This window comes from Solanum dulcamara, chromosome 4, assembly GCF_947179165.1.
Source record: "Solanum dulcamara chromosome 4, daSolDulc1.2, whole genome shotgun sequence".
Taxonomy (NCBI): Eukaryota; Viridiplantae; Streptophyta; class Magnoliopsida; order Solanales; family Solanaceae; genus Solanum; species Solanum dulcamara.
In genome coordinates, this window is record NC_077240.1 from 22,302,964 (window position 1) to 22,375,052 (window position 72,089).

Genomic DNA, 72,089 nt, shown 5'->3' on the forward strand with positions numbered 1-72,089 from the left:
TTTAGACTAAAAGATGGAAGGAGGGGTGTTCTTAAAACAAAGATTGAGGATATTTTTAGATCAAAAGGTGAAGAAAAGGTATTTTTGAGCCATTTTCAATAGGTTAGGAATATTCTTGTGCTAAAAAATAGATTGAGGGTATTTTTAGATTATTTTTTTAAAACAAAAAGGCATCACCAATGGTTGTGAGTCATTAGTGTGGGGACAGACTAATCCTAAACTATTTTGTATACATTTTTAGAAAATAAAAAATTCGTTACTGACAATATCATGATTAAATAAATTAAAATTTCATATTAATTTTATTTAATGATAGATTATAAAACAATTCAATTAGTTAAGAATTTTTATAGCGATGAATTAGCTATATATATATATATAACCTTAAAATATTGGATTGAATGATGGATTGTTTGAAAAGATGGGAGTGGAGAGTAGTATCGTATTGTGTAGTCTATTATTATCTCTGTCAAGCAAGTATAATGGGGACAGACAATTTGGATTTTATATACATTTATATAATATAGGTCACATGCATGAAACTGTAGGATTTTAAATATATATTATTTTTTTCTTTTTGTCCATCAAATAGATAGATAGATAGATATATAACCAGTGAAGTTGAACTCCAGAGATATCTATACTTGTTTCTGACACAAGAGTGATCTCCCAACAGTATACACATTTAATTTTCTGTTTTAAGACCGTTTAAATATCACTGAATTTCTTGGCCTAATAAGTGAGATACTGTCCATTACACAATTTGGCACAAACTCATTTACTACTCCGTCCTTCCACAATAGTTATTTATTATTGATTTGATACATTTATTAAGAAATAATAAATAATAAAAGGTAATATTACTATATTATTTTGTGAAGATATTAAATTTAATATTTTAAAAAATATAGTAAATATTGAATAGTATCTAATAGCAAAAATATAATGGACACAAATGAATAAATAATTCATTAATTTTTTAAACTATATAAGCATTGTTGGATATCCATTTTTAGTATAATCGAAAAATTAAGATGGACGGAAGGAGTATCATTTGTACCTTTTTATTTTCATTTTAATTGTCGTTTTAAGACAGATTGATCTATTTTACTATGTTGTCTTTTGTTCATATCAATTCACGTAAAAATAAGTTAGAAAAAATATACATAGATGAAAATAGTTAGTATTGAAAATTGTTCATATTCAAAAGGTCATATTAATTATAAAAGTTAAATAAATAAAAATTAATTAATTTTATCTTAATTTAATAAGTAATAAATAATATAAAATAATTATTTTTAATAGGATGATCATTTAATATGAGAGGAGGGAGTATTACTTTCTCCTAAAATTCACTTATTATTGTGGAGCAGATGGAGTAATAAATTCAAAGGCGTTGGTTACTAAAGGAATATTAATGACTTTTCATTGGCTCCTCCTACCTCTTTGACCCTTCCTACCATTGTTGGTCGAACATTATTAAAAAAAAATTACTACTTTTTTTTAGTGAAAAATGTTTAGTTGCAACTTTCATAAATTTTTTGATTGAATTAGTAAAAGGAAAAAAAAAATACTCCTGCTGTTTTTATATAGAAATATTAGAAAAGTTTTCAGTATAGTAAGAATTTATTTTTTAGAATGTGTTTTTTCAGTAAATTGATTTGATGAACAATGAGTAAAAAATTATATTTTAGAGTACAAATTATTTATTGATCCACTGATACAAAATACTTTTTTAATAATTATTAACGGACACCTTTCTGTATGAAACGGAGGGAGTACTACTCCTCAAAACATGAGAGGTTGACCGTTTTGAATGAATTGCTCTTTTGTTGTGGCGGTAATAACGAAACAACAACCCTTTTTTATGTACTGATATTCATTTTTATTTATTCAATTTAGAAATTAACAGATATTTTTATTATTATTATTATTAAGTATTATTTATTTTTTAAAATATTAGATTTATTATATTTATAAGATAATGTATTAAAATTGATATTTTATTTATTATTTTTTTAAAGAATATGTCGAGTCAATATTGAAGGAATGAAAAATTAATTCATTTCCCGAGAATATTAAAATAAAAGAACAAACTTAATTACGTGAAAGAAATTTCATGGTTTTGATGTTTTCAAGAACGCACGAATGTGTAGTGTTTTCTTTTTAGGTCTCCAAGACTACACGTTCAACATCTACATCTTTTGTCTTCCAATTTGGGAACTCTAAATCAATAATTTTTTCTTTCTATATTATTTGTTTTTCATATTAAAATAATCAAATTGATAATCCCGCTATAAATTGTTGCTACTTTTTCTATGGTTCAAAATGAATTTAAGAATGAAAAACAATTCTAGTAAAGACTGCTTCCTGAATATCTGGTGGAAAAAAAAGAAGAGGCTATTTCAGTATACCATTAATCCATTTTAGTTGTCGCAGTTTTAAACGTAATCCAAAATAATTGAAATTTATAACTCTTACCATATCTAATAAATATGAGGAAACATTAATATAGTAAAATCAAATTAAATTAATATCAAAGAATAAGCAAATTAAATTATCTTTTTAATTAATATTTCTTAAAAAACGTATAAAAGTCTTAAAGTAAAAGAACAAAAAGGAGTACTCTACAACATCCTATAAATCTTTAAAAAAAATAATCATTTCTTCATCTATATTTGTCCATTATATTATTTTAAAATATCGAATAATATTTATCTAGTTTACCCTCGCTATTAAATAATTTATTTTTTAATATTTATAGGACTTGTAATATATAGGGGTGATATAGTAGAATTAACCCTCTATTTATTACTCCCTCTATTCCATATTAATTGATTTTTTGAGGGACTTGTCATTGTTCAAAGTTCAAGATAGATATTTGAAACTTTTTTCATATTTGCCCTTTCATTTGTTGAAGTTTTATATTTTCTAGGAAATAAATTGCACTACTTGAAAATTTATATTTATGATTTTACAAAGGGCAATAGTGGAAAATATGATTCAAATTATGTTATTGAATATTTTTCTTAATATGTGTGCATTATCTCACAAATTCAATTATTATGGAATAGAAAGTGGATCTTAAAGAGTGTGTCATCAAGTCAAACATAAACAAATAAAATGGACGAAAGAAATATATAATAATTTTAAAAAAACGTCAAATGTCCAAAAAGAATATTGTTTGAAAGTTGAAACTTGTTGGTATAGTGGTGGTCCATTTCTTGTAATTTGTGGAACGTTTAATAATTTTTATACTTTGCACTTTTCATTTTCTAGAAAATTTACAAGAATTGTCTCGAAGACCAATATGTTGCTGTGTTGACCTTTGACAAAAGAATTTTCTGCATTATCAGTGAAATGCTTTTTTTTTTCCCTCCCTAGCAATTAATTACTCTTTCCAATGGGAGCTAAATGTTACCTCCGGCCAATTTTATTTGTTCAGTTTTAATTTAACATACACTATAAAAAATAAAAAATAAATAATAATTTTATTATATCATTATTTAAATATAGTAAATTTAATATTTTGATAATTGTGAAATATGATTATTATTAATATTAAGGCTAACTTAGAAACAGTAAAAAATTATCTCTTAATTGTTTAAATTGAAAAAAAAAACGAACATTTATTTATTGCATAGTGAATAAGTAAAATCATACGAAGTTAATGTCATTGCATCTTGAGTCGCTAAAGCCTTTAGCTACATTCATATATAGAATGTTGGTTATAAATATTCTTATTAATTATTATAGATAAATATAATATGACAATAATTATAATATTCTTTATTTGTGGTAGTGTTAGTGCTAACTGCTAACCTATGTATTCCATCTTGCTTTGAAATTACAACCTATTTTCCTTTTTTGTATTTTGGTATAGTACTACTTGACTCAAAGCAAAACATAATTATTGGTTTTTATACTATTATTATTTATTAATTAGTCATTGTAGTAATCGGTTGTTTTAGAAATCAATTTTAATGCAACAAAGAAATGTTGCTGACAGTCTACAGTGAAAGTGAAGCAAAACATGTTAACATAGAACTATTTCGATTACGGCGTATATTATATTTCGATTACGGCGTATATTATAATCACTTATGTAAGACTTTTCTCAGTAACTGAAGAATTAAAATGATTACTTTTTCTATATATTAAGAACTTTTTATTCAGTAACGTATGAAGGATTAAAATACTTCAAATCCCATACATTGGAACATTTTGATCATTGCGTCCCTTTTTTATTGACAAAAAGTAGTACTATAGTAGCTCTTTTTTTATAGAATTCAAATTTACACGGTCAAATCTCAGTTTATCAACTAGAAATTAAAGGCACAAAGAGAGTTTAAAATTGGGAAAAAGAGGACTAAAGAAACAAAACAAAAAAAATAGGTACAGCAACAGTTTACTTTTCCTTTTTTTTTTGGTTGAATTTATACCACATAATGTGTAACAGTATTTTATCAATAGTAATAAAATAAAAAATCTTAACGTGAATAAGTACAAATAAAGTAAGGAAAGTTTTACCTCATCAATTTTAATGAGGTAACGAATCTCAACATAATGATTAATAAATATAAAGAAAATAAGATTTTAAAAAAATTAAATATTTTATGATCATCATATAATTTATAATACAATCTATGAATATCACAAATAATATTTTTCTCCGGATTTTTTCTTTCAAGTTTGTCCAAATTTGATAGTTCATCCTTCTTGAATTTATTATTGGATCCAATTAATAACACACCAAAAAAAACAAGGAAAATATATTATATACAGTGTGATATGTGAGGTTTCAGCTGTGATTGGAGGAAACAGCGGCAGTAAAGGAGGCATGCACTTTGTGATTCTGGTCAAATGAAAGGGACTTATCAATGGCTTCTTAATCATAACGTATATATGAAAAAAATAATTAAAATGTATAAATTACAAACGAAAATAGAGAGAAAAAAAAGATGAATAAAAATTATATAGAGAGAATTAAGGGAAAAAGGTATAACAATGATTGGAAGTCACTATTCACATACAGAAATGATGTCATGCAATCTTTATTCGCATTACCTTCATGACAGTGATAGTACTTAATTCTAACTTAGTGCGTTTCAATTAGATTGTTCTGTTTTAATTTGTTATAAAATTTAATAAAATAAAATAAATTTTATAATTTAAACTAAAATTATGTAGAATTTATTAAAATATTATTTAATTTTATAATTATAAATATATAATATAAAAAAATTAAAATTAAGAAATTATATATATATTTAAAAAAAGATGGTCCATTTTAAATAAACGAAAATAAAAATATAAGATAAATAAATTAAAACAGAAAAAGAAAGATGTTAGCATTGTGCCGGCCCCCTCCTCCACCTACCATAATTTTCTACTATTCTTTTCCAATAGATCAGGCTAGTTTGTTCTCTGTTTCTCACTCTATGTCCATAACTGGATTTGAAATTCATTAATTTAAATTTATATATAAAAAAGAAGATAAAATACTCAATATTAAAAATGATTTCATTTCTATGATTCAATTAATCATTTTATATTAAAGGTGTATGTTTTCATTTCGATAATTCAATCGATCCTCAAATCTTTGACGAAAGATAAAAAGGTAGCTAGCTCTTTTGATGTTGAATGTGGAAATAATAGACTAAGGTAGCTAAATAGTCACAATTAAACATTTCTATCATTTCGATTCTCAATGTTTAGGATAAATATAATTTTTTAGTTAAAAAAAGAGACTGACTTTAATACCATGTTATAGATCTTGCCCAATTGTCCTAATTCAACGTCAAAAATTAACTAATAAGATGGGGATTGTTCAAAATTATATATAAAAAGTTTAAATTTTCCTCGTCCCACCGATGTGGGACTCAACCCAAAGCTCCTATATGGGTTGGAATACAATGAGCAAGAACGTAGGATGGGTTGTTGGGTTTTAAAGGTGTGAATGAGAAATAAAAGCTTATGATCTTTAGGAAAGGTTGTGCCTTTTTTAAAGAGTTGTGACCGTTCCGAAAGGTTATGACTTTTCCAAAGAGTTGTGACAATTCTGAAAGGTTGTGACTTTCCGAAAGATTGTGACTTTTTTGAAGAGTTGCGACTTTTCTGAAAGTTTGTTGCTGGTTTTTGAGTTCGCTGAAATTATTGAAGTCTGAGGTATCACTTATCCATTTTCCGACATTAATACCATGTATAGACCTTGCATAATTGTCCTAATTCAACCTCAAAACTTCATTGATAAGGTAAAAATTGTCCAAAATTATATAAAGAGTTCAAATTGTCCTCCTCCCACCAGTGTGGGACTCAATCCCAGAAGCTCCTATATGGGTTGTAATACAACTAGCAAGAACGTAGTATGGGGCAACGTAGGGCTTCTGAGGAAAAATGGATTGATGGTATAGTCCTAACCACATTCTACATTGGCCCAATTTTTGCTCTAACCATTATAATAATAAATAACAAACTTTAAGCCTTAAATAGGATTTCATAACTATACTTTCAATATTTATAAAACACAGTTATACTTTATTTGCTATGCCTCTACATACTGTATTTTTCTCGTGATGCATACAAAAATATATATATACAACCTAACTGAATGTAGTAAATTAAGGATTATATTTGGTAAACTCCCTTAATTTACTCCCTCATTATTCCTATTATGTTTAGGACTCTTCATTATCTCTCATCTTCCTGACTCATCAACTCACTTCGTTTGTTTTTCTAAAAAATTCAAAAAAAGTTGATACATCTTGTAAGAAAATTTAGAGCAGTTCATAATCATTCTTCCACCATTCTCTTACAAAACAAGGCTCGTTTGGAGACATCACAGTTATTATATAAACCAAAATTGTTCAAGTAAATGACCCTCTATTTCCATCCAAATATATTCAAATTTAAATTTCAAACCATAGTTGAATTTGTACTGATTCTCATCATTTATTTTTGCTATTTGTAATAATTTGGAATACATAATTGTGAGATTTATATGTCGAATAAGTGTGAATACAATTTTGGTATATCATTCGAATTGTATAAAGAATGTTCAAAGATTTGAATACAAATTTGTACATTATATAAATTTGAATTTGAATACAATTTTGATGCTTTGGTGGTGAATTAAGTTTGGAATAAAAAAAACGTATTTTTATGTCATTGAATTTGGATACAACTTTGATGCTTTTGGTGGTGAATACACTTATGTCATTTAACTAAGAATGTAATACAAAATAAGAATAAAATACAAATTGAGACTGAATTAAAAATATATATTTATAATACAAATAAATCTTGGATTCAAATAATTTTAGAATACAAGTAAATCTTGGATACAAAGAAGGTATTTACAATACAAATGGAAATAAATAAAAAAAATACATAATTACCTGCTTTAACGGGATTCTGATGAAAAATCTTTTAAAAGATTTTTCATTTTGAGAAAAAAAAAGGAGCAAAAATTTGTAATGGGAGAGAATGGATGGGATATGGAGAGAAAGGGAAGAATTAGAAGACAGGGAGAGAGAGTGTGTGTGTAGGAATGTGGAAAGACACGATTAGAGAGAGGAGATTAAGGAGAGAGAGTGTATTTGATTGGGAGGGGAAAAAGAATGTATTTTAGAATTATAATTAAAATCAAATATTTTGATATTAAAAACAACATATAGCCTTTTTTTATAATATTTTTAAACTATAACTATTATGCATAAATAAGTTAATAATTTTGCCTAATTACATAATTTTCTTTAATAAAAATGTTTCACTGGAAAGTTCTTACTGGGCCATCATTACTAATTTATTATTGCCCCGTGTGCACAACTTACTTATATCATAGAAATACTTTGAGAATATAATAAGGAAAAAGAAGAGGACAATTATAAAAGACATGCCTAATTTTTCACTAACACAACAATACGTGGTTCTCTCTCTATATATATAACAAAGACAAAAAGAACATTGTTGTCATTCCACAACTGACTTCACACTTTTTCTTTAATAAATACTGTTTGAAAAGATGGACTATATGTCATAAAAGGAGCATAGGCTCTAACTTATTGGATATTAAATAGTAATATTAGGCGATTAGGTGTGACTTGCTTGCCCCCCAAAAAAATATCCTTCAAAGTCTCCATAAACAGAAAATAAGTTGATTTCAACTTTTTTAAATTACCAAAAGCTCTTAGGTAGTCTTGTATAAATTTTGTTAATTATTTATCACATCATCTATTGTCAAATTTATACATCCATGCGTATGTGAGTCCAAGACTAACTGTATCTCCCTATATATGATATGTACACATGATTTATAAAATGGAAAAATTTCAGAAATATTGATAGTTTGGATAATTATCCAACGTAGTGAGAGTTTCTAAAATTCGAAGTGTATCAATAATACAATAGTTCATAAAATTTGCTTTGTATTATTGATAGTACAATAAATTCTTTTTGTATCAGTGTTACTATAACAAATACAAAGTGAATTAGTATATCTTTGATACATAGAGAATTGATGTGTTACATGATGCAAAAGCAATTTCAAAAATTGTTATATATCATAATATAAACTAGCGAAATTCAAAATCAGTTCTATCATTGTTCCAAGACAATATTCAGAAAATATCGCTATGTTTGGTAACTTTTTGAATTCTCACTATGTTTGGTAAATATGTTTGTCTGATTAACTAGGTAATTGTATCTAAAAAAATAATATTAATTTATTGATTCAATTAATTTGAATTCATGTTAGTAGGCCCATGACAGAGATAAAGTATTCACTATCGGGAATGATCCATTTTAAAAATTCAAATTCAAAATCTCTGATTAAGAACGGAGGGATTTCATCCCTTTCTTTACCCATCATGTCTTGTTCCCTTTGTATCCAAAAATATAAATAGGAAATGATATTCTTATTCTTGAAGGTACTAACTAGGGTGTGAGTGTGCATGAAGGGTAATATTGTAAGAGATGTATATGGTTTGAAGATAGTTCCAAATAAGACCACTTTATATGTGTATATTATGGACAAAAGAGAGTCTGCCAAAATGAAATATGGATGGAGATGGCATAGCAACTGTCTTCATTTTCCCGACAGTTTTGGGTGGTAAAAATAGACCTCTCAATTTAATGGCTGAACTGACAGAGACTGCTACTATACTACTACTTTTCCTTTAGGTTTTTATGTTCATTACTTTGATAATCATTCATTACTTTGATAATCATACTTTTTTGGCGTTTCTTTCGAAAAAATATGGTGAAAAAAAATTCACTTCAATAGTCTTATGAATTCATTTGTCTTTGCTCCTCTTTAATTAGGGCTTTGGCTGACACACACACATACATGTTAAATGCATTTTTAGGGAGGAACAACATTAGTCTTCCTCCGTTTTAATTTATTTATCATGTATTTTGACCTGACAAAGAGTTTAAAAAGGTAAAAAAAATAATTTAAATCTTGTGATCATAAGTTAAAGATATATCAAATGTATCAAAATATTATTTAATTTTGTAGTCATAAGTTTAAGATAATGTAATAAAATACTCTTTAATCTTGTAGTTTTTAAACATGTCATATGCAGTGGCGGAGCCAGAATTTTTATTAACGGGATTCAAAATCTGAAGGTATACACACAAACTAGTCAAAGGGGGTTTGACATCTACTATATATACATAAAATATTATTTTAACTATGTATAGATAGTATAATTTTTCGTCGAAGAGGTTCGGCTGAACCCCTTAAACTCAAGGTGGCTCCGCCCCTGATCATATAAAAAGCTGAAATTGAAGAGTTAGCTAAAAAATAGATCAAAATCACTGCCATTCTAAACAACAAAAAGAGTTGGTGGTATATAGTTGCATGTTTTCTACTTCAATAGTATATGTGATAAAACTTGTGGTATATATGAAGTATAATGCACATTTTTCTAAATAATATATATGATTTCTTTTGTTTATTTACCAATTATAACGTCTAGATACAATTTTGTATATTTGGCATAATAGACATATAAACAATAATAATTAATATATGATATATTGATGGAATATTTTCATTATATAAACTATTATAGTATAATATATTTGAAATATACTAAAGGTATATTTTGCCGAAAACATAAAATTGTTTATGTATAGCTTTATATACATGGTATACCATATATAACAATTAATGTTAAACAAATTCTTTAATTAGCGGAGAAAATAATAATGAATGGGAAAGGAATATTTATTAATAAGGATTATTCGCCGTAAGTAAATTAGTGGAAAAAATGATGATGAAACAGAAAATGATATGTATTAATTAGGATGTAAAACTAATCTTAAGATATGCTAAAATGGTACTCCCTCCGTCCTTTTTTAGTTGTCATGATAAGGTTTGGCACAATCCTTAAGAAAAAATTGATTAAAAGTGTTGTTTGACTAATATATATCCCTTATTAATTATTTAATTTTTATCTATATATGTGTCTCTTAATTATAGAATAATTAATGCTAAGGACAAAGTTGAAAAAAAATAATTAATTTTCTCTTAATTGTTTAAATTGACAACTATTTTATAACAAATATTTTTAGTATATATGACAACTAAAAAGGGATGGAGGGAGTAAAAAAGTCGGTCATTTTAGGAATAAATAAAAAATACTCCTAGAAAATTGACTGATCGTGTAAAAATCCCCATTTTTAGTATGGTCAAGTTCTATGCATGTCATTCATTCGGCATATATATGGCATGTTTGAATGGATCAATTAACTTAGCTCATTTACACATGTCTACTCAAAGTTAAGTTGATTTGGGCTATAGATGTAGTCTAAAGAAAAACTTTGTCGGAAAGGCCTATGACCTATTATTTGTTGGTGATAGTGAACATTTTAATATTATTAATATTTATTAAAGTGGCTCATTATAAGTGTCTTATAATGTTGCTTTGTGCAACATTTTTTCATAGACATTGGTGGCACCATAATGCCTATTATTGTGAGTTATAAAGTGGTCTTTTATTTTCCTTATAATTCGTATAACCACTAATTCATTATTCACTCTTTATTCTTGTAATTTGTGTAATTTTTGGGCCATTCACTTTCCATATTAACTATCCCATTATCTTCCTATTCATTGCAAGGAAGGTTTCCTCCCCTATTTAAATAGTGATGATTTTTCTTTATGTTGATATACACAAGACATATACTACATGACAAGAAAACATAGAGTGAAAAAGATGAAGAGTACTATATTGTGTTGAGATTAGTGTAGTGAAAGAAAGAGTTGAGATAAGAAAATATTTTAAAGTTGAGACAAGAAAATATTCCAAGTCTTCAACTATATTCACTATACAAAAAAGAGTAATTATATGTTAGAAGAAAGTGTTTTTTTGTGGAGCTTTGAACTCTTCAACTAATTCGGAATTGCTTGAGTAGTACAACTTTGTTGGGCTGTTGTATCCTGGAGGGGACAAGTCAAGAGTATTACTGCTGGATCGATGTAGATTATGCCGCAGTGGGCTTGAATCTCCTTAAAGAGAGGGAGATATCCCCGCCTCAGCCTGAATATATTTTTATTCATTTTTTATCATTTTATTTTCCACTATAATTTATTGTATTCGTGATATATTACACCAACACTATTTATATAAAATAATAAGGAAATCAAATTTTATTAAGAGTTGACGAATAGAGCTATGATCTATTATTTATTTCATGTTGGACCAACTCATCTCAATCCAAATAATTTTTGGACAAATAAATGACCATCTCATTTGACCTCATATATATCAATCCAACCTAGAGGCCATTTGGATTGGCTTATAAGCTGCTTATAAGTTGTTTTCAGCTTCTTTTTTTGAGTATTTGGCTGGCCAACTTAAAGTCATTCTGTGCTTAAAATAAGCCCCAATAAATTATTAAATTTATTTGGATGAACTTATTTTAAGCAGTTTATAAGTTGAAAACAGCTTATAAGTCAAAAGAAGAAGAAATTGGCTTGCACCTTTTTTATTTTTTTTAACTTATAAGCAATTTTCAACTTATAAGCTGCTTAAAAATAAATCAATCCAAACATGCTACTAGTCATTTGACACCCTATCAAATGTGCTATTGTTGATATTGAAAATGCATCTACAAACACACATTTTTTGACAACATAAGATAAGGTTAGTGAAATATTAGGTAAATGAAGTTAATATTCATTGAGAGGGTCCTGAAAAGAAAAATCCCGAAAATCCTGCCAGAAAAGGACATATTAACTATTCCCACAAAAAAAATTGAATTGCCAAAAGCATAGTGAGGCTAAGGAGAGAGGAATAACTAGTTGGTTTGCTTCATTTATGTGAATTTGTGGATGCTTACATTATTACTTGAAATAGAGAGTTTTCCCAACCCTATTCAATAGAAAATTTGTTTGTTATAAAATAAGATTTTTCTACAATATTCCTATTGAACCAGATCATTGAAAAAATACATAGTGAGAAATAAATTCTCATTGAAATACTGGAATAGCTATTGAACATTTGTTTTTTCTTTTCTCACTAATTGAATCAAAATATTTGTGAGAACAATCACTTAACATTTAGAAAATTTCAATGGGAAATAGTGATATTTAGTAGTGCATAGTCGACTAAAAATAATTATATATTTGTTCACTATTATTTTGATAGTTGGCTATTTATGTCAATTTCTCTTTAATTAATTCTACAAAATTTCATGTTGGTAAAAGGAAAAAAAGTTGAGTTTCCTCAGTTGAATTCGATCCAATACGTTCTGGGCCACTAGCCCACTTCAACTATAAGAAGAATCTTAGGGAGGGGTCATTTGCACTTTTGCTCCATTTGTGCTAGTTTTTACGTAGTTTTTATCCCTAGTAACAAAGTAATTTTTTTCCGCAGGTATAAAATAATATTTTATATCATAATATCTTACAAGTTACGCCCGGACATGATTTCAGTTTCTAAAAATCTTATATCCCACTAGGCATAAATTCCATTGCTAAAATGCAAAAATTAAAACTGATTGACTTGCACTCAAGCAAATCTACCGGAGCAAATATTCAATTTCTTAATTGCTTTAGAGAAGTTGAATTTTTGGCTAAACTTGCTTCATCAAGTGGAAATAGAACCTTCTATAATTCTTTTAACCAATTTCCAAAAGTATTGAAGGAATTTTTTTCAGCTTCACAAATGGCAACTTCCTAGCATTTAGGATTTAGGAAATTTGACAAAGCTAAGCTAACTTCTTTGTAAGTTAAGTCTAGCTTAGTCTCTCCGTTCTTTGAGATTGGTTCTTCGGAGGTAAGGTCCATAATATTGAGCTCAGTGCTAAAAATCTTAAAGATCAAACGTACCAAATTTAAATTATGAATCCGCTTCTAAATAAGAAAGTTATAAATTTACACACAGCATAATGGAGAATGATTATAGGATTTGATCAAGAGCTCATTATATGGCTCAACAAAATAAAAAAAGGAAAAAAAGTTCTATTTTCCAGACTAAATGTAAAAAAAAATAAGATTGTGAACATATGAGCATCTATATATAGTACTTTTCCTGCATTTTAAGCATGATCTAAGAGAAGCTAGTACAAGCTTTGATGTTACTCTACGTTAGTCGCCGGTGGAAGGAGATATTGAGCAAATCTGCTGTAATATAAACACTATATTCACCATTTTATAACTTCATTCGTCGAGGAGTACCTCTGTATTGCAAATGGGACATGTCTGACAAATCAAAGTGATAGTTTGGTGTTAGATCTCAGAGAAAACGATGTAATTTCTGATACATAAGAGGCCAGACTAGTTACTGACATACCTTGTTGATGCTCAGCCATTTAGAGCCACACTCAGTGTGGTATATGTGCTTGCATGGAAAATTTATCTGTCGATCCCCTCGTTTGTACCTCATTTGACAGATGACACATCTAGCTTGCATGCACAAAAGCTCAATTAATCAGAGTTGAAAGAAAAAGGATTTGATCTGCAGAAAATTTGTGAAGGTAACAAAACATCCTTTGACTAAGAATACATGGAGCAACTGAAATCCATGTAAGATGTGCACCAGTGATGGAAAAACCAGTCCCAAAGTATATTTCTACATGGGTAATGAGGACAAACGGGAACTATGAGGCATGGTTGACACTAAAAATCTCAAGGAGAGGCCTCTGTTTCGGCACAACATAGACACTAAGCTACTCAGACTAAGTTACCAAGTAACTTAAATTTGAACCTTATATGATGTTGCCTCGTCATATGCATTTGTTGGGCTATCTTATCAGAGGCCATACTAGTTTCTCATGTTCACGTAGACCTACTTTCTGCGGCAAACAATTGAAGCACAAAGTCAATGAATTGCAACTTTGTGTGAGGTTCCCTACAAGGATCAGCTAAAAAGTATGACTCAAAAACATTTTAGTCCCTCATTTAGATACAGTTTTGTGTGTTATTGAAGGGGATATGTAGGAAGAAAACAAAATCATAGCTCAAATCCAATAACAATCTATCTTACATCAATGCTATACCAGCGATTAAATCATATGTACTATGTGTGCCAGTACTGCTATCTCTCTTCGGACTACAACAAAGTAAGATTTTCTTTAAATAGGTAACTTCAATGCTTGATATTATGAAAGAAATCAATCTACAGCAAAAGGATGCAATAGAAAGGGAACTTGCACCATGTACAAACAATGGTTTCAAGAAAAGAGTGGATATAAAAATTACCTTTCTTCTGATTTTTTCCTAGAAAAGATTCCGTTAGACTTGTATTTGGTTGTTGGAAGCAAATTAATTAGTTCCTCAGGAAGTCCACGACTTTGAGTTCCAACTGTTTCACCTAAATCAAGTAACTCCTGCAACAGTAAAGCAGAAATTCAGTAATTAATCTATGAAATCGATTCAGCTAGACATAAGTAAATATGATGGTACCAGTTATACAACACATATCCCAAGAACAAGAAAGTGAAAAAATATGTACTCCAATATTTCAATGCTTAAGGAATTGGTTAATATTTGCATGAAAAATCACTGGTTATAATAACAGGTACACGAATAATAAGTAAGATGGATATCATCAACCTAACACAGAGTTAAAAACACATTCTTTAGCCAACATGTGAAAAGAATGATGATGTACATTGCATCTCAGACTACCATTCAGCAGCTTTCAACTTTTAGTCACAGATAACACAAAATGCAGAATAAGTGATTCCAAAATTGCAGATACTAGATGTTTTTGAATTAAAGTGAAGAAGTTGTCAGTCATAAAAACTAGGAACTATTCGCATACTTGTGGACCATCAGCTGATAAACAAGCATACACGCGAAGTTATATTTATGAGGCTGCTGAATAGCTTTATTATGAGATTGAAAAACTCTATTGTTTGGTGTCGTCCTATTTTTCTTTCTGTTCTTCTAGGTCCTTTCTTCGCCCAGTCTTTTTCATCTGTTCTTTTTTTCATTTTTCATTAAGGAGGACTTGAGGACTTGCATTGTGCAAGCCGGTTGTTAAGCTATATGGTGATGAATAAGACCGATAACCTCTACGTTGCGCTGTACACAACTTTAATATACTAGAAATTAGGAAAAGAGAACGACAAAAGAAACAAATGACAACAGGAAAGACATGCAAAGACAATTGAATGACAACTTAATGATATATAAGACACAATCCTATTACTCTTTTTGCTATTCTTATTTACTCCATCCTAAGACAGACGTTTAAGTAATCGAAAAAGATATCTACAAAACAGTAACTACAGATAATTTACAAGCGATCACCACAACCATGGACAATTGGCCCCTAAAATAACCCATATCTGCTGCACTGTAACAATCCCTCTAAGAGCAAAAGAGGACACTGTGATGGTGTTCATTCTTATCCATGATTATCATTAACAACACGGCACCAGCAACAGGCCAATCCCAACAACTGATAGCTTATCTTAGCATTTCAACACTCACTCTTTAAATGTAATTAGTATATAGAAACTCTAGATTTATGGATGAGTTTTATATATTTAGTCAACTTAAAAGAAATGACTTGATCGCTTCCAGAGGAAAAAGGTTTTCCTGTAATTTATCTGAGGGTTCTTGGTAGCTTTAGGCATGAATATGAGAGGCAAAACATTGCCATCCCTCACAATATCGTAACTGCAGCTTTTTATATAATAACCCTCCTCACTCCATAGTTGTCTTTTCAAAACAAAGTATACAAAAGACTAAATATAAATTGCAAAATCCTATCATGATTGCAAATCAAGCTCATTCACAAACCTAACCAGAGATAGATAACATGCAAACAAATTAGATAAGATAATAGCGATAAGGTTACATACCTCATAGGTCATGTTGTCAGGGTCAATATCATCTTCCAAAATATCCTTCACATATTAACAAAAGGTAAGAAAGGTGAAATTAGCATGCTACAAGTCAATAGCAAGTTAATCTAGCCACTTATCAACTGATTCAAGAAGATGGCGACTATTACACTGAAAACATTTGAAGAACAAGAGAATCATGGTTATTAGGATTTAAACTGTTTAAGACGCCAATAGAAATTAGTGAGATGGTTCATTAGCAGAGTAGGTGAAAAAGGAGATCCATATATTGGTTTTCTAGTGAATCTTCTATTATATTCTCAAGGTTCAAGAAGAAGGGTGAGCAAAGCAAAAGGTCAAAGACTGATATTTTATGATGACAAAAACTGCCTCAATCTTTCTGGTTGATCGGGTGAACTTGTGTTGGTAAATGCAGGGCAATGCACAACAACATAACTTCATGTTTGCGACATAAGTGTTCCGTGCAATTAGTGTGTATACAGGACATCATTAAATTAGCAGAACAACATCCTCTTCTCTAAACAATCATTTTATCCAGCAGTCCAGAGAACTAAAGATAGGTAATGAGGAATTGACAACAAGATAAGAGAATGGGCATATTTCCGACAACAAAACAACAAGATCAAGTTATCAAAAGCCAAAAAGTTGTTAAAAGGGCATTAAAAGATCAAACAAACTATTTTAGTGGAAACAAGTAATTTACCTGGTTGTTAGAATCATCTTGATTGGATAGAACACCTGATGAAATGTTAAATATATGTTACATTCTGTAAAATAGCATTATGTTAAAACTATTTAAATTACACATAAAACAGAAGCGTTTCTACGAAATACAGGAACTTAACCAAAAAGCAAGGGTCTATGATAGATCATTCATGGTAAAAAGAATGGGAATTTAGTGAAGTTGACCAGTAAAGCAAATTCATGGTCCTATCTCACAAACAGCAAGGAGGAAAAGTATAATGAAGCAATTGCCTAAATATAGAGGTAAAAACTATAACATACTGAGTATAACAATTTTTAGTTCAGAGGCTAAAACTAAATTACAGGAAAATTGGGCATTAGCATCTCCGGCACCAGTAACGAAAGAAAAAACTAAATTCACATACAAAGTGCTAAAGCTTCAGACTCACATTCCTCCGTGCCAGCATCCTCACTGGGGACTGTATTTTCCTCGTATATTACATCAGTCAATACACCTTCATCAACATTCATAGGTACAGCATACTCCCAAGGCCTCTCTGAGAAATCCGGTCTTGATACATGGTTGTTGACAGTCTCATAAGAATGATAAGAAGTACTCTCAAGATTGGAGTGCTCATATTTATAGTAACTCATATTCATAGACCAGTATGCATTTTCCTGGACAGAAGATTCAAAAATTAAATGACAGCAGTCAAAATGCTAAAGTTTTGGAGATAGACTGACAACAAATGGTTACTCACTCCACTTAACAGGTTAAACTGAGCCCAGTATTTTCGACAAGGAGCATACATAATATGTGAAAAAATCACTAAATTTTAAAAATATCAACAAGTTAAAGTTTAAATTCTAGATCCGCCTTACTACCTAAGAGTCCATTAACAGGTTTTTGTACCCACTAAAACCCAAGCTACAGAGATGTCTAACCCTCAAAGAAAATACACATATTTTAGAGCATAAATTTTGTACTGGAGGATACTTGTGCTACTACATTTACTCTCTTTTTTTTCACAAATTATATAAAGTTATAAACTTTCAGTACAAAATGAACTGCTACATAGAAAGTCATAAAATTAGGAAATTTACCTGATTCTGAATCTGTACAGGGTTATTATGATACTGTATTATAGGGGCTTGTGAAACACCATCCAAGAAGCCTGGGAAAGTCTCTGGAACATTATAAGGAAATCCCATGTTCATATAATGCATCTCCTCCATGTGTTGATCCCCACTCATTTTTCTTCACTGAAAAAAACAACATGATTAATACATTACAAACAGAGTGTTAACAATGACCATAAAAAAAATAGTTGGTCCATTTTTTCTCATTCTTGAAACAATGTACATATGGGCAAACCTTATTTTTCTTGATTTCAAATGGTTTTTTTTTTCCTTGCATCTCAAGAACTCAACAATACAAGAAACCCCAAGTTTAAAAATAACCTGATTTTGGAATGGAAATACAAACAAATCCAAAAACACACACAGAGACAGATGAAATGCAGAAGAAGCAGATAGGAGTGACCAAATTGTAGTGGAAAAATGGAAAGTGGATTTTGTTGGGATATATGCGCTAGAAAGAGAGAGTATAGATAGATACATATAGATACAGTCCCCTTCTCTTTCTCTCTTTTGTTTGTCTCTGTCTCTGTCTCTGTCTCTGTCTCTGTCTTTGTCAGTCTCTCTCTTGCACACACAGGGCCACTGGCGCTTATGCCGGGATTGAGAGACACGCCATCTACATCTATGTATGCACACTATACTCCGTCTTTTCATATTAGTTGTCCACTTTTTTCATATAGTAAAATCATTAATTTAACTATAAGTTTTTTTCGGAATTTTACTAACTTATCCTTTCAAAAACGAATTACTTTTTCAGTTTTAATTTATTTGTACTACTCCATCCATCGATCCATATTAATTGTCCACTTTTTTTGCCTCATGAAAAATCATAAATAAGAAGGATAATTTCATTATTTTAACCTCAAGATTTCTTTTGGAACTTTTCTAACGTGTTTATCCTTCAAAAAAGAATTAGTCGTTCCATTTCAAATTATTTGTGCTACTCCGTCCGTTATTTCATATTTGTTGTCTATGTTCTTCGCCTTGTAAAAAATTATATAAGAAGGATTATTTCATTAATTTAATCTTAAATTTTTCTTTTGGAATTTTTTCTAACTTATTTATCCTTTTAAAAAGGAATTACTCCTTCCGTTTCAATCTATTTGTGTTACTCCATCCATCGACCAATATTAGTTGTTGACTTTCTTCGCCTCTTACAAAATCACAAGTAAGAAGGACAATTTCATTAATTTAACCTCAAGATTTTCTTTTGGAATTTTTCTAACTTATTTATCCTTCAAAAAAGAATTACTCCTTTCGTTTCAATTTATTCGTGCTACTCCGTCCATCGTTCCGTATTAGTTGTCAACTTTTTTCGCCCTGTAAAAATCATAAATAAAAAGGATAATTTCATTAATTTAATCTTAAGATTTCTTTTTGGAAATTTACTAACTTATTTATCCTTTTAAAAAAGAATTACTTCTTCCGTTTTAATTTTGGCCGTTACGTATTAGTTGTCCATTTTTTTTGCCCCGTACAAAATTATAAATAAGAAGGATAATTTCGTTAATTTAACTTTAAGATTTTTTTTGGGGAATTTTACTAACTTATTTATCCTTTCAAAAAAGAATTACTTCTTCCGTTTCAATTTATTTATGCTACTCTGTCCATCGACCCATATTAGTTGTCCACTTTCTTCGCCTCGTAAAAAATCATAAATAAGAAGGATAATTTCATTAATTTAACCTTAAGAATTTTTTTTGGAATTTTACTAACTTATTTATTCTTTCAAAAAAGAATTACTCTTTCCGTTTCAATTTATTCGTGCTACTCCATTTATCGTCCCGTATTAGTTGTCCAATTTCTTCGCCCTGTAAAAATCATAAATAAGAAGGATAATTTCATTAATTTAATCTTAAGATTTTTTTTTGGAATTTTACTAACTTATTTATCCTTTTAAAAAAGAACTAGTCTAGTGTACGTGTTTTACACATGTGTATTACGTCAATTAATAAAACTATATAAAAAAGAATAAAAAATTACTACAAAATATATGGGAGGGCTTAATATTACCAACATCAACCTATGGAACAAAGCTTAGTAAAGAAATATTGGGACTTGAAACATAAGAGATTAGATGGGTGCACACTTATTACATAAAAGATCAGCAAGTAAGCAATGTGCAAGTGCCAAAGCAAGCCTGCTGGATGATTAGGAGGATCATAGAAGCAAGAGCTTATGCTACACAAGTACAAGAAGCTGGACAAGTTAAAGATACTATAAGGGAGGTATATTGTTATCTACTTGGAGATCACCCGAAGATAGTATGGAAAGATTTAATGTATTCCAACCAAGCGAGACCACAGGCAAGGTTTACTACATGGTTACAATTACAAGGAAAGCTATTAACGGTTGACAGGCTCCTAAAATGGGATTTGGAGATAGATGAGAAGTGCAGCCTATGTCAACTACATAATGAGACTAGAGAACATTTGTTTGTTCAATGTTCTTTCACTAAAGTTGTGTGGGATAAAGTGCTGAAATGGATGTAAAGAACGCAATATGATTTGATCAATTGGGATCACCATTTGCAATGGATTATTAAACTATCCAAAGGCAAGACTCCTCAAGCTCAATTGTTCAAAATGGTATACCCTGAAGTTATACATGCAACATGGAAGGAAAGGAATAGTAGAATATTTGAGAAGAAAAGTCACACACACAAAGTAATAGCAAAGGAGATTGTATATGTGGTATGTGTTAGTTTAATAAATAACACATTTTTGGATGCCACATAAATAACATTTTTGGAGCATTCTATTAGCAGAAATCATTTTTTGTTCAATTTGCATTGTTTAAAAGCATTTTTGGCCAGTTTTCGTAAAAGTAAAATGCACATATCATAGTGGTCTGACTAAAAATATAATTAAGGGGGTGATATTTTTCTAAATCCAAGCTAATAAGATTATATAAATAAATAAAAGTTACAATATCGACTTAACTTAAGAGTCCCCTAATACTATATGCAAAAGGAGATTTATGGAAAATTTTGGAAATTTCTTCAAAATGGTATTGTCCGAAACATAAGCCATATTGGATTGTCCAAGTTAAAATGGAAAAAATAGCATATCCCAAGCCTTAATTTGCATCTAATCAATTGAAACTTTGAAATGATTGTCTTGAATCCATGTCACTTTTTTTTTTGTTTTTTGTTTTAAGCTATTTAATCATTCGATATTAGGTACTCATTAGATCTGACTAATCCCATTTGATCCAATTAAAGGGAAAGCACACATCCAAAAAAAATATATTTCATTTTCAAAATTCGTACACAAAATCTCTTATTAAGAGTCATTCATCTTATTAGATCAATTGGTGTTATCAGGAAGAATGCGTTGAGTACGAAATTGGAGACATAGGCTAATTAATTAATGAATTGGCAGGAAATTATTTTATTTTTCTCTTTTGTATTCTCCATAATGACAATGACATGTATCGAAAAACCTTTTTGATAATGTATTAGGTAAAATCTAAGGTTAAGTTTAATTGTATGAATAAAAATAAAGAATTAAGTACAACTTGAAGCTAAAATATATTAGAATTTGAGGTAATAGTATAAAATACTTGATTAATGCAAGTAGACATATTAATTTTAAAACCTTCGGAGAGAAGGATATGGGTTAAGCTATACTCATTAATTCAGTTAGGTATAAATGTAGTTAGTTAATTAGTTATTAGGTAAAAGTTAAAAAGGTTAATATGAATATAAATAAAAACAAAGAAATACAACTTGAACTTAAAAACACAAAAAATTGAGGTAGTATAAAGGTTATGCAAGTGGATATATATATATATGTATATAATATACCTCCTCAGAACCAATCCAAATGAAGATGCTAAAAGTTTGGTCTGCTCTTATAGGTTATTCCAATGTAATTGGCTACCTCTTATCTTGATTTGTGTGGCAAACCATTATCACATACTCTCTTATAGTGACAAAAATGATCCTTTATATTAGGATAGAATATCTAATTATTTATTCTTATTACACATGGGGTGGGGTATGCTACCAATAGAGTTATATCCTTCAATTTTACTATTTAAAGCTGATATATCCTGTGCAAAACTCCTAAGTGATCTTATAGGAAATTGTTAAGGCAATGATAGTGATAATAATACATTTCAATTCTGAAAAAAGGTATGTCAAATTATGCATAAATCTTCGAGTTTTTATCCTTCAATGACAATTAGGGACAAAGAATTTACAAGATTTCTTAAATTTGGGTTTCTCATATAACATTTTTATTAAATTTAATTAACCGACGGAGTTTTTTTAAAAAAATGCTCAATTTTATACTTTCTCATTCTAATTTGTTGTTTGACTTTGATTTGTTATGACGTTTAAGAAAATAGATATTTTTTGAATATTATAATTTTAAATATGATAAATAAAATATTGTTATAAATAAATTAAAAGAGAGAGAGAGTAAAAATATTAGGTGAATAAAACTTTTGAAATAGGAAGGCATGTGTGTGGGAAGAAAAAAAGGCGTTTTAGGAGGCGGTAAGAGAGGTGTGGGAGAAGCCGCATTCCCAGAAGAGTGTCTGCACTCTGCCGTAATCTTTGCCGTACAGCTGTACCTATGTATGTTTTGTCACTACAAAATTCCTATTTGCTTCCTCTTTGGTCCCCTCTTCCCCAACCACTCCCCATACTCCAAGCAAAACTATTCATTTATCTACATTATAAACCATGGATCATTTATATGAATAATTCAAAATTAATTTTTTAAGTGAAGTCTATTGTACAAGATTTATTTAGTACCGTTTTACTTTTTTTTGTATGACATGTAGGCTATTAAATAGTAGGGACTTTATCTAATATGCATAATATACTCACTGTAGAGTGCTCACTTGAAGGGCAAAGGTTATAACGGCTACGTGTTATTCTGAAATTTCCAAAAAAAAAAAGAAGAAAAACTACTCTATAGATTTTAATTTATTTGTGATGTTTTGATATGATCCATGATTTAATAAAGTAAAAAAAATTGAATTTTTATAATTTTGAATTAAACATATGTTATGTATAAAATTGTTATTTAATTTTGTGACCTTAAACACTTCGGATTCGTACTCGCGAGCTGAGATAAGCTAAGGTAAAATATTGAACCCCATTTGCCACTGAACTAGTCCTTTGGCTTATGCTCAGGGGGTTCAATGTTAAATATATACACATAAATTTAAAAATTTATCTTATATATACAATATAATTTTTTAACGAAGGGGGTTCTGAACCCCCTGAACTTGCCTTGGGTCCGCCCCTGCTTAAACATGTCGAATGAAAAATTAAAATTAAAAATGATTAAACTAAGAAAAATACAAAGAAATTAAAATAGATAGAGTACAAATGAAAACAATACTAATAAGAAGTATTTTCCCTTATAATATATTTTATATAGAGCGAGATTAAATTAGTTGAATCTCAAAGTAGGTATGTATCGAACTAAAATTAAAAGAAGTACTACATCATTTTTATTTTCCTTCAAGTGTTTCCTTGATTTTTTAAAACTATAATCTTACAATTATTTTACGACTTTGAAATGGATAAGGGACCACAATTTGAAAAAAATGATTAAGTTGTGGTCCCTTTGAAGTGGTTCACTGTCCCGTTCGATACAATTATCTTTTAAATTGAATTGATAATTTAAGCATTAAACCTGTTATTTGCATTTCAGATGGAAACAAAATAGTGGTAAAGTACTATTTTTATTATTTATCATGGCATTAGGTAAGGCTTATCTCAATTCATTATTTGCCCAATATTAGGCTTTCACCTTATATTTTCACACTTTTGAATGTCTTTGAGCAATATATTCTCACCTCATAATTTATCTTTAAGAATTTGAGTTAGATCAAAGCTTTATTTTCTTATCATACTTTTAAAGTCAGGCTCATCTCAATTTATTATTTATAATGTTGAACCTCTATTTTATATTGATCATGCTTCATATATTCGATCTTGGACAGAGAAGTGTTGAGTCCCACATTGATATTTTAGGGGTGAAATTGTCTCTTTATTTATCTTCAAATAATTTTCAGCCCAGAAACTAATTTTTGTATAGACTAGTTTGATAAACAAACACTTATTTAATATATAAAAAACATAAAAATAACTTTTGAGTGAGAAAGGAAGCAAAATCCAATGGTCCAAAACAGAGTGAAAACCAAGAGAAGATCTTATAATTTTGGGAAACAAAGATTGTCACTGCAATATAGAGAACCATGGATTTAAGGGACCACACAATCCTTTGTCTTCAAGCAAGGAATTTGATCTGTTTTTTGACCAACTACATGTCCCTCATTGTGCGCGCTCGTTTCTTCCGTCTCAAAATAAGTGTTATTTTATAAAAAGATATATTTCAAAATAAATATTATAGTATATTTTTTCAACTACACATATATAATTCATCTTTTTGATAGTGTTCAATTTTCAAGAGATATCCCCGAATCATGCGTATAGTGAAAGTTTTAGTGCACCAAATTGCCCTTTATTCATTTTATAGGAATAGTTTAATAAACTAATACATATTATATTATCGATTTTTTAATCAACGTAATATTTGTTTAAGTGACACTTGTTTGGTAACAAATGAAGTATTAAAACTATTTCCTCTATTCCCTCTTACTTATTTACAACGATGCTAAGGGTAAAAATAAAATAAAATAATTATCTTTTTCTTGATTTATTAAAGTAAATAAGTAAAATAAAAGAAGAAGTTATTCTTAATAAATAAAAGTGAATGGAAAAAATATGTTCTTAATTACGTGAAAAAAGTTGGTCAACAAATTAACTAAAGACTTCATATGAGTATTTTATAGGAAAAGAAGTTGATTTATCTTGGGAAATGATTAGATTGTATGATTATCTTCATTTAATAACTTGAGAAAATGATTATCTTCACATTCCGGTTGTGGACAGTAATCATCTTTACACTTTTTGTAACTTTACATGATTAAGCAAATCATACATAGATTCACATTTGAGTGCTGAGAATAGACAATTACTAACCAAAAGATTTGACAATTTTATTTAAAAAGAAAAGAGAAATTCTTGATTATATATGAGAATTCCGTTGTCTTCTAAAACATATCATTAAATGATTAAGGATTAACAATATTTTTGGTTCCTCAATTATTAATAAATTCTGATTTTAATTTTTGTGATATTTGAATAAGTATATTTGACCCTTATTAATTGAAGCATGCATATTTTTATCCCTTTCTTTATGAATTACCATGATTAGCAAATTGTTCCACTACTTAATTGTATACCACAGCTTGTATTGTTACTCTAACATAAATATATTTAAAAACTCATTTTAATTAATTGAAGGCTAAATATTTTTATCAAATATTATAAAAACTAAAATCAGAATTAATCAACAACTAAGAAACCAAAAATACTATATTACCCAAAGATTAAAGATTATAAATCGGTACCTCATCTATCATTAAATATTCCTAAAATCAAGCCACAACTATTTCCCGCATCAACTAACAAATCAATTGATAAATCTGTTTCCAATCACGAAACAAATCAAACAAACTTATATTAAAAACAAAAATATACGTTCAATTATTAAAAACACTTGATCAAGGGACAAAATTTTTAGAAGTGATAAAATTAATTAATGAAAGAACTCGCTAGCAATGTATGTTTATGATTTCTTACTCAGAAATATCTGCATCAAAGCTCGATTGATGCGGCTGTAAATGGTTTTAATTGATGTGACAAAATGGAAAAATAAGATTATATGTTTGGCCAAATATAATATTTCAATATTTGAACATTCTGAAGTTCAACAGCATTTGAAATACAAGCGAAATATTTGAAAGACTTGTTTGTAAATATTTCAAGTTAAATAATAATTTTAAAATTAATGTCTGAACACAATTTTCGAAAGAAAAAGGGTCAAATATATCCTTATACTATTAGAAATAGTTTAAATATATCTTTCATTATATTTTAGGACTAAATATACCCCTCTCGTCATACTTCCTATCCAAATATACCACTCTCATTACGTTTTAACATAAATTTATCCTTAATTCAAATTATCCAACCCCAATTAATTTTAAATTACTCAATTCTTTTAAAAACTCAGTGTTTAATTCATTTTCGATCCATTACCTCCGCTTTGAGTTCTTTTCTTTTCATGGCGTCCACATACGATTTTTTTGAATCTTGATGGATTATCAGCAATAATAAGGCTACTAGCTGGACTTAATTCACCATCCAATCTTAAATGGTGAAATATTGCTGCTAAAATCCTTTGTTTTTTTGAGCTTGATCTATGCTCTATGCTTCTTTAAATTCTATTTGAGAAAATCTGGCAAAAAATAAAAGATGTGAAATTTTTTTAAAAGAATTTTTCACCCACGAACTTATCGGGAAATCGTATAAAAGAAAAGAAAATAATTCAAAGGGGAGGCAATGGTCGAAGAGGGTTAAACAAGTGGGTGTCTAAAATAATAGGTATCATTTGTTTTATTAGTTTGCCACATGTTTTTCGTCAAAATTCAGGGTAAATTTGTGCCAACTATAATAAAATTGATATATTTAGAACAAAAATATAACAAAAGGTATATTTAAACTATTTTTAATGATATAGAAATATATTTAACCCTTTTTCGAATACACTTTTTAAACTTCAACTTTCGATACTAATCTTCTTTTTTTCCAACTTCAGCCTAGTAAGTCCAAATGGGTATTTCAAAGTCGGGCCTTTTTTTTTGGTGCAACTTCAACCATAGGGACAAAGCCCATAAACTGATATAATCAGCAACCATCTTTTCCTTATGATGGTCTTTAATTTTAGGGTAAATTGGTATAAAATAGTTTTATTTGCACCAAATAGCCAATTTTTATTTATATAAAAAATAGCTCAAAATTAGCGATATATGTATAAGCAACAAAAATTATTTCAATGATCATTTGTATATGTAATATATTGATATTATATAAATAGTGTATACACATGTATAGATGATGATAATGATATATCAGAGATATATATACATTGTTCATACAATAAAGTATACATTGCAGACCTATTTTTTTTTGTCAATCCCAACCAATTCAAATATCCTCTAAACAATCTCAAAATTTAGATATGAGCTCCTCTCAATTTTTTGAGTCTTTTGATATATTATTCACTCAAAATAATTCACGCTTACGTCATGTCAATTTTTAAGCCTTAAACATGAAAGGAGGAGGAGGAAGGAAGGAAGAAGATATTGAGCACAGTGACGTGGCAGTTAGTTAGGGAGGTGGAACTAACTTATGCAGAGTTAGTTAGAGTAGGTTGTTACAACTATGCTAAGTAGGTTAGTGATGAGTAAGTTGTAGTGTGAATTGTAGGTGTATATAATGTCAAGTATCTCATTGTAATTGGGTAACAAATTCTCTGAAAATAAAAATCCTCTTTCTCTATTCTCTTTCTCCAGCTTAGACTTTTGATCTTAGCTGTGTTGCAACTCTAAATTCATGGCATGAATCCATGGTTGCTGAAGTTTACATGGTATCAGAGCACTCGATCTAGTGCAAAAATTCTGCAAACTCGACTACTTCTTTTTCTTCCTTATTTTGATCTCTTCTTCTCTTCCAGTAATGAGTGATTCATTTATGACTGCACCTCGCACTGATCTAGTCACATATCATAATGATCCTCTATTTCTGCAGACTACAGATACTCTAGGGATAACACTGATTGCTATTCAATTAACTGGTACAGAAAATTATGCTTTATGGAGCAGGTATATAAAGATTGCTTTGCTTGGCAAGAACAAACATGGATTTATTAATGGTACTTGTGTCAAGTCTTCGTACATTTGAGCTCTGTTGAAACGATGGGAGAGATGCAATGCGATTGTATTATCTTGGATCATGAATGTTGTTTCAAAGGAACTGATGACAGAAATTACATATGCATCTGATTCTCGAAGAGTCTGGGAAAATTTGAAGAAGAAATTTAATAAGGAAAACAGTGTAAGAACCTTTCATTTGCATAAGGAGATAACTTTTCTTACTCAAGGAAGCAACACTGTATCAGTTTACTTCTCAAAACTCAGTGACCTCTGGGATGAGTTTGATGCCTTAGTACCTCTTCCAATATGTGCTTGTGAAACCTTTAAAACATTTGCTAAATATATCTAAAAACATAAAGTTTTTTGATTCCTCACAGGCTTGAATGACTCGTATTCTAGAGTCAAGAGTCAAATTTTCATGATGCAACCATTGCCTAGCTTGAACCATACTTATTCCTTGATTATGCAAGAAGAAAGTCAGAGATCTGTATCAACTATGATGCAGGAATTGGAAGTGGATGAACTTGCTGCAATAATGTCCAATAAATTAAGTTCAAACTATAAGCCTAAGAGAGCAGATCTATATTGTGACTACTTTAGAAGAACATGACATACTAGACCTTACTGTAGGAAATTACTTGGGCATTCCAATGATAGAGACTTTCAGAACAATAAGGGATATCCACATGACAGAGGTGACTCTCAACATGATCGAAGGGGGCATCACATGATAGAACACCAAATAATCACAAGGCAAAAGGGAAGTATCAACCTAGAACTACAGCAAATTACACTATTGAGGATGTAGAGAAACAATCCTCTACACAGTTAGCTCAAATCTTCTCACTAGGGCAATATTATCAGATTCAGTAGATGATTAAAAGAGGCTAGGATATTGAAGTTACAACAAACATAGCCACTATCAACACTGCTGGTACTTCTAACACTACTGATACTATTTCAGGTATTGTATTGTCACTTTTATCTAGATTAGAGTAAACAAGGTTGGTTGTTGATACAAGAGCTTCTAATCATATAGCCTCCGGGCTAGAGCTATTAAGTCACTCAAAACAGTTGATTAAAATTGGGAAAGTTCATATGCCAAATGATATCACTCACACAGGATCTGTAAGTATAATGAAAGATCAACAGATTAGTAATGTACTTTATGTCCCAAACTTCAAGTTTAATCTACTCTTTGTGTCCAAGATTACTAAAGAACTGATCTGTATGGTAGGATTTTATCTTGAGTTCTGTGTTTTTTAGGACCTTTGCAATGGCAAGGTGTTGGGGATTAGTAGAGAATCTGAAGGTCTATATCTGCTTGAGGCTGAATCCAAGTCACCACAATGCACTCTTCAAGTTACTAATAAAGATGAAGCTGATGCTCAACCATCACAATCTATAGTTGCCAATAAAGTGCTACATTCTACCTCCTCAGTTGTAGTCAATGAATCCATTACACTAAGCATCTGGCACAAGATACTTGGACACCTGCCCATTGCTGCAATAAAGAAAATGGATAGATTTATGCATAATGTGGTAGATAGTTTTTGTGTTTTATGTCTTGTATGCCCTCTAGTTAGACAAACTAAACTTCCTTTTTCAGTTAGTAGTACTCATTCAAATGTTATATTTGATTTATTACATACTGATGTCTGAGGTCCATATAGAGTACCAAGGGTTGATGGAAAGAGGTTTTTTCTCACTCTTGTAGATGATTTCTCAAGGATGATCTGGTTGTTCTTGATGAATTCCAAAGATAAGACTGTTTGTCTATTGAAAAATTTCTTCTCTATGATTTACACTCAATACAATTCTACTATCAAAGTTTTTAGATCTGACAATGGCTCAGAGTTTATTAATACAGCAGTTGTTGAATTTCTTTCCACTCAGGGCACCACTCATCAGACTACATGTGTATATACCACTTAGCAAAATGGGGTGGTTGAAAAAAGGCATAGATATATTCTAGAAGTAGCTAAGGCTTTGAGGTTTGAGGCAACTATTCCTATTACTTTTTGGGGTGATTGTGTTCTTACTACTGTTCACATCATAAATAGGTTACCTTCTTCTGTTCATGGAGGCAAATCTCCTTTTGAGTTGTTTTTCAAAAAGCCCCACTCTAGATCCCCTTAGATTGTTTGGTTGTTTAGCTTATGCACTCAATGTTAAAAGGAGAGATAGGTTTGTAGCCAAGGCCTTTTCTACTGTGTTCTTGGGATATTCAGCTACTAAGAAGGGATATAAACTACTTGATCTACATTCCAAGGTGATTCTGTACAGCAGGGATATTATATTTCATGAGTCTATTTTCCCCTTTAAACTACTCAAGAGTAGTAATGATCCTATTTTTCCTGTTATGGAGTTCACTGAAGAAGTGTTAGCTGATGCACTAGAGACTCATGTTGCTTATCCTAGTACACCATTTGAGCCTTCCTATGTTGTGTCTGCTCCTCCTCCATAATATGTAGAGCCCGTGGTAGTTGAGCCATCACCACCTACTGTGCCTTTGAGACAGTCCCAAAGAGATAGGACTACTCCTAGATGGTTTACTGATTATGTTGCTAATAATTGTGCCTATTCTATGTCCAACTTCTTATGTTATGACTCTTTAAACTCTGACTATACTAGCTGCTTAGCAGCTCACACTGCTGAGATAGAACCTCAATCTTATCATGAGGCTGCCAAGGATGATATACGGGTTTTGGCTATGCAACAAAAGATTACGGCTCTTGAAGAAAATGACACTTGGGATATAGTTAATCTGCCTCCTAGTAAAGCTGTTATTGGTTGCAAATGGGTGTTTAAAACGAAGTACAAAGCTGATGGTACCATTGATAGATTCAAGGCCAGATTAGTAGCTAAGGGGTTTAACCAAAAGAAGGGTCTGGACTACAACGAGACCTTCTCACTAGTTACCAAAATGGTAACTGTGAGATTAGTCCTTGCTGTTAGTGCTTCTAAGCAATTGCACATCTATCAGATGGATGTGTATAATGTTTTTTTACAAGGTGATTTATTTGAGGAAGTGTATATGCACTTTCTTTCTAGTTTTAGTTCATCACCAAGCTCTCCCCAGCAGGTTTGCAAACTTAAAAAGTCTCTTTATGGGCTGAAACAAGCCTCTAGGCAGTGGAACTTGAAGCTCACGTCTGCTCTCCTAGACTTAGGCTTTATTTAGAGTCATTTTGACTATTCTCTCTTTACTCATCATGTTGGTTCTGATGTTATTGTCATCCTAGTCTATGTGGATGATTTACTCATACTGGCTCTAATCCTGATCTTCTACAGTCCACTAGACTTAGCCTTCAACACAAGTTTAAAATGAAGGATCTTGGCCTTTTGAAGTTTTTTCTTGGTCTTGAGATTGCTAGAAATGCTTCTGGTCTTTTGGTGAATCAGAGGAAGTATGCCCTTGAATTGATTGCAGATTCAGGGCAAGGGGGAGCTAAGCCTGCTTCCACACCCATAGATTTCAACCAAAGACTTACATCACAAGATTTTGATGTGGCCACAGAAAGTACTATTAATGACAAGTTGCTAGATGATCCAAGTGGGTACCAAAGGATGGTAAGAAGACTATTGTATCTTACCATGACAAGGCCAGACATTGCTTATGCTGTGCAAACACTTAGTCAATTCATGCAAAAGGCTAAAGATTCTCATGTGAATGTTGCTATCAGGATTGTTGTATACATCATGCAAGCACCTGATCTTGGATTGTTTATGTCATCTATCAACTCTCAACACCTATTTACATATTATGACTCAGATTGGGACACATATACACAAACTAAAAAGTCAATAACAGATTACATGGTCAAGTTTGGTACCTCATTGATATCATGGAAATCAAAGAAGCAAGAGACAATTTCCAAAAGTTCAGCAGAAGCTGAATTCAGAAGCATGGCTTCAACAGTGACTGAGTTATCCTGACTCACAGTCCTATTCAAGGAACTTGGAGTTCCAATTAGAACCAATAGACATATTTTGTGATAGCAAGGCTTCCATCCAGATAGCAGCCAATTCTATCTTCCATGAACAAACCAAACACATTGACATAGATTGTCATTTTGTAAGGAAAAAAAATACAACAAGGGCTGATCAAAATACATTACATTGATACTAAAGAACAACCTGTTGATTTGTTTACTAAAGAGCTTGGAATGAAGAATATCTTCCAACCATTTAGCTTGAGGGGGAGTATTGAGCATAGTGACGTGGCAGTTAGTTAGGGAGGTGTAACTAACTTATGCAGAGTTAGTTAGAGTATGTTGTTACAACTATGCTATGTAGGTTAGTGATGAGTTAGTTGTAGTGTGAATTGTAGGTGTATATAATGCCAAGTATCTCATTGTAATTGGGTAACAAATTCTCTGAAAATAAAAATCCTCTTTCTCTATTCTCTTTCTCCAGCTTAGACGTTTGATCTTAGCTGTGTTGCAGCTCTGAATCCATGGCATGAATCCATGGTTGCTGAAGTTTACATAAGAAGAATGAAGAGAAAAAAGTCATTAATGGATGGAAGAAAATGACTAAAGAAGGCGAAGAAGAAAGCGTGAATTGCATTTGCTTGCAATTGAAATGTACCAAATGACCATTTTTGGTAAAAAATGATAATTGAGTTATTTTGGCTAAGGAATTTTGACTCAATGAACATTTTGTCTAATTTTCCCTTAATTTTATTTGAGTAAACTTAGATGTAAGATTTTTAGCAATTAATTGATCAGATCTAACCCTTCAAATACACAATAGACACGCCTTAAATTACACTCTTATTGCTAAACTATAGTTAATAAACACACATTCTTTCTTAATTATTGACTTAATCATGGTACTATAATATGATTTGGTGTAAACACTGATAGGATTAAATTTTGACCATTAATCAAATATTGTATAAGTGAATCTGGTTGTTGCTGTTAGTGTCTTCAAAATTGAGTGACTTGGATTTTGTTTGATACAGATCCAGAAGTTCCAAGTTTTTCAAAAAATCACATGACAATTGGAAGCACCACAAAAATAATAAATGATTTAACATAGAAAGTACTCAACTACATTATTGAGTTGGCTGGATAATCTATTTAAAAATTACCCCATAAAGTGGGGGAAGGAAAATTGCACCTTTATGCAAGATATGAGTAACAGAATTTGGCATTGACTTAACTAGCAACAGAACTGAAACCAGCAGCTGCTGCAGCAGCAATATGTATCACATCTCCTACTGAAAGATACTTGTGTTTTGGTATTCGATAATCAAGTTAGAATATTCGGAATAATGTTAGGTAGAGAGATGGCAAACATGATTGCTCAAACTTAAGCGCCACCAGAACCATACTTCTTTCCGAGTACAAGTAATTGGAGTTTGTCGTAGCCAGAAAGAACACCAGCACCAGCGATAGCACGAAGAATGTTTGCACCAGCACCCTTGAAGAGAGACTTTGCACCCTCATTCTTCAAGATTTGAGTAAATGCATCCATTGAGCTTTTGTATTTCACTGCTTCACCAGATGTCATCATCATTCTTCGACGAACAGTGTCAATTGGATAGGATGCTAGTCCAGCACCATTTGTGATTAACCAACCTAGTGCAAAGCTAGCAAAGAAGCTATCCTGAAACCAATAAACAACAAGATGTATGAAACATGACAAATAATTTATCAGCAAACATGTGTGTGCAAATGCTTCTTTCAAGTTTTTTTGATAATAATCGAGGCTTGCTGAGCTTCTTCATGTGACAGACATCGCAAAAGTACTCTGTTGAATGATCTACCATTGAGGGCATCGTAATTATAAACTATTTTCTTAACACTGATGGCGACCATTTGATAGCCTTGTTCGTGAATATACACAGAATAGGGCTGTGATGAGCCATAGATGTAAGGGTAGATGGATTGCTTAGCCAAGACTACTATCTCGACCTGAGAATTAGCGAGCTTTATAAGGCAGGCCACTACATAAGCTGCTGGCAGAGAAAGCTTGAAGAGCTTCTCTTCATTCATTACTAAGCCCAGGTCCCAGGTCCCAGGTCTTCGAGTCAGCTCACACTTTCTTGAAGAATCCTGCACCCATGGGCATATGACCTGGCAGTCCTTCCCTTTCTTCCGGAGCTTCATGGGCGCTGTCCCATTCCTCAATCAGAAGTTTGGATGTGAGTTGTACTCCACGAGGAGCCAAACGGGACGTATGGCCTTGCCTTGCCATTGAACCCTTTTCCCATATGACTAGAAATGCTCAATGACAATTTTCCAAATGAATCACAGTATTGAAGGCATATGCTTTGGACATCCAGTGCCAAGCTTAAACAAGAAGATCATCAAATGGACGCGATCACTAGAGTTTGCACTTAATAAAATTTGACAATGTGTAGTTAGTACTGATGCAGCATTACCTGTAGGGACCCAGTAAGAACAACCGGCTTCAAAGAATCATATAAACCAAAGTAGAGACCACGGTACACAATGATCCCAACACACGAGATATTGAATCCACGGTAAAGTCCAGCAACTCCATCAGATGCTAATGTCTTCTTGTAAACATCAACCAAGCCATTGAACTGTCGATCCCCCCCTCCTTTTGCAGCCTTAGCATCATTTGCTAGCCTTGTTCGGGCATAGTCAAGAGAATAGACAAAGAAAAGCGAAGATGCACCAGCTGCACCTCCTGATGCAAGATTGCCAGCAAACCATTTCCAGTAACCGTCTCTGTCCTTTTTGAAGTTAAAAAGCCTCTTGAAGTAATCCTTAAACGCAAAATTCAAGGCCTGCACAAAGAGTGAAAGAGAAAAATATATCACGAGATCAATGAAATGAACAAAGGGATGATCTACATTTACATATGATCAAATTCATCTGAGAAAAGAACGAGCCTGAGTTGGGAAATAACGAATAACGTTTGCTGTGTTGCCTCTCCACAAAGACACAACCCCTTCGTCCTTAATTGTTCGGCTAAAACATTCAGCTATGCCACTGTATGGTTTAGATAACCTCCCAGCTTTGATCATTTCATCCTGATTTTGGATCAGGAGTTTCACCCGCTCAATTGGAGCAGCCGCTGTCTTCGAGACAGCTGCTGAGACACCACCCATAAGAAAATCAATTGCAAAGCTGGAAAAGCCTTTCTCTGAAGGAGCTTGGACGAAAACTGGCGATGAGTAGGATGAAACCATGGGCATGTGATATTTCCCTTCGCATCGATGCAACCAGGGCTTAGTCTGATTTCCATATTTATATTGCCTTTGGCATGCCAGAAGATCTCGATTTTGGGTTGATCTAACAAGGAAATTGCCAGCTACCTTGTGAGTAACAGAGGGGTATTGTGGCTGATCAATCGTCATTTCTGTCTCTATAAACAAGAAAGATCAGAAAATTTTAACAATAACAACAATTACTACTACGCATCAATCCCAACTAAGTTGAGATCGTCTATATAAATCTTCACTAACCAAAGTAATAAAACATGAATCATGACGAATGCGACAGAATTACAAAATATGAATCACACAAAACTGATTATGTGTGAGAGAATAAGAAATAACTCGATAAACACACAAACATGTTAAGCCATAGATCAATACTCAATCACAACTTTTGTTCATGAAATCCTCAGATGTATGCATATACTGCCTTTTGTTACTTCATATTGCTACAGAACACAAAATTAAAATGGAAATCCAAGCAAATACCTATGGATACATGAAACAAATTTGATCATTCAATTTAAATATAATGTTTATTTTAATTGTTACATAAATTTTATTGCATGTATAGCTAAATCTATCATTATCTAACGAGGAAAGGTCCCATTTTATTTAACGAACGATTATGTGTGATTAAGTCGTTACCTGTTTTTTTTCCTCATTTAATCCTTTACCCTACATTTTTATAATAAATCTACCCGTAAGCTAATTTTCTTTGTAATATTATAAGTTTATTATTCAAATGTTTGATCTGTGGCATTATGTAACGACATGAAACAACCATCCAAACAAGATGTAACATCGGCATCTAATATACGTTTTAATTTGAGAGAACAAGCGTCACAAAGGTGAAATTAGATCCAAAACTTACTCCAAATCACATGAAAGAAGCAATCATGTAAAGAGAAAAACAAAACAATTACCTTCACTCTTTGATGATAAATGTTTATATGAGTTCAATTTGTTTTCAGAGAAAATGAAGAAAGGATAAAGGAGATTAACATTTTGGGAATAGGGTAGCTTTTAAGTGAGATGTAGAGAAGAGAGAGTCTTTCTCTTGCCTCTAACAGTGGAGTCAAATGTGGACATGATAGGTAGAGAGGGAACCAAGGAGACTGTTTTTGGTTTAAATATGACACCTATACCTATACCTTTGGTTTGTGTAACAAAATGAGAAATTATTTTATTATACGTGATGCATATAGTTCATGAGTATATTTCATCTCTCTCTGTTAAAGATATATAACACTCCACTTTTCTCTCAATTTTCAGCTTTAAAAAAATTGATTTGAGTTTTAAAAGCATGTATAAAGCCTTTTATTTAAGGCATAATATATAAATATCATTCTTAACTTGGCTTGGATTCAGCAAACAATTATGATTTCTAATTTTACTATTGCTGGTATTTTAACTATTCAAAAATTGAACAAATAGACACATTCGTCCTATATGGCATCCCACATGGTAATTTTGTATCCTACATGGCGTCCTACATATATTGTGCCACGTAGGACACGTGTGTCTACTTGTTCAATTTTATACAAATTTAAGTGCTTACTTGTGCACACATAAAATTGGAGGGCATAAATGTGAAATGAGGCTAAATTAAAAGACATATTTATGTATTATGCCTTTATTTAATTTCAAAATATTTGAATTATACAAAATCCATAAAACTATTTTTGACATTTCATTGGTTATTAAAAAATTGATATATATTGCATTAACTCTGAACATTTCTTAAAATATTACATGAGTTTTTATAAATAGTAGAGATGCATGCGAAATGGCTCAATTCGTTGTATAAATAAAAAATTCCCACCCCATTCCCAAAGGTTAAAATCCCTTCCAGTAAACTTAGCTCTAATTTTGTTCAATAGGGCATTGGATCTTTTGACATGTGTTCTACTTAAATTGAATGGACACAATATTTAATTTTTTTTTTGGAAATATTAATCATGGTTATCTCTTCCCTCTTTCATTTCTGTTTTTCCAATACCATGTCAAAGGATCACTACATATATATTTGACTTCTCCAAACATAATTGATTTTTTATTATCTTAATCTCGCCATCCTCATTTTGAGTGAGTCAACTACTACTCTTTTTTTTCCTATTCCTCCATGCACTCAAATATATAAAAACACCATCGTGAGAATATTGTCCTTTTATCACTTGGTGAATTTTTTAAAAATTATTATGTATAGTAATTGATCTTAATCAGAATTACGAGGATAACATATTGTTGTCCAAGTTCCTCAAAAATTTCGAACCCTCACTTTTTAAACTCTTAGGATGATGTTATGTTGTTTCATGATTGAATATCACTTGAAAGGTTGTGCCAATTCCATTTCGCCGGATTGAAGGAGTCATCAAATCACTATGATTTCTCCTAAAGCCTTGTGGATTGATTGTGTGGGATTGACTTTTCATGATAAAATGTACTTCCTTCATTTTAAAATAAGTGAATTGTTGGACCTTTTTCATAGTTCAAAATAAGTGGATTGTTCAAATAGTTATTGATAATTTCTTCTATTTTTGCCTCTCATTTACAATTTCTAGGTATTGCTTTCAAGAGAATTAATTATTTATATTTAATTATTTTAATTTAAATTATTTATATTTTCAAAAATAGTTTAAGAATAACTAAAAAGGCAAACATAAAAAATAATATTCAAATTATGTCCTCATTTCTTTTCTCAATGAGTGTATTGCCTCAACAATTTATTTATTTTAAAATAAAAGTCAAATAAGACAATCCTCTATGAAGACAAGACGGATGCTCATTGGTCAATAAAGCAATGAACCAACTAATAATAATGATGATGCCAAACATTATTATATTGCAATGAAACAACTAATAAACCGATGCCAATAACCAGTGTGATCACTAATCTGCAATATATTCTACTTTCAAAGTTATGTTTTGCACTATAATAAGGGATTTGAAATCATGATTTCAAACAAGTGATGATAGCAAATTGATTTGAAGTTAAAATTAAAATTTTATTTAAATATGTAATTTAAATATTTTAAGTTGTATATTTTTTATAAACATAAAAATATTAATTCACACATTGCGAAAATTATCAAAAAAATTTTAAATTCTTATACAATCTTACCAAATGAGCAAATTATAGTTCATAAACAAGATCTCGAAATATCCGAAGGCATCACTGATAAATTAGATATCTCTGTATTCTTTTTATAAATAAATATTTGTGATTACAAACTATCAAATGCACATAATTTTATACAGATCCACTTGTCAATAATAATAGTCATTAGTTATTCTTTAATATAATTTTTTTTCACATGGTATGAATAATCTCTTCACGATGATAACAAATCTTTCTCTTTTTTTTTTTGCAAAATTTAAAATAGTGATTTTTTTCTACAAAAAATAAACTTCCGAATCAAATTTTATAATTTAAACATGTTGAAATATCATACGAGATTCGACATTTTGAACCAGAAAACGCTCGATTTTCATTTCAGCGTAGGTGTAACCAACCTACTATTAAGAATATGACGGAAAGAAACAACAAAAAAAGAGAGCCAGTATAAAGATCTTCATTAGTTCGTGAATCGATTGTATACCACCACTGATAAACACTAGAATAAGAGATATTCACTAGATCAAGAGCACTCCCTTAAGTAAAAGTTTCCACGGCCGATTCACCAAAATGAGGATCCCAAATTGCATGAGCAATAGGTCTTTACATGTAAAGGGTCATGTACCCACGACTCCAAATTTCCTTGCCAAGCTACATGAAATAAATTTTTGAAAGTCCACAGAAAAATTATTGTTAATTGACCGAAGTGAGAAGCAAAACTATTCTGATAAAGACAATTTGAAGTCTCAAATCATGCATTTTGGAGAATTAAATATTTGAAATCAATCTCAAATCGCATATCCAAATGATGATTTGAAATCATGATTATATATCGCATGTCCAAATGCATATTAAGTAGGAAAAATTACACAGAAAGGCAAACATGTGATATGTATTTACTATACACAATTAAAAGTTTAAAAGAATTACAATTTTAAGCTATAGTCAGGGTCTTATAGCAAATTTTCTCTCCTCTCTCTTCTCTCTGCACTTTCTCTCTTGCCCACCTCTTCCTCGTTCTGCACTCTTGATCGCCTCTCTCCTCCTCTCTCTTCTCTCTGCACTCTCTCACTCACCTCTTCCTTTCTCTCACTATAGTGCAAATATAAATATTAATAGTCAATGATTTAAATACAAATGGTATCAGTCAATGCTACAAAATGGTAAAACAAACACACGTGGTAACACATAAATACCATACACAAGACAATGTATGAATACAAATGCACATGAATACAAATAAAATTTGTTACGAATAACAACACTGCTACAATTGATTTGCAGCAACTAATTGAAAACAATTGTCTTTGATACAAATCAATTGTATCAATTGCATTCTTGATACAATTATCGATTAAATATATAATTATCGATTAGATATACAAATCAATTGAATCTCTCTCCTAGATCTCGCTCGCCTCTTTCCTTCTCGCTCGTCACTCTCCTTTATCTAGTAGTTTTATATATATATATATATATATATATATATAAATCAATAATATCAATTGTATTCATGATACAATAATTGCTCAGATATATAAATCAATTATATCTCGCTCGCCTCTCTCCTCCCACTCTCAATCTCGCTCGTTTCTCTCCTCCTACTAATATGTAACTATGAATCGTAATTAAACAAACTAAAACTATAGAACTCTAATTAAACCCAAATTATAATCATTTTTAAAAAATTTCGTATTAAGTATCCCGAGATTATTAATTAAGGGATACAACCATACAAATTGAATTATCGAAACAACTCAAACTTCACAAGTGGATACATTATTAGCATGTCTTGAAAATGTCGTTTCATATTGTTTCGTCTTTACAAAAAGATTATCAAGTTAGATCTGCACTTAATTCCCATGAGAAAAATAAAATAATAAATGTGAAAAATCCCTAACGGTCAAAAATAAAAACCTGGAAAAGCCTTAAATAACAACGGTCTTGTTGAAAACTCTTTGGTGTCAGCTCCTTCAACAACAAAGAAACGTTGCATTTCACCTGTGAATTCATCTTTTTATCTTTCCCAATTCGCCAATTTTTATCTGGGTTTTTGTTCAAGAAAAAGAAGAATAAGAGCTTCTCAACTTCATCAGTTTTTGGTAATCTTATGGAGATAGCCGTCATTGATTGGAAAGCCATTGATTCAAGATTCGTTAAAGATGATCTTTATGAGCATTTTAAAGCTCCTCAATGGGTTGATTTCTTCGCCCCGGATGCTCCTGTTGATGATGATGCTTGGTTCTGCATACCAGGTAAATGTTGACAAATGGGTTGATTTCAAAGTATTAATTTGACTTAAATTTGGGGGTTTTCTTGTAATCTTTTCTTCTTCTTCTTCTTCTTGTTTTGGAGCAGAGTGTAATCATCCAAAGACAGTGGAAGATTTCTACAAAGTAGCTACCCCTTCCTCCTCCTCCTCTAAGGTTTGTGCTTCCTATTTTTGGTTCGAAATTTTGTTTTTAAATTTATGAATTTTGCGCCTTTCGTCTCTCAGTTGATGAAATGTGGAAAAGGGTATTGTAATTCAAGTGTTTCTGCTTGTTTTATGAACTCAGTGCAAGAATCGAAGATTTGTTCTTCATTTTTCTTGAGCAAAAAGAGAAGTGATATCAGTATTTCTGCTTAGTTTCAAGAGTGTTAGTCAATTTAAGTGGGAATGGGAAATTAAATAATCAATCTTCATTTTCTCTGTGATTTGGTTTGTGAGATTTCACTAAGTTTGTTGTTGTTTTCTCTCAGTGATTTTTGCTAGTTAACTGACATCCTGACTTAGTCTTAGAGAATGGAATGAACTTTTGCTGACCAATTTCTTGTAATTTTCAGCTTCAAAGGTCAGCTAGTGTATCTGATATTCCTCTCGGGGAACGAAATAGGAGGTACAAAAAATGAAAAAATAAAATCCAATCTTTTATTATGCAATCGATTCTACCTGAGTTTTATTTGGACAAGATGACGAACCGAATGGTGTTTTCAATTTCAGAGATGCAACACTGAAGAAGAGAGGGCAAATTCAACCGTCAGTCTCATTGAATAAAGACTTGAAATATGACAAGATTGTTGAAGATAGTGAAAATCAGAATCCCAATTTTGCAACCCCTCCAAGGTTTAAGGCTAAATTGATGAAACAAACAATCAAATCGAGCACGGAGAAGAAGCCAGATGATGAGAAAGAAGAACAGATACCAAAGTTGAGAAGTACTCTTTCAGCTAGGAATCTATTTGCTGGTGGGGATTTGTTGAACAAGGTATCTGAGTTCTGCAATGAGCTGAAGAGACTAGTAGTTACCAGGACTAAAGAGAGAGAGAAGTGTGCAGATGAGAACTTGGAAACAAGTCCACTAATGGGGGAAAATAAACAAAAGGAGCCAATAATTGTTGATGATAAAGAAAGGGAAAGGAAGCCATTAACGGAGATGACTAAAGAGACCAATGAACTAGTGGCAAAGAGCAACACTAAGGAGAAACAGAGAAGGAAACTGTGAGTTTCACATCACATAACTTATTTAGTCAACCATTTTTTTGTATCGAAAATACTAGATTCAGTTGAATGCATAGCATATTGGCCATACAAATACATTATTTGGTGAACTATCTATGCAGGAGAAATGATAATGCAGAAAACACACCAATACTTGTGGATGTGAAGAACATTAAGCGCAGAGATGAAGAGATCTTGTCTCAGATCCGCACAAATCCTCCCACTCCTCAGTGTTTCTCAGTCAGCCGGGGAATTACAAAGGCCACTCCATCTAAGCCTTTGAAATCTAGGCCTCTGGTATGTGTTATAAACCTTATTGTCCCTAGATTGAATTTTGCAGTTCAGGACTCGCAGACAGCAGCCTATGATCTCCTCACTTTGTATATAGTGATACTTGTTTAGAAATTTTCAGCCTCATCTTCGCTGCAGAGTCCATTATAAACTGTTATTTTCTAGTTGTTTTGATGTGCATGTGCCATTATCTCCATGCAATCCTCACCTTATGAGCTAACTTATCGTGTCAAGTTTAAGACTATGCCAAGGGTTTATTTCTGTATAGTTTCAGTGCAATGCAGTCTGCAATTTTAGCGACAACCAACTAATCCTCGAAATTTAATTTCATATGACATTTGAGATGAACTTTGGCTAGAATCAGCACTATTTAAGATCATTAAGATGGCTTATTGTGTTACCACCACTAGCTTGTTCTTGATTGATAAAAAGGCAAGAGCATTTTTAATGCTTTGAACTGTTGATCAAAATAATCCTGAGACTAATAACACTGAATTTGTATGAAATAAACTTTAGGAGACAAGGGGGATCCTTCAAGAACTGGAACGAAGCAGCAATGAAGGGAAGAGAAAGGAAGATCCAAGGAAGATGATGAGTAATAATTATCAAGAAGGACAGAGAGGTGATGCTATTGTTGCTGAAAAAGAAGCTACAAGAGCTTTGGATGTTTTCTGGTTCTTGAAACCTTGCACACTTGCCAGCTGAGAAAGGTTCAGGCCACTGTTGCTGAACAACATTTCATACTTTAAAAGTGTCATTTTGTTTTTCCATATTATTTCATTCTTTATAGTTTCTGATACACTCAATCAATCTATGATTTTACCCCATTTCTTTGGTCTTTGGGGAAAATAAGTTGTAAGAAAACAGTTCAAAGGTCCAGTGCATGTATTAAATAATATTATCCATTTATTGTTCATTGAAATATGCTTATCCTATGTGTGAAGTTGGAAAGGTTGATTTCAGCACATAGTATATATAGTATTCAGTTTTTAGAATATATCTAAAAAAATAAATTAAAAGGATAAGATCAGAAAAAAATGTGATTTATTGGCTTTTTGCCATGGAACCTAAACAGGTTTCAGCTTTTATCTCCACCTCCATTAATTATCATCCAACAGATGGACTCCTCATCTCTTTTTCACGTTGCAATAATTCCCTTCGAACAATGATAACTAAAACAGCCATATTCAGATCTCATAAACCCAAGAAACAAGTCTACTAAATGTAAATCCAAAAACATTAGCAATTCCTTGAAAATAAATGAAATTTGCATAGAAACAGAAACAATTGCAACCTACAATAACCCTTTTATTAATGCACTTGATTTAACATGAACCATCAAATCTCTGAAACAGAGAGTCTTGCAGAGAACCACCAAATAATCCACAAACCCAGAGTTATTCTAGGTACAAGTTGAAAATAAAAAAAAAAAGACTCTTAACCAAAAACATATTATTTACCAAGCGAAAAAAGGCTAAAACTTTGATGGATGAATCTTGAATAATCTACCTTGTAGTAACACAAAGCATACAATTCAAGAACCTAGCCCAAGCATGTCGTAGCCTTGGGTACATCCTTCCTGTATAAACACCTGATTCCCTACAAAGATTTTCCATAGTTTCCACAAAAAGATTCAAGCTTCTCATGGGAGGTATATACAGAGTCAAAGGAACTGCAGAAAACGCCACTGCAAAGAACAAGTGCAGCATCTCACTCCAACCAACTTCTTCTTTCACAAAAAGGAAAAGAGGGAAAATGGTTTGCTTTTTTTGGTTGAAAAGCTAACAACTTGGATTTTCTTGATATAAATCAAAAAGGTTTTTGGAGGATTCTTGGTTGTGGTGAACGATATTGAGTCACTTTAGGGATTGAGATTTGGATGAACTTAGGTTTGACAAAGGGCCAATTTTGTTCATATAGTAAATGGATTTGTAGGGCGCGTGTTATCAAAGCTACTAGTTAAATCAAGAAAGATCAGCCGCCTGTTTCTTTACTCTTTTTAACCGCTACCTGGTTGTCATAAGTGGTTTTGGGGCAACTGTAATTGGATAAGAACTACTCCCCCCTCTTAATTTTACTTTCTACAAATTTCGACAAACAAATAATTTGAATTTAAATATAAATTTTATTTTTAAAATATTAAAATAAAATTTATATATATCAAATTACAATTTGCTTTGTTTATTATATTAAAAATAAATATTTATTTTTATTTAATTAATTTAAAAATTAAAAAATAATTTATTATTTAATTTTTAATTTATATTTATTATTAATTATAGTTATTTTTCAATATATGTTTCAAAACAATGAATTTATTATATTTAAAAATTGATGACTCTAATTGGAGAATCTTGTATTTATTGAGTTTAGGTGAATTGCTTATGGCTGAAATTTGTACAACTAAAATCACAAATATTGAACACGTTAGATTGCTGTTTAAGAATTAGGGGTCATGTGATAGGTTGTATTAGTGAAATTAATAAAAGTATTAAATTTGGTAGTATTTTTTAATATATGTACAATTAATATATGTATTAGCTGTATATCTTATTTAATATTATAAGGTGTATAGCTAATACATAACAACATATGGTATTATTAACATCAAAGTTATTAATATATGAATAATCATACTTAAAATAGAATTATCCTTAAATATATTAAATAAAATAATAAATAAAAAATATTCTTAGCATAACAAATCTCAACATTATTAATATACTTTATTCAGTACCATTCTCATATATATTACCAAAATTAAACACCGTATCGTTTTACCATATTTTCTGATAACATTTGTTTGCAAATTCGATTTTTGACTTTTCAAAAAGAGCTTGCTTGTATTCTTTTTGCCAATAATTTTGTTGTTTTGATCGAAGAATTCCAAATTTAATTTAATAAATCTTTTAAAAACTCAAAAGCAAATTAAATTGTTGTCCATGAAAACTTCTAAAGAATAGGAAGATTCATGAGATAGGACAGATGGATATAGTAATTGGGTTGTCCTATGAAGTTTAATTTTAGATCGATGTGAATAATCAATGTCAAGTACATATATTATATCCGTCAGTATTTGTTTGTTATAACTTCCAAAATGATATCAACAATAGTATGCACGTGTAACCAATTCAAGGGCAATGAGCATTGAAATGTTAATTCATTTGAACTACGCAATTTTAGGCAAAACGTAAAATTATACTCTTTTCGTCTCATATTAATTGTCATATATACTAAAAATAATTATCCCAAAATAATTGTCAATTTAAACAATTAAGAAAAAATTAATAATTTTTCTAACTTTATCATTAGCATTAATTATTCTATAATTAAAAGGTACATAAATAGATAAAGATTAAAAAATTAATAAAGGGTATATTAGTCAAATAACGTTCCTAATTAATATTTTTTTAAGAATTGTGTAAAATCTTATAATGACAACTAAAATGAGACGGAGGGGGGGGGGTAGTATTAAGTACTACGTCTAAAAAAGAATAACCTATTTTGACTTGACACGACATTTAAAAAAAAAAACTTTCAATCTTATGATTTTTAATTAAAGTTAGTTATATCGAATGTACCAAAATGTCCTTTATTCTTATAGCCTTTAAACATGTCACGTGAAAAACTGAAATTAAAATGTTGTCAATAAAAAAAAGAGGTGTTATAAATAAAATGACAAATCAACTTAAGAAGAGGAGGAGAGAGCAAATGCGTAATCTTATTGTTTTCTTCTCTTTTGTATATTCATTCATGCTTACAAGAATGCCTATAAGAAGAAATAAATTGTGGTGGAAACACATAATAGTGGAAATAAATTATGATGGAGGATAAAATATAGTGAAAACAAATTATGGTGGAGAATAACATGGACATATATTATTTTATAACAAGAAATCATTTTTTTAAAAATCAGACTAAAAAAAATAGATCATTATTTTTAAAATAAAAAAAATATTTAATAAATATAATAAATAGAATATATTCGAGAATAAAAATCTTAAAATTTGAATCCACCTCTAATAACCATCCGAAAAAAATGTTGGGCGTAAGAAAGATCAAAGATGGGTAATTGGTATCTGTCAAAATGTATAATTTCTCTCTTGTTTTGGTGTTTTATCACCTACCTTTCCCCTCTCTACGAACTCTATATATTAAGAGTAGGGAAGTCAACAATTCATAAAAAAAAAACATGGATTAAATTGAATTGTATGAATTAATTATTAGGTTTTCTTTAAATAAAATATATCAAAGATGAAGTAGCATTTTTTCTGTGCATTTGCATTTTTTTTAATATGAAATTTACTTGTATAAATAAGGGAAAATTATATAAATATACAATATTAAGAAAATATTTATCATCTATAGCAATAAAAAAAATTACTGAACACTTATAATACAGTTTTAATACATATTGCAGAGAACGATTTATAAAATATATATAATACAAGTTTTATAGATAGATAATACATTTATCACATACTTTAATAGACTTATAATACATTATGTCAGTTTCTTACTATACAAACATAATATATATTTTAAAACATTTATATTGTATGCATAATTCACTTTTAATACAAATATGGATTGATCATAATATTGTTATATATTGCTATAAATGATATTAAATAAAAAAATATCACTAAAATCAATAATTAATTTTTAAAAAACACTTAATCAAGTAATTTTTCCTAAATAATTTATCACACTTTCTATAATTTTCCTTTTTTAGAATTCAGAATATGTATCATGGGCCTGCCACTTTAGGCGCGAAGAGTAGTCCAATACGGCGGTACACACCTTTGACCAGAAAGTTATGTGGTGGTATAAAAATTAAATATTACTTACTATTAATTATATATATATATATATATATATTTTACACACTCTTAATATAATCGGAAAAAAAATTTGCACACCTTTTGCTGTATTCCCGGCTCTGCAAGTGTAATGGATCATTACTTATGGGTCGAGGAACATACACCTGGTGGTGTTTTTTTTAAAAAAAAAAAACTATTTTGCTGGTATATGTTATAAGTTGATAGTATCCAGATGTGACTTAGTATTCTTATCTCATGATTAAATAAGAAGAAAGATTGGTATTAAAATTGACTAGCTCTTTTAAGAAATGGTCAAGTCCTTAATCACTATTCTAGCAAGTTACAAAAAGATTTTAAAATTGTGATCTATATAATCACGTTCCATTACTTTCATTTGCATATTTCATTGGTGAATAATCTTAAAAAAGAATGGACACTTGTGGGTATTCGGAAGTTTGGATTGCAAGAACCATATATTAATCTTTTAATTGATTTAATCTTTCTAAATTTATTATGAGGAAAATGTGGTGAGTGATTTTTTAAACTTTTTTTTTTCATTTTGAAGTTATATTTAAATGTATACATAAAAAAATAATATCATTTTTAATTTAAATTTGAAATAAAATAAAAAATATTTGAAAGTCCTGCTGAATGTGAAAAATAAATAAATGAGGATGGTAATACTGGAAGCCGCCGCTGTGTCCTGGTTAGTTGTAGATTCATGTAACAAAGACCCAATTGTGCACTCTACTTCTGGACCCACTTGTGTCTTATTAACGTTGTCTTGGGTATTTTGAGCTTACATTAAAATTGTGTTTTACCAACTGAAAGGCACAAAATATAATGTTTTAAAATGGAAAGAGGATTTGGAATATCAATACTGGGTCATAAAATGTACAGAAATGTATATTGGGTCATAAAATCTATCAACCGACATAGAATAATTAGGAAAAACAATAAAACAAACAGAGTGTAGAGTTTATTTCGTAAATCAAACTATTCTAGAATAAAGTTATCTTTTTTTCTTTTACATAGAAAAATCTCATCTTTTGTTATTTCACTCTTTTATCATTCTAGATGATGTTGTTAACTTCTCTCTAAATTAAGCATTAATATCCAAAGAATTTATCGTTTTTAGACAGATAACGAAATTTGTTTAGCATATATAATAATTTTCGGGCACGTTATTTAGCATATATAATAAGACATGTAAATATTAGGTCGGATATGGCATTTTTGTTAAAATATATTAGATTTAATATTATCAAAAAAAAAATTGGCTTAAAGAATCAAGCTCCACATCACTAAATAGTGATCTAATAAATTTCTTTCCCATTTGAGAACAAAAGATAAGTGATATTTATGATATAAAAGAAAATATAATAATTTTATTCACCTATTTTCACTAGTCAAGTAAACACTTGAGAGTTTATTTAACCTTGCTGCTAAAAACTGATTATTGTTAAAAAATTCCTACTTAAAACTAAAGTATAAGTTAAAACTAAAGTATTTTTATCCCCCAAAAAAGTTGTTTTTTCTCACTCATGTGTATGTATTTAACACAAAACGACAACAAAAATTGGAAGTGGAGGATTAGGTGTGGCGGGGTAGAATTCTTTTTAAAATATATATATAAAAATAATATTTAAATTATTATTTGAAGGGGGAGGAGGAAGATGAAGTAGGAATTTTTTAAAAAAACTTTTATAGAAGAAATTTAGAAAATAAAAATAAAACAAAAAAAATTGCGGGGGGGGGGGGGGGGAGAGTATGGTGATAAAAAGTGGTGGAGTTGACTAATAAAAATATTTTATATTTTTTTTTGAGAGTGGATAGTAATACTTTAATAATAATAATAATAATCATAATCATAATCATAATAATAATAATAATAATAACAACAACAACAATAATAATAAGAACAACAACAACAACAACAACAACAACAACAATAATAATAATAATAATAATAATAATAATAATAGTAATAATAATAGTAATCAACAACAACAATAATAAGAACAACAACAACAACAACAACAATAATAATAATAATAATAATAATAATAATATTAATAATAGTAATCAACAACAATAATAATATTAATAATAGTAATCAACAACAACAATAATAAGAACAACAACAACAACAACAACAATAATAATAATAATAATAATAATAATATTAATAATAGTAATCAACAACAACAACAACAACAACAACAATAATAATAATAATAATAATAATAATAGTGTCAAACTACTTGGAAAAATAATGAATAAAACTAAGTGCTTTCATGAAATAATCCTAACATATTCTAGCTAATTAATCCTAACACATGCTAACTATAATAAATTTATATCATTAATCTAATTATTCTTATATACATACTAACTAAAAAAAAATAAGACTACGAATCAACTAAATATAAAACATGAAATAATTAAATAGAATAAAGCTGAGAAATATTTTACCTCTTTCCGGACAACAAGACTGAAGACGATGAGCGGAAGGCAACTTCACCACCACCCAAGAGCTTGATGAAACTCCAATCTACCAAAAAAATAAAATAAAAGATTAAAAATTTAGATTCGAACCTTCGTGGGTTCGACGTTATAAGAACACTGTTCTTAGCCTAAATTTTGACTTCAATCTCCTATTTTCCTTGAAGAAAAATATAGATTGAAAGCTAGAAATTTTCATAACTTTTAGGCTGGGGACAAGAGTCCAAAATCCTAGCCAAGTTAAAAAAAATTCTAACTTTGGGGTGGCAAAAAAAAACCTCCCACCTCTTCTCTTCTTAATAAGAATATAAGTCTTTATATAGGCTTCAAAAACTATAAATTTCCTTCTAATTTTCGATGTGGGAGTTTGAGTTTTTTTTGTTTTTTTTTTTTAGAAAAAAAAACGATTTTTAAAAAAAATACAAACTATAATTAAACTAACCTAAATATCATTCTATTTAGTTAAAAATAAAATCTATTTAAAGATGCTTCAAAATTTTAAAGAAACTTGATAGCTAATTTGCGTTGTAGAAGATCAAAATTGGGTGTCAACAAATATATTTTTTTCTTAATGGACATGAATTAAGTTAAATTGACACTTATTTTAAATGGAGGGAGTATCATATTTAAGGTCAGAAATTAAATAACATTTTGATTTTTTTTTATATATCTTTGATTTAAAATCACAAGATTTAATAATATCAAATCAAAATTAGACAAACAAATTCAAATATATGAAATATATTTTAATACTCAAATTTATTCTATGACACACGTGGATGCATATTTAGTTAAGGGCACCTCACTTCATAATTTTATTATTACGACATATCAAAACTTGTTATAAAATAAACTAACTTAACAATTTAAGAAAGAAAAAAGAGTAACAGAAAGAAAGAAAAGCAGAAGATAAAACGTATTTGTATATACTTTTCATTGCCAGAGACTAGCAATTTATAGGCAGAGTAAGAGGACAACGTATGTAGGACAAATGGGAGTGGAAAGAAAAGTCAAATTTAATTTGCATTTGTGGGTCCCACTTTATAAAGTGGAACATCTACTTGCTATTTCCTAATACTCTCTCTTGGATGTCCACGTTAATGTGTCTCATTAAAAACTTTATAAGAAACAATATACACAGTAGTTATTCTGAACCCCCATAGATGTTGTGCCTCGTTAAAATTTTATTAGGAAAAATTCAGTGTGAAAAAACCCAATGAAGGAAAAAGAATACACATAACTGATAATACACCTTGAGTGTTGCCTCATTAAAAATCCTGCTAGAAAAATCCAGTGGGACAAAATCTAGACTAAGGAAAAAAGAGTGCATCGCGTATTATACTTCCCCTAATGAAGATATTATTTAATATCTCGAAGATGACGCATTCCAATCCTGTATCTCAATTTCTCAAAAGTTGAAATTGGCAATGCCTTGGTGAACATGTCTGCTAAATTATCACTTGAACGAACTTGTTGAACATCTATTTCACCTTTCTTTTGAAGATCATGGGTGTAGAAGAATTTTGGTGAAATATGTTTTGTTCTGTCTCCTTTGATGTATCCTCCCTTTAATTGAGCTATACATATATCATTGTCTTCATACAATATTGTTGGAGTGTATCTTATCAAAGAAAGGCCACATGTTTCTTGAATGTGTTGAGTTATTAATCTTAACCAAACACATTCTCGACTTGTTTCATGAATGACAATTATTTCTGCATGATTTGAAGAAGTGACAACCATAGTTTGCTTTATTGAACGCCATGATATAGTTGTACCGCCACATGTAAATAAGTAGCCCATCTGCGATCGACCTTTATGGGGATCAGAAAAATATCCTGCATCTGCATAATCAATCAATTCTGACGTGGATTCATTTAAGTAAAATAATCTCATATTTGTGGTCCCTTGGAGGTATCTGAATATATGCTTAATTCCATTTCAGTGTCTTCACGTTGGGGAAGAACTAAATCTTGCTAACAAGTTTACTGAGAAAGCTATATCTGGTCTAGAATTATTGGCAAGATACATTAATGCACCAATTGCACTAAGGTATTGGTATTTCAGCACCAACAAGCTCTTCATCATTTTTATGAGGTTGAAATGGATCTTTATTAATATCAAGAGATCTCACAATCATTGGGGTACTCAATGGATGTGCTCTATCTATATAAAATCTCTTTAAAATATTTTCAGGATATGTTAACTGATGTACAATTATCCCATTTGTAAAATGTTCAATTTATAGATCAACAAAATTTTTTGTCTTTCAAAGGTCTTTCATTTCAAACTTTTTTTCAGACATTTTATTGCCTTTAAATTTTTTTTCGGAGTTCCAATAATATTCAAATCATTAACATATACTGCTATTATGACAAATTCAGATTCAGACCTTTTCATAAAGACACAAGGGCTAATTGGATCATTTTTATATCCTTCTTTTAGCAAATATTCGCTAAGATGATTGTACCACATGCACCCTGATTGTTTCAACTCGTATAAGAATTTCTAAAGCTTTATTGAGAAAGTTTATTGAGAATCCTCGTATGTTTCAAGCATGAACCCTTCAGGAATTTTCCTTAAAATGTCGTGGTCCAATGAGCCATATAAATAGGCAGTGACCATGTCTATTAGGTGCATTTCAAGATTTTCATGAATTATCAAATTCATTAGATACCTGAAGGTAATTGCATCTACCACATGCGAATATGTTTTCATATAGTCAATGTCAAGCCTCTGCAAAAAACCTTTGGCTACAAGTCGTGCTTAATATCTTACGACTTCATCTTTTTCATTTCGCTTACACACAAAAATTCATTTGCACCCTACTGGCTTGACACCTTCAGGTGTTCGAATAATTGATCCAAAAATTTCACATTTTTCAAGTGAAGTTAACTCTGCTTGAATTGCATCCTTCCATTTTGGCCAATTATTTCTCTGTCTACATTCATCGACAGATTTTGGTTCAAGATCCTTATATTGTTGTAATATTTCAATAGCAACATTATAAGCAAAAATATTATCGACCACAATATCATTTCGGTTCCACCATTTTCCTGTCGAGGCATAATTTATTGAGATTTCTTCATTCTCATTATTTTCAGATACTTAGACCTGCTCGATAGTATCACCATTTGTTGTGTCTCTGGGTTCTTCTTGAGTAATTGCCCCCAAATTATGATTATTTCGATCATTTATTTCTTTTCTTTTTCGAAATTTTTTATCTTTGGAACCAATTGATCTTCGACGTTTTAAGCGTGGCCTAGATTTATTTATCTGAAAAAGTTGTCTTACCGGAACATCAACTCGAACTTAAGCATTAGCAGTTGGGATATCAATTTAGTAACCCGTGGAAGATTAGTAAATGCATCCGGCAGTTGATTTGCAATATTCTGCAAATAAATTATTTTTTGAACTTCTTGCTTACATTAATTTGTTAGAGGATCTAAACGAGATAGTGATAATGAATTCCAATCTATCTCATTTTCCAATTGTTTATGTTCTCCCCTTAATGTTGGGTATATTGATTCATCAAAATAACAATTAGCGAATCTTGCCATAAATAAATCTCCAGTCATAGGTTCCAAATATTTTATAATAGAAGGAGATTCATACCCAATATATATTCCAACCGACATACAATAATCATTAAAGAATTGAGATGTAAATTCATCAGCATTATCAAGACAAATTGTCTTTATTGCATAATCTAGAAATTGTGCTCTTAACCTTATAATTTGAGCTAACAATCTCGCAAAAACCATGTTGCGAGTTGATAATAAGCACACATGTGACCATCTTGTAGATGCATCTATCAAGACCATATAATGTTATAACTACCCATTAGGTCGTTTTGAGTATTAGAAATTTTAGTTCATAAAAGAATCATTCCGTAAATTTTTAATCGGGTATTTTGGACTTTTCGATAATTATGATTATTTAGTTGAGGGGAAAACTTAGATAACTTATTTAATTAATGAGTTAAAATATTAATTTAATTAATACTCTATATCAATTATTAAAAAAAAAAGATAGAGTTTATTAATTTTGATACATAATTAAGTAGAAAAGAAAAGAGAAGAAATAGAGAAAAGGAAAAAAGCTCACCTGCACGGCGAACATCAAAAGGAAACCATTAAAGGCTGCAGGTAAGAGAATATATATATATATATATTATATAACCAATAACCAATAGTTGAATAGATGATATTATTTTATGTGTTTGTTACTTAGAGGATAGGAAGTATATATAATTTTTTTGACTCGATGTTGCTGCTACCACCGTACTATGTGGATTCTTAAGGTTTTGATAAATTAGTATAAGTAATTAAATATTAGGTGTATTGTATTATATGAATACCATTAAATTTATGTTATTTGGAGAATTAAGACCTAACCCTAGACTTGAGATATTAATTGGTATCAAAATTTAAGAATTGATTATAGAGTTGGGGTGAGTTGTTGGGTCTAGATTAAAGATATATATAATACTGGTGTCTACGGGTTCGTTTGCTTACGAAAATGGTATACTTGATAGATTAAAAACGTGAGGCATCAAAGAAAGGAAAATCACCGGTGAATTAGCTTGCTTAACTTCGATTCTTTGGTTGAGGTAGGTTATGGTTTATTCTTTATCATAGATAGACTCTTAATAGCGATGATAGTCATTGAGTAATGTGTGAAGTTTATTGTGCCTTTAATTATTGTGATTTGGATGGTTGATATGTTATTGTGATTGGTCTGAAATCCCGAGACCGTAAAATCCATAATCTTGAACTTGCCCTATCAAAAAAAATGATGCCTTAAATAAAGAAGACTTGATGAAATATTGTTAATGAAGTGGAATGTAATAATAAATAATGATAAATTAATCATATTTGGATCGGGTGTCATGTTCCGACACGGTATATTTGGATCAGATATCATGTTCCGACATGATATATTCGGATCGGATGTCACATTCCGGCATGGTATATTGGATCGGGTGTCATATTCCGACATGGTAATATTAAAGAAAATAAATTAAAATGACTTAATGTTACCCAATGTCCAATAATTTATTTCCCAAAAGAGCGTGATGTGGAGGCCTGAGTCCTCATGTGTGATCTTGATATTGTTGACTGGTTATATAATTGTTCATTGGTTGTCATCTGTTAAGTGCTATGGTTGATTTTCCGCTATTACTTTATGCATATTGATTTCTATTTCGGTCGATGATACCTACTCAGTACATGTTGTCCTATACTGACCCCTACTTATATTTTTCTTGTTCTATTTTGTGGAGTGCAGCGAGTGTTCGACCGACTTCGACTCGACCTCAGCTCTAGTCAGTCTCTAATTCGTCATATTTCAGGGTGAGCTATTCATCTAGCTCGTGATGGATTCTCTCGATTATGGCATGGTGTCCTTAGTTTTTGTACACATTATGTTATTTATTTATTCGGTGTTTGACATTTCCAGACTTAGTTTTACAAATTTAGATGTCCTTAATGTGATGACTTTCAGATTTTGGGGAACGTTATGTAATAGATTTTAGTGGCTTTTGTTATTTCTGACTTTAATAAGATTGAGCTTCCGCATTATTGTCGTGGTTTATAAGTTGAATTGTTAATGTAAGTTGAGGTTTGTATCGTTGGTTCTCCCACCTAGGAAGTTAAGTGTGGGTGCCACTCATGGCCCAGTTTAGGTCGTAACAAACTTTAAATGGTCCACATGAAGAGTGAATTGACCCACATATATCACCATGTATACGTTCTAAAAACGCAGGAGATTCAATCCCAATCTTAGTTGCTGATGGTTTAGTAATCAGTTTTCCTTGAAAACAAGCAACACAAGAGAATTCCTTAGATTGAAGAATTTTCTAATTCTTCAAAGTGTGTCCATGTGAATTCTTAATAATTTTGCGCATCATATTATAACCGAAATGACCAACGGATCATGCCAAATGATAAAATCATTAGAATCAGTAAACCTTTTATTTATTATGGCATGTGATTCAGTAGTACTAATATTTGTATGGTACAATCCAGAAGAAAGTGCAGGTAATTTTTCGTGCACAATTTTCTTCTCCGTATATAAAAGTATTCAACCTTTCCTTCGTTCGCAGTCTTAATATGATAGCCACTTTGACGAATAACCTTGAAACTTAACAGATTTCTTTAAGACTTACTACAATACAATGCATTATCAACTACCAATATTGTTCCTCCAGGTAGTAATAAGGCCGCTCTTCCAGAGCCTTCAATCAATTTTGTACTACTAGATATTGTATTGACATAGGCATATTTCATAATCAAATGGCAAAAATATTTCTTTTTTTTAATATCGTATGAGTTGTGGCACTATCCAAAAGGTACATATCTTCATTACTCATCTTGGATCCAATTGAAAACTGAGAAATTTCTTTTTTTCATAAAATAAAAATACATTATAAGAGATAAAATAAGTAACAATATTGCTAGAAAAACATAAGTCCTTTTTTTTCTTTTAAATAGATAAACGTAAAACATGATAATTAAAAGTACATAAAAACGACACCATATTGTAAATCATATAATAAAATTAAACATCAATTATAATCCCTAAAGAAGTCTTGAACCTCCAAATGAGTAATATCATTGAGGTCAATATTATCATTATGCGAAAATCTTGCCTCAACATTATTTTTAAACGCCAAGTGTGACTTTATCCGAGAATTAAAAGAAGAGGCACCACCTCTATTTGTCTTTCTTTGAAGGAATTTTAATAAAGCCTTACAAATAGTCAAGCGTTCGACATTCATTTTTCTAGTGGCCTTTCATGCCACAACGATGACAGTTACTTCTTGAAGGACCACTTTGAGAACTTATATTGTTCTTCCTTTTATGTTGACCACTACCACGATGATTATTATATCGTCTTCTGTCATTGTCACGTCCATTCATATTATTGTGGCCTTGATTTTTATTTTGTCTTCTTTCAGACTGATCATATGCTTCTATCACATTTGTTTTCGGTAACGGAGCAGTTCCAGTGGGACGAACTTCATGATTTTTCATTAAAAGAGCATTATGTTGCTCAGCCACCAGAAGGCATGAGATCAATTCAGAGTATTTTTGAAAACTTTTTTCACGGTATTGCTGCTGTAATATTACATTAGATGCATGTAAAGTAGTTAGTGTCTTTTTCAACATGTCCTCATCATTTATAGTTTCTCTACATAATTTTAATTGAGAAGTTATTCTAAATACAATAAAATTATACTCAATTACAGTTTTAAAATTTTAAAATCGTAAGTGCATCCACTCATAACGAGCTCTTGGCAATACCGCTGCCCTGAGGTGGTCATACCTCCCTTTTAAATCTTTCCACAATTTAAGTGGATTTTTCACTGTCAAGTATTCAACTTTCAGGCTTTCATCTAGATAATGACGAAGGAAATCATAGCTTTCGCTTTATCCTGACTTGATGCTTTATTTTCTTCGATTATAACATTACCAAGACCCTTAGCGGTAAGGTGGATTTCAGCATCAAGTATCCATGACAAATAATTTTTGCCAGAAATATCAAGTGCCACAAATTTCAATTTTGACAAGTTTGATATGATGAAAATTAATTTAAAAATAACAAGGACAACTAAAATTAAATTTCTTCAGTAGATATACCTGATATAGAAGTTAATTTTCTGAAAAAAATTAGAGTTTCATGTTGATAACATGTTATAAAATAAACTAACTTAACAATTTAAGAAAGTAAAGAGAGTAAGAGAAAGAAAGAAGAGCAAAAAATAAAACATATCTGTTTATATTTTTCATTGCGAGAGACTGACAATTTATAGCCAAAGTAAGAGAACAATGTATGGAGAACAAAGAAAAATAGAAAAAAAAATGGAAGAAAAAATTAAATTTAATTTATATTTATAGATCCAACTTTATAAAGTGAAACATCCACTTGCTATTTCCAAACAAAACCGAAAGAAGCACAAATATTTGGCTAATACAAAACCACTTTGCTTTAGTGACTGCGATTGATTGCACTTTCCTTCACTATGTGCTAGCTTTGGTTCTCGAACTGCATAGAAGTCCCTCGAATGTCCACTTGAGTAGGCAAATTGCCTTTTTATTTCACCAAAATAAAATAAAATAAAAATAAAAAGAAAAGAAACTAGGAATAAATCAGAGCCTGTAATTTTAGCATTTTTTAAGTGTTATTAAAATAAACAAGTGTCTCTTTTCTATCTTATTGAAGTTGGGTTCTTTTTACACATAAAATTCATTCATCCATGCTCTGATAAAGTTAGAGGTTGTTTGGGTATTGATTACGAAGTGAATTATTTATATATTAAGAATAAGATAATTAGTACTTTCTTATGTCTTGTTTTTTTTTAATCAATAAAAAAAATAACACATTTCTATAATATAATAATATAACTTTATAATGTTCATTTATCTTTAATAAAGTGATCTATATCTACACAAATATCTATAACTTATTTTAGATTATAAATTTTAGAAGTTTTTATTTATTTCTTTAACTTTGTGTCACTCACATACTATTATATAAATTGAGACAAAAAAAATATTATATTTGATAACATTTAATTATTATATATACAATTCAGCACATCAAGTATGTATTGTTATCATTTTACAATATCACATGAATAAAGTCACTATAAGCTATGAAACATTTATCTATTATTTCATAGAAAATTAAAAATATAATAATTAATACATAAATAACTATTTTTTTCATTAACTAATTTTACATTACTAATACTATAAGTATGACCAAATGTGAATTCACGAATTCAGTTTTTGCATTGGGAACAGAGTTATTGGGAGGGAACGAAAGAAAGAAGTAGATTTTCTTTACTGTTGACTTTTACCCCAATAACCATAGGGTAAAAAAAAAACGATTTTCTCAAATAGTTAAAGAGTCATTACAGCTTTTCAGTTGTCACTCACAGCACTCTCCTTCTTAACACACTTTTCTCCGTTCGATCCCTCGCCGGCCGGCGATGAAGAGACGGAGAGTTCCAGAGATTCTATGGAGGTTGTTTGGCAACCGTGCACGTACTCTAGGAGATACAATCTTATCTCTAATTCCTCTAAAAACATCGGCGAATTGCCAATGCAAGGGTCGCCGGTGCCTCGGATGCGTTGGAGAAAATGCCTCCATGTCGTTTCTTCTTAGGGAAAACGATCCAGATGATTATCGGAAGCTTCTTAACCAGTGCTTCATTGTCGTCTCCGATCAAGCGCCTCCTCTTCGCAGCTATGATCCTCACTGCCGCTGGCCACATCTTGAGGTATCCGCTTTTCTTGCCTAGTAGTATCGGTTTTAATTAAATGATGATGTGAAGAAAATACTAAGCATTTTCGAAATAATTTTTTTGAAGAGAAGCAATCAGAGGATTTTGGCGGGAAATTGTGGAAATTCTCACATGTCATTCAGTTTTGGCGGGAAACTTTTCATTTTGCGTGTTTTTTTTCCCCTTGATATTGTCATACTTGTTAGAATTGCAACTTTGTGTGGTTTTTCATTGAGGTTTTGACTGTTGTGCTGAAATGTTGAAGCTGGCTACTGCAGTTGAGGGAAAAGTCTGTCTAAGTGTGTGAGATGAGCATATGAATTTTGTAAATTGTTTTGGAAATGGGATTGTACAAACCATATAGAAGATATTATGTGGTGAAAATCTTTAATTTGGGTATATTTCAGCAATTAAGAGCAATACAGTTGACACTTGAAAAGCAAAATATGATTATCTTTTCGGCTGAAATGTTTTAAGTTAAACTCTGCTAGTTTAGCTAATTGAATTAGGCTGTGGATCACTGTTAAGAGTTTTGTTGTGTACAACATTTAGAGTTGACAAACTTGGCAGAAACCTAAGTGTGTAGCAGGGCATTTCATGTGTTTAGTTTGGAAATAGCTTACAGTTCAATTTTTTAGCCTCAATAGTGACAATAGTCCAATAGAATTTCCAACAGTTTTACGAGACAAAATTCATGTGTATTCCGTTTCATGCCCTAAGATCAACTCATTCCCATCACTTCATCCTTGTTGCTTGGGCTAACTATACTCATGTTTTCCCTATATTCTTTTCATTTCCCGAGGTTTTTCTCGTATATCATGGAAAATAGGTTTCCCAGTATTCAACAGCCCAAGAAGCCCCGTGTCAGCATACTAATATCATAATTGTTTAGTACATCAACACAAATCTTTTCTTTTATTACTGTATGAAGTGGATTCTGGAAGTGTAACTGGTTCAAATGTTTGATGGTACACAGTTTGTTACTTTTATCTTGGCAAAGGGAAGAACATGGACTGTAGAATGACAGACCCACGGAAAAAGAGCCAGTTTGAAAGGTTAAATATGAATGTACTTTGGAGCAGTTTCAAATAGTTTTATGCTGAATTTTGGGGTTGATTGTGCATGTTTTTGAGTGTATTTCTTTTGACATGGGTTTATGAGTTTTTGTTTTGATAACCGTGGTGTCTGCACTAGCTTGCGTGCATCTCAACTAATTCCACGGGATTGCTAATCTTTTCCCTTTTACTGTTTTTTCATTCATGTAACTAGTTTTTTTTCTTCTTTTTCTCTTTGTGTAAATACTTCCCATAAATAGTGACCTTTCATGTTTCTTGTGGTTTTCTTCTGGATAAGTACCATCATACACTTGGCCTATACCTGTTAGAATTCATCTGACAGCCTGATATATTGTCATTCACCTGATGTATATATGTAGCCCATAATTCAAAGTTTGACAGACAATTGATCCATTTGGCTCTGCTTATAACAGCAAAATACACCTCACCATGGGTGTTAGTGTGAGCTTGGATCGACATTGGATGCACTTGTGCTACCTAGAATGTGAGTGAGGTTGATGAAGATGTTGTGCCTCTAGAGTGCTATTGACTCCTTCAGTATGCCCCACACTAGTTAGAAAGTCCAGTCATGACATAAAAGGGTAATTAGAAGTTCGTTTTAGTTTAGTTGAATGGTGGCTCATGGCTGAAATGCTATCTTTGTTGATTGTAGTCTCAGTACTAAGTAACTACATATACTTGCAAAGTACTGCCTAGAATAAGTCCAGGAAATGCTTTGAGTGTAGGAGGTGATAGTGGCAAAGTATGGGGAATTAAACCCATGGTGTACAGAGATAGTTTCAGAACCCTATGGATGGGGACTGGGGAGTATGGAGGACAATCAGAGCTTTATGGAACTCTATGGAAGAAAATGTGTTTCTCAAAGTTGGAAATGGCAACAAGATTAAGTTCTGGAGAGATGGATGGATTGATCAAATTCCTCTAAGTGAGTCATTCCCAGATATTTACTCAATCTGCAACAATCCTGAAGGCAGAGTATGTGAATGCTGGACAACTCAAGGATGGGACCTGTCTTTCAGGAGGCTATTGAATGATTGGGAACTGGATAGGGTGGCTTCTCTACTGGAAAAATTGCGGAGAACCAATCTAGTAACAAATGCACCAGATAGAGTTATACGGAAGCACAACACGGATGGTAACTTCACAGTAAACAGTGCTTACAAGAAAGGAATACAAGTTGGGGTTACAAGCTACCATCATCACTGGAAGAGTATTTGGAGAAGATTGATCCCCACCAAAGTGAAATGCTTCACTTGATTAGTCATCAAAAGAGCTTGCTTAACTCAAGAAGTCCTACAGAAGAAAGGAATGCAACTAGTCCCTAGGTGTTTCCTATGCAATTGACGGGGAAACAAACAAACACCTATTCATACATTGCAAATTCACTATACAGATCTGGGAGCTGTTCCTCAACATCACAGGCTTCAGCTGGACTATGCCAGAACACACTTCTGACCTTTTTAGTTGCTGGATCAGAAGAGGGGGTAGCAAGACTCAAAAGAAGTGGTGGAAGCTAATACCATCATGCATATGGTGGTCAGTGTGGAAGGAAAGAAATGAGAGATGCTTTAAAGATAGATCTAATTTCACAAAGTAAAATGGAATTGTTTGGTATCTTCACTTTTTTGGTGTAAATAGCTTTGTATAGAAGATGTAGATCAAATTATAGAATTAATAGGGAACTTGTAATTTTGGTTAGGGCTGTAAATTTTTGAAGGTGGCCAGCATGTCCTTAATGCTGAAGAATACAACTTTACCAATGTTAAAAAAAAATAAAATGCTTTGAGTGTAGAATTAAGTAGCATTTTTTCTACTGTGACAAGTTTAGACACAGCTGATTGCTAAATTAGAAGGTATCTAAGGAGGAAGCTTTAAAGACATCTCAAATGCTGCACTGTTTGTCCAAGTTTGTGAAACACAGCTAACAAGGATTAATTATGTTAAGTTGCTAGTTTTCATAACAAGTTTATACACGTGATCATCCTAAGAGATGGATATAAGGCCACCCAAGGGTGTGGCCCAGTGGTCAATAAAGTGGTTGAGAGTCATGAGGGAGAGGTTCAAATTCCAACAGAGACAAAAACACTAGGTGATTCTTCTCATCTTTCCTAGCCTTGGTGGATAGAGCCACCTGAAACCTGTTGCTGGTGGGAGGTGACAAGTATTCAGTGGAATTAGTCGAGGTGTGCGAAAACTAGCCCGTACACCATGGTCATAAAAAGGAAGAAGATGTATATAAGGCCTCAAACCCTGAAATGTGCTGCCTTTTTAGAAGAACAGGCCCTATATTGATGTAAAAGAGGAGTCACTATAGTTATTAAAATTTTCCATGTTGGTAAACAGTTGTTGCGTAGTAAACTTGTTTCTTTTCTTTCAAAAATTTCTTGCATTTGACTTATAATTCGGTACATGCCTGGGGCTATACTCGTTCAGCATGTAGGCATCATTATGTCATAGTGTGTTTATACAGCCTTAAAGTTACTCTAAAATGAAAGCTATAAAATTTCTTAAATATCTAGATTTATATTGATGCTCATATCTTCAAAATATGGTTCCTACATATGCAGGAATTAACATGGGAATGAGTATGGTGCAAGGGTTCCGAATATGCTTTGTTGGGAATTCATATTGTGTTTTGAACGTGTTATCTGTTTGATTTATGTGCTATCTTTTGATTAATGCTTGGACTAGCTCATCTCAACGTAAGGACTTGGAACTGTTCATCTAATGTGATATTCATTTGAAGATGATTAGTTATTCATAAATAACATTGATGACAACTCTCTAATTATATGATGCTTAAAATATTAGTAACATGATTATAATATACTTGAAAATTAAGATGCTCTCAACCTTGTTACAGCTCAATACTGCTGCTCTAATAGGAATTGTTGATAACTGTTACTGCAACAGATGCACCTCTATAGTATGCTTTTAACTTGAATTTTCATAAAGATATTGTTTGTACTCAGACTGAAAATCTCTTACACCCTGCCATTTCAGCTTGTTAGAAGGACAATTGAAATGACAATAAGTGAGCAGTGCAGCAGCTCTAACGTTATAAGTTTTGATTATGATAAGGTAACAGCAATGCCTTTGTCAAGCTGATTTCCTTTGTCTGCATTTTTATATATGCCTTTTCCCCTTTCAAGGTAGCAACACTTTTGGTTTCAACTGTTCTCTTTTTCCTATCTTTTAATTTGCTTGGTGATTGTTATATAACTTGTTTTTTCTGATAGATGAGACGCTTTAGTGACATAGTAGAGGTTCTGACATCACCATCATGGAGCCTTCTCCTTAAAAGGGTGTGTGTGATAATATTAGCTTTTCTGGTGTACTCTTTTTTTTTTCTTATGTGATAGTAGGCAAGTAAACTTTACTAAAATGTGCTTTGTCGACCTGCAGATTGGGGATGTTCTCATGGTTTATTTACTAAAGAACACCTCAATATTTTTGCGGCTCCCTCGAAACAAACATCATCAGGTGGCAGGAGTTCCGATCAGTGACTTGTGCCTAAAATCTCACCTGCACATATGTGCCACTAACTATAAGCCTTCACTACTTCATCCTGGTAACTACCAGTTTTAAAAATGTCTTCTTTTGAGGCTTTAAGTTCCATTAAGTTCAAGTTTCTCTTCGCAGTTAAAATAATTCTTGATCTACTGTTGCAGCATAATTACTCTAGAAAATTTCATATGAGTACACTAATGATTTGTCTTCTTGTTTTCTCTTGTTTTTCCCGAATCCTCTTTTTTTTTGTGAATTTATACCACTAGAAAGGGTGTCTAGCGACCTTTTATCAAGTAATTTTCCTTAGTTAGCACCAAATGTATTGTATTTATGCCTTGCTCATATATTGGAATATAATAAGATCTTCCATTCTATTACATGGTATTAGAGATAGGTCCATTCCAATTTGGGCTCCCGATGCACGCTCCAGTTGGGCTTGGGTGTGAATGGGGTGTTAGAGTGAGTAGAGTCCCATATTGGTTGGGGGATGGACATGACTACTTATATGGACTTGGGCAATCCTCCTTCATGAGCTAGCTTTTGAGGTTGAGTTAGACCAGGTTCCATATCCTTAAATGGAAGCCACTCATTTCTGTGTTGCTTGAGGCTTCATGTATACCAAAGGAAGCCCCTCTATTTTTCTGTCCCTTGGCTGACGCCAAAATGGAAACAGTAGTATCCTTCTCCTTTTGTTGCGAGCCCTGTCCTTGAGCCTTTGCCAAAATTTGGAAGCATAGCAAGAGCTTTAGGTCTGGAAACCTGACCCTTGCCCTTACCTGAGTTGTGAATCATCATGAATTCCTCATTACCAGCTTTCAGTATATTGAGAGCTCTCACCCATAGCTTTTTTAATTTGCTGCATATCACCAATTCCATCTATAGCTTCAAAAATCATACATGTTGAAGTTGGGGCTTGCAACTGTCCCTCTTTATTCTGCCCAGTCATTACAATTGCTACATTATCATGTTCTTGTCCGTTCTTACTAGCTTCACCAGATTGAGGAACTATGGCTACTCCTCATCAACATTGGATGAAACTCCTGGGATCAAAGCTAATGTACCATCCCCTTCTTAACGCTACCCAGAATTTACTATTTACATAGCATTACTACTTACAATATTCTTCTTGCCCCTCTTCTCATTTAAATTATTCTTAAAATCCACTTGAAACTTGGTGTGCACTTCTCCATTAGAATCTATCTCATTCTTACTTTCAATATTAAATCTGGCAATTGCAAACATTATCACTGTGTCCTTGATGTTTATAACTCTTGCAACACGAAGGAAATCAACCTCAACCTCACCCTAGCTACACTAGGCCTTGTTTGACCATTGGTTGCTGTATCTACATTTAATGGTTTTCCAATTGCTGGAGCTATGGGAAACAAAGCTTCTTTAGTAAAGAATTGTACTGGAAGATCAGGAAATGAAATCCAAGCAAGAGCAATGGAGGTTTCCTCTTTTGGATTAAACAAAGGTGTCCATTTTGGATTCTAAACTGATAATCAACATCCTGACCCTCATCTTTTCCCCAAATATATGCGACAGTCTTGGAATAAACAGAGATGAGTCTTGCCGAAGAAAAAGCCTTACTAGAATATGTCTTGAATCAATGAGACCAAGTGAGCAGGCTCCTTTAATTTCAAGTTGCTAAGGAAAAAGTTTCCTCAATTCTGCCATGTCAGGTTTACCATATGAGAACTTTGCTACCAAAGCAAATTGTAAATTCTGATCCTTATGTATGAATCAATATCAGTAGTTTCAAATAAGATAGTTGGCTCGCCATGGACGCAACTTACTTCCTTGAGTTTTAATGGTATAGTGGGAGTAGGATTAGTGTCTGTTTTAAATAGGGTTGCATAAGTAGGATGAGAAGAGGAGGGATTAAGCCCAGCAGTAGGCTGGACCACGGCTGCAAAGGCCATGGCAAAGCTTTCACCTCAAATCGCCATAGTTGTCGCCAAAGCTGCAAAGGCCATTGCCTGAATCCTGCTTGTTGTGTAGGTTAGCATTATTGTTCCATATCTCAAACTTTTAATGGGAGGAAATTTCAATCAAATTTTAATCATCCTTGTCCTTATCCCCCTTCAAAATCACCACGTAGTGTTCTGACCAAACTGGATGAGTTGTCATATGGTGGAGTAACTTCTAAATTCACTAGTCAGTAGATTTTCTCATCTGACATTTTCTCCGGTTCAAAATCGTAACACTTTGTTTGGATAGTTGTTACGTATTGTTTCATAATGTACACTCCTGTCCCAAAACATAACTAAAGATGCCTGGGCCTAACTCACCCAAAACAGAACTAAAGATGTGGCACCTGGGCCTAACTCAACTCCAAAAGCTAGCTCATGAGGGGAGGATTGCCCAAGTCCATATAAGCAGACCACCAATCCATTCCCCAACCAATGTGAGACTTTTCAACCCACTCTAACACCTCCCTTCACGCCCAGGCCCAACTGGAGCATGGATTGGGAGCCAAAACGGGGATGGAAACGGCAGACACAGTCGATCACTTGTTCATCCGGTGCAAGGTCACTGGTCAATTGTGGAGTCTATTCCTAAGGCTCAAAAACATCTCATGGTCCATGCCTGGTAGAATTTCAGAGGCCTTATACAACTCGGAAGAAGCAGGATCACAAGCAAAGAACAGAAACAACTGGAGAATCATTCCTGCTACTATTTGGTGGACTATTTGGAAAGAGAGAAATCTTAGAGTTTTTGAGAATAGGGAGAGTAATATGCAGCAAGTAAAACTGAATTGTATTCTAACTTTGTGTTTTTGGTGTAATCAGATTTACTCTAGCGACAATGTCTCTATCATTGATGTTTTAGATTCATTATAGGGGTTGGACAGTGCCTTTAGAGTTCATTATGTAAATATGGTTTTCAGTAGAACCCACGTACTGATTTACAGAAATAGAAACAGTTACCAATCTAAAAACAAAGTAGGGTACGGGGTAGAGCTACTATGAAAAGGTAGGGTTAAGGATAAAATAGAATTATTGAATAATACGTAAAGAAAAAATGAAATAAAATATTAAGGTAATGACGCGATCACACCAAATCGGTCGTTACACTAAGTGGGTTTTTTCGTCATTACCTAACGATAGATTTAAACGATATGATACACTGAAATTTTAAGTAACAATCAAAACAAACATTGTATCTAAACTACAATACAATACAATGGGTAACAACCATCCAAACAATGTGTAAAAAGTTAGTTGATAGTCTGCATTACTCAATATCGGTTGTTTCCTGTTCATTTTAAACTTCTTTTGTTGTCTTTATTCCATACGGGGAACTGCAAATACATCAGGTTCTTTAACTAAGTCTGCCAATTTCCCTGGAAAAAAGGAACTGTGGGTTCCAGCAATAATCACTGAATGGTCAGTCGACTCTTCTGACAGAAGAGTACAGTAGGTTCCTGACTTTTGATGACAGTGTTATTATTTCATAGTTAAAAGCAATTGGACTGTTGAGATAAGTTGTAGAGAACTGAATAATGCATAACTAGGTGTATTTGGTGACCCTAATTTGCACAGTCAAAGGATATCTTGGATATTATATCTTCTGTTATTTACTTAGTACTTAATCTGTCTTGGATCTCATTTAAGAATAAAGGTTAGCCTTGTTGTCACCAAGGGGTGTGGTGTAATGGTTGGGATACATCTATCCTTAACTAGAGATCTCAAGTTTGAGCCATGGGAATGAAGAACATCTCAAATCTCAATAGGGAGTCGCTTTACCCCCTTAGTGGGTCTACCAGGGTGCGAATTCGGATTAGTCGGGCCAGTGAACTCCGAGTGCTTGATGGTCGGAACAAAAATATAGTTGTTATCTTTGTCATGTTAGGTCTCCAAATAGTTCTATAAGACATTAGTATCAGAATCTAGATGCTTCACGGAGTGCTCATATTTCACTTCTTTCTCATGTGTCTCTAAATATACTATGTGAAGTCATGGATTTCTGCTCAACATAAGTAGATCTGAATTCCACATTGTTTGAATTATTGTAAAACTTTTAACCATTGCTAATCCCAGAATCTTGGAAAAAGAGAAGTGTAGACGAAGTATACTCATCAGCGAGGAAAGAAATGGGCATTAGGTTTGTGTTCTGATGCTGTTACTGTGAATTGTACGAGCTGGCTTTGCTGTCATTATAGGATTATAGTTCCCATGCCGTGGTGCTGCAGGAAAAAACGTGAGATGGAGAAATTATCTACAAAAACTACAGTATCTGCTGAAGCTAATTCCGCTTGCTGTGAAGTGCTTCCATGTAGAGAAGGACAGTGTCACTCGAACAGACATACTGCATCATGTGGAAAGCGTAAAAGACAATATAAATGGCAGCGTCAAAGGAAGCATAGCCAGTTGAAGGCTCAAGGAACACATTCCTTAATCCCTTGTATGAGTTCCAACACTAAGGACGAGTGGTTGGGAGATCTGAAGTGTGAAGTTGAAAAGGTGATTTATGAAGCTTATACTGCCGAAATTTGATCTTATATCTAGCTTGTGGTCTTTTAAATATCATAATATGACCCTTTTCCCTGTGATGAATATGCTGATAAGAAATCACTAACTTGTAAGATGTTTCTGAATATTGCTGATGAATGTTTTCAATCTTATTACATTATTAAATGCATCTGCATTTTATTCTTGTCAAATGCAGTTTGATGATTATAGTGCATGTTTAGTAGCTGGATAACTCATAGGCATTGGAATGATATCCTACTTATCTTTCTTGGGATGCTAAAGGGTGTGTATTGGGATGAGTCATCCTTAGCCCCATTTATCTAAGGGATGAATGTTGTTAAAGGTTCAGTTGAGGTGCAAAGAAGCTAGGTGCATCATAGGATAGGTGCTATTCAGTGCTGGTACCAAAGCACAAGCCGCTTCACCATCATTCTCAGTGGGTGTTTGGATTGGCTTATTTTTAGTGACTTTGGAGTTTTAAGCTCTTTTTTTAGCTTTGGAAGTGTGTAATGGGTAACTCAAAAAGTTCTTTTAATCACTTCTTTTACGCTGAAAAAATACCCAAAAAAGCCAAAAGCCAAAAGCCAGAAGTTGGGTATTCCCAACTTATGACTTTTAGCTTTTAACATATAGACCACTTAAAAAAAGCCAATCCAAACACTCCCTCAATCTTGCTGAGGACATCACTAAAAGGTTACTATTGCCTGCAAGCCTTGCATAGTAGAGTACATTAACTGAAATTTCTTGAATGGATTTGATACGATTTGGAATAGGAAAATAGCATCCACCAAGCCTGAACTAAAAACTTGAAACTCCATTTTGAATCTGAATCAAAAATTCAAGTGGTCTTTGAATTTGATTTACATGATTTTTACTTCAATATTTCACTATTGTATTTTGAATCAATTTATTTATTCATATAATTGCTATTGTGTTTGTTATTACCTTTTTCTATGATAACATGCATGCACATATATCTTATTTTCCTTTGTGCCTTTTTCTCACTATAACCCATACCTCATTTGAACTTTGCACTTAACCAATAAAACCATAGTAGACTTTGGTGCTTCTCGAAGCCTTTTGCCTTTTAGCAACAGTCAACGGGACTATTCAATACTGACAGATAGGTGGGATTTTCAAGTAGTTTGGATTTAACAAAGACCTATAATTTTTCTTTCTTGCCTTTACCTGAACATTTTCTCTTTTTACAAATTGCTAATGCTGTACATATATTAGATTTTCAATGATCTTTTCAGAAATATATTTTATGTGTTTTTTAATTGTACACTTAAAGTTAGAAAAGTGTGATCATTAAAGCTATTTAAGTTATTATCATTTGATTAGGCTAGCCTTCATAGTCTTATGCAGTTTCCATTACTTTGTAGATTTCTCAAAATCATCAGGGCAAAATTAGTTTAATTTCTACTCTATTTCTCATGAGCTTTATAATTGTGTCTCACTGTCTTATCTGAATATTATCCAGAACAAAACAAACATATGACAGGACCACTAACAGGACCATGGGATTGTGAAAAAGCATGGGCATTATTTGAGAATGCTTTATCTAGGATGGTTCCTTTGCAGATGACTTATCCTCCTTTATGAAATATGATTATAAACATGCACATATAGGTTGATAGAAAATTTGCGTAGCACAACCCCTGTAGTGATATTTCCTGTTAGTCTTACCACACTTTTCACATTTAGGAAAATTAAAACTACTCTTTTGCCAGAGGTCTAAAGGGGGAGAACATGGAAAAGAATAGTAAGATGTAAACTGAAGAAGAACAAATAAGAAATAATGTTATCAATTTATCAGAAAAAGAAAGAAGAATATTTTTTTGTTTTTGGGAAAGAAGAATAATTTACTCAAAAGTGTAACAATCCAAAGTATTACTGACGAGACAAGGATGTTTTCCTCATGGAAGTCATTTTTATCAGGGTTGAGCCATTCCTTATCAGTAGGTTTAGAGTACTTAAATTCCTCTATGAAGAGGATCAGAAATTTTCTTTTTGATGAAAAAAATAAAAGTTTTAACAATCAGAACTCAGGAAGTTCTGCATGTAGTTCACAAATATTTCAGCATCTATTTAGACTTTCACCCTCAATTTTTTTGGTTTAATAAAAGGTTTTCCCTTTTTCTTATCAACAGACAAATGCTTGCTGCTCTTGTTGTTTGGTCTTTGAACCTCTGTCAGAGGTCAAAAAGGAAATTCTAATCAACAGGCGAACCATGTTCTACAAGTTGGATAGTTGTTCGTCAGTATTCCCATCCAAGCGTATCCTTCTACTTTGTCCCCCATGCTAATCTGGCTTGATGTTATGGTTCACTTTCATTGGTACTAGTCAAAACTAAGAAAGGACGGAGTTCCACCACTTTTGTTCATATTTGTTCTGAAACTTTCTGCTTCTTAGGAGCTAAATGATTTCATTCCCTTTTAATTAGAGAGGAGTTCTACTTCTGCCTTTATTTCCAAGTCACTCGAGGAAATGGAAGAACTAAAATAGAAACTGCTTGTTGTTGGCCTCTGCGCCACCGTTGGGGAAAACTTTGTTGACAAACTCAAGAATACTCAGACATCCTGAATTCCTTGAAGCCAAACTCTTCTGGAGCAAATAAACTCTTCAAGGAAATTTTTGGATCCCTTGGTGTTAATGTCACTACTGAGGCAGCTCCTTGCGTGCATAGCAGCAACTGTAATCTCATCGCATCCTCGTGTCTGTGAGCAACAGCTTTCCCTTGTTCTTTATTGATAATAATCTATGTTCATTCCTTCTCTTTTAAATTGTCTTTTTCTTCAAGGATTTTTATCTCATTTAGTCTCTTTGGTTGTTCTTCACGTACTGAAGGCATACCTCTCAGATGAATATGCAGATAATCTTTGTCAAAAATACTCTGGAGTATATGATTTAGCACTGTATTTTTTTTCTTTTCTTTCTAACAGTCCAAAGATTGAAATTGAGATTTTATCCCTTCTGAAAAAACATGGTGCTCCTCTTATCACATTTTCAGTTTCTTTTTGTCGGCTCGAGCTTAAAGTGTCTGCACTTAGGGGCTAATGAATACTTTGTATGAGCTTGGAATTATTATGGATGATCAACATACATGGTCAGACAGATTATAAACTGTGCTGGAGCTTTATGCCATAGTCAAGCATTGGGTTGTTTATTGAGAAAATGCTAGTCAAGTTGTAGAAGCTGCTTTTTGTTTCTTGGCAACAGAAAGGCCAAAAATAGATGGTGCGTCCTGATAGAGGGAAGCCAGATCTTCATAATATTGTTGTTTTTGTGCACTAGTAGATGGCAATGCTGTAGGAGCTCAAGCAAACTTAATATTTGTTGGGGGTGGGGGTGGGGTGCTGGGGCTAGTTTATCAGAAATTTCTTTCATCAATAATTTTTTATTGTCCATATGTATTCAATCATTAGTTTAAGTCTGAATTTGTTATTCGAGAGCTTCCTGCTGCTTTATAATTCTCATTCTATTTAACTACATTTTAGCCCCCTTAACTCTTTGATTGGCTTCAATTTGTTAATGTAGTTTAACTGAAGTAACCAGAAAAGGTTGAATGGTTTTTTTTGGGTCAACTCTCTTTGATTCTGTTCCGAACAACTTGTCTTGCTCTGCACTATTATCACCACTTTCTTTTAGCAGTGAAAGTGTGGACCACTATGTTGTTTATCCTAAAATCTGAATATGGTAAATGTCTCAGCACAAGTTATTTTGTTCATTTGACAGTCCTTTAGTTCTGTTTTGGGACAGGAGCGTACTTCTATACCTGTTTTACTTTGTCTTTTTTCTAACACTTGTTGTTTTGCCTAGATACCATTCAATTATTAAGTTGCTGAAATCTCTCATCCGCAAAGCTCACCAGTGCCAACACTTAAGGCTGTTGGAAAAACACTGTTCTGCTCCATCATTGGACCAAGGCACCAAAAATATTGCTGCAACTACCTTGGAGGTCTGTCTTTGTTGAACTTCTTAAAATTTTAGTCCATCCCCTTCTTGTTTCCGGTCCCTTGAGGTTTAAAATTATATGAAAAGAAAGAAAATTAGTCTTTATTTACTGGTATTCTCTTCCATTTGACTCCCAAAGACTTGTCAACCGAGCCACAAATATTTTTGAGATTTTGGATATTACTTCAATTTGTTGGCCAGTCTGTTGCCTATGACAATCTCTTATTTAATTATCAGAAGAAATCTGGCTCATATGACCTTTCCTATGGTGCCATTTTTTATCTGACATAACCAGATGCACTTAGTGAAAACTGAAAAGTCAATGAATGGTCCAACTCAGTACTCCATATCTAGCATTTCCAGATATATGATTATTAAACGTGTGATGTTCTAAACTGGTTG

At 31.7% G+C, this 72,089-nt stretch overlaps 4 protein-coding genes and 1 pseudogene across 7 annotated transcripts in view; 2 read left to right on the forward strand and 3 right to left on the reverse strand.

The window, feature by feature from the left end:
• Positions 1-13,343: 13,343 nt before the first annotated feature.
• LOC129884106 (E3 ubiquitin-protein ligase BIG BROTHER-like) lies at positions 13,344-18,936 on the reverse strand (annotated as a pseudogene).
• Positions 18,937-33,035: 14,099 nt separating this feature from the next.
• Positions 33,036-36,233, reverse strand: LOC129884851 (ADP,ATP carrier protein 1, mitochondrial-like). Of its 2 annotated transcripts, none has more exons than XM_055959128.1 (4): positions 36,082-36,233; positions 34,829-35,298; positions 34,352-34,723; positions 33,036-33,573 (listed from the first exon to the last, which is right to left on the reverse strand). In XM_055959128.1, exons 2-4 carry the CDS (start codon positions 35,294-35,296, stop codon positions 33,277-33,279), a joined length of 1,137 nt encoding a protein of 378 aa, XP_055815103.1. In that variant the 5' UTR covers positions 35,297-35,298; positions 36,082-36,233; the 3' UTR covers positions 33,036-33,276. The 2 variants fall into 2 exon arrangements, with proteins under 2 accessions (XP_055815103.1, XP_055815102.1); XM_055959127.1 differs by having other exon boundaries at positions 34,829-35,304.
• A 3,983-nt stretch (positions 36,234-40,216) lies between these two features.
• LOC129884852 (uncharacterized) lies at positions 40,217-42,967 on the forward strand. Its single transcript, XM_055959129.1, has 6 exons — positions 40,217-40,528; positions 40,632-40,699; positions 41,100-41,152; positions 41,257-41,754; positions 41,877-42,051; positions 42,562-42,967. Exons 1-6 carry the CDS (start codon positions 40,384-40,386, stop codon positions 42,748-42,750), a joined length of 1,128 nt encoding a protein of 375 aa, XP_055815104.1. The 5' UTR covers positions 40,217-40,383; the 3' UTR covers positions 42,751-42,967.
• A 365-nt stretch (positions 42,968-43,332) lies between these two features.
• LOC129884853 (uncharacterized) lies at positions 43,333-44,056 on the reverse strand. The gene has a single exon (XM_055959130.1). It carries the CDS (start codon positions 43,752-43,754, stop codon positions 43,551-43,553), a length of 204 nt encoding a protein of 67 aa, XP_055815105.1. The 5' UTR covers positions 43,755-44,056; the 3' UTR covers positions 43,333-43,550.
• Positions 44,057-58,182: 14,126 nt separating this feature from the next.
• LOC129886956 (telomerase reverse transcriptase) overlaps positions 58,183-72,089 on the forward strand; it is a 17,752-nt gene continuing 3,845 nt past the window's right edge. The window contains exons 1-10 of one of the 3 annotated variants that reach the window (XM_055961867.1): positions 58,783-58,964; positions 59,642-59,720; positions 62,745-62,822; positions 62,981-63,046; positions 63,147-63,312; positions 67,298-67,361; positions 67,450-67,720; positions 69,883-70,009; positions 70,308-70,452; positions 71,553-71,691. In XM_055961867.1, the coding sequence (XP_055817842.1) occupies positions 62,766-62,822; positions 62,981-63,046; positions 63,147-63,312; positions 67,298-67,361; positions 67,450-67,720; positions 69,883-70,009; positions 70,308-70,452; positions 71,553-71,691 (1,035 nt within the window). In that variant the 5' untranslated portion in view covers positions 58,783-58,964; positions 59,642-59,720; positions 62,745-62,765. Of the gene's footprint in view, positions 58,663-58,782; positions 58,965-59,641; positions 59,721-62,744; positions 62,823-62,980; positions 63,047-63,146; positions 63,313-67,297; positions 67,362-67,449; positions 67,721-69,882; positions 70,010-70,307; positions 70,453-71,552; positions 71,692-72,089 lie in introns of those variants that run through there. The other 2 variants (XM_055961865.1, XM_055961866.1) reach the window with 2 other exon arrangements.

Coding starts and splice junctions, on each gene's coding strand:
- LOC129884851 (XM_055959128.1), bottom strand. CDS start 35,296: ATGACGATTGATCAGCCACAATACCCCTCTGTTACTCACAAGGTAGCT. Junction 34,724..34,828: donor TTCGTTATTTCCCAACTCAG/GCTCGTTCTTTT, acceptor CTCTTTGTGCAG/GCCTTGAATTTTGCGTTTAA. Junction 33,574..34,351: donor TTCTTACTGGGTCCCTACAG/GTAATGCTGCAT, acceptor TATTGGTTTCAG/GATAGCTTCTTTGCTAGCTT.
- LOC129884852 (XM_055959129.1), top strand. CDS start 40,384: ATGGAGATAGCCGTCATTGATTGGAAAGCCATTGATTCAAGATTCGTT. Junction 41,153..41,256: donor CTCGGGGAACGAAATAGGAG/GTACAAAAAATG, acceptor TTTCAATTTCAG/AGATGCAACACTGAAGAAGA. Junction 41,755..41,876: donor GAGAAACAGAGAAGGAAACT/GTGAGTTTCACA, acceptor CTATCTATGCAG/GAGAAATGATAATGCAGAAA.
- LOC129884853 (XM_055959130.1), bottom strand. CDS start 43,754: ATGCTGCACTTGTTCTTTGCAGTGGCGTTTTCTGCAGTTCCTTTGACT.